The sequence below is a fragment of the Heterodontus francisci genome, chromosome 18 (genome assembly GCF_036365525.1).
Source record: "Heterodontus francisci isolate sHetFra1 chromosome 18, sHetFra1.hap1, whole genome shotgun sequence".
NCBI lineage: Eukaryota > Metazoa > Chordata > Chondrichthyes > Heterodontiformes > Heterodontidae > Heterodontus > Heterodontus francisci.
The window spans coordinates 40,250,928-40,323,016 of record NC_090388.1 but is presented as its reverse complement, the minus strand read 5'-3'; the positions used below and the strand labels follow the sequence as shown (position 1 = coordinate 40,323,016).

At 42.4% G+C, this 72,089-nt stretch overlaps 1 protein-coding gene across 1 annotated transcript; it reads left to right on the top strand.

The window, feature by feature from the left end:
• The first annotated feature begins 26,672 nt into the window (after nucleotides 1-26,672).
• ifrd1 (interferon-related developmental regulator 1) lies at nucleotides 26,673-71,180 on the top strand. Its single transcript, XM_068050578.1, has 12 exons — nucleotides 26,673-26,944; nucleotides 44,305-44,409; nucleotides 47,511-47,595; nucleotides 48,518-48,642; nucleotides 49,801-49,958; nucleotides 50,040-50,090; nucleotides 50,184-50,362; nucleotides 53,797-53,905; nucleotides 58,777-58,911; nucleotides 62,847-62,975; nucleotides 70,121-70,216; nucleotides 70,514-71,180. Exons 1-12 carry the CDS (start codon nucleotides 26,902-26,904, stop codon nucleotides 70,601-70,603), a joined length of 1,305 nt encoding a protein of 434 aa, XP_067906679.1. The 5' UTR covers nucleotides 26,673-26,901; the 3' UTR covers nucleotides 70,604-71,180.
• The last annotated feature ends 909 nt before the right edge of the window (nucleotides 71,181-72,089 follow it).

Sequence of the window (72,089 nt, the reverse complement as noted above, 5' to 3'; positions counted from 1 at the left end):
TATATTGCCCTCCGATATCCAAATCCCTTGTTGCTAGTCTGTTAATATGTCAGCATGGTAAAGTGCAATTACATTGAACTCTCAGGTGGTGTCATAATGTATTAATAAATCCTCAGTTTTGTGTCACAACTTCCTAATATTCTCTCTCTCAGGATTTCACTGAAGCTGATTTAGGGACTGGCACAGACTGAATTTAATGAGGAGACATGAAGCAGTGCAACCCAAACTGTTGCCAGGAACAAGCTACAAATAAGTGTTAAAATATTTTTTTAATACAGTAATTAAAGAGGAATTAAGGATTCTTTTTAATTTTGCTATTGCAAACATGTTTATTTGTCAAAGAAATTTTCATCGCTATTAATACAACATTTAGCAACATTTTAAAATAAATGTAAGGTTATTAGAGTTATTTACACTTTCTCATCACTTTCCATGCACCTTGAGTTTGATCAATTGCACCGCAGTTTGAGCATACTGTACTTTACAATCTTTAATATCATGAAAATATGCACAGCACCTAATAAGTAAGCCATGTTGAATAAAATTGGACTACAGGCTCCTTGAAGGCAAGTAACTTTACGTTGCAGCAGTCTGACTTTAACTGCACCAGCAGACATTATCTAATTGCTGTCCCCATATGCAAAACAAGTGCTCACTAAAAGGTTAATCTTTTGAGATGTGAAAGTACTACTAGCAGTTGATGTGAATAGCATAGATGCATTTAAGGAGAAGCTAGATAAACCCATGAGGGAAAAATGGATTGAAGGATATACAGATAGGGTTAGATCAGGGTTATTCAACATGGCCCATGGGCCAGGATCCAGCCCCCACAAAGGTTTCCTTCTGGCCCACGGATATAAACTGTATCCAGCTGTTCCTCCTCCTCAGCAGGGGTCTGTGATTGGTAACTTCACAGATGCAAAATTTACCATTAGCTTTTTAAAGCTTCCAGACTGGCTTTTTTTAAAAATCGCAAGTCAGTTTCACAGCTGACAGATGCTGGAGCAAGAACCGCAGTTTCTGAACTTCAGACAGATTTGGGGTTTTTGGCAGGTTCTGACTTTTTTTAAATTCCCGCCGGAAAACCCCAAATCTGTCTGAAGTTCAGAAACCACTGTTCACGCTCAAGCACCTGTCAGCTGTGAAACTGACTTATGATTTTTTTTAAAAACTGACCAACCCACAAAGCCGCTCTGCTGAGCGTTCCTGCTCTCTGCAACTGTTAGAGAGAGAGAGAGAGAGAGAGACAGCGAGAGAGAGAGGGAGGGGCAGAGAGAGACGGGATAGATAGAGGGAGGTCACAGCGCGAGAACAAGACAGAGAAGGGGGAACAACACAGGGGGTCACAGAAAGGAGGGAACATAGAGAGGGGGATGCAGGGAGAGAGAGAAACAGAGAGAGAGAGGGTAGAGTGATCAAGATCACTCCTGACAAATGGACATCTTTCTGGAATACTCCTCATCACTACAAGTGTGTGGGCAAACATAGACTACTTCTGCAAGCAGAAAAATACCAAGTATCTCACTAAGTTAGTCTGATTAGTAAGTTTGCGGATGACACAAAGGTTGGTGGAGTTGCGGATAGTGATGAGGATTGTCAGAGGATACAGCAGGATATAGATCGGTTGGAGACTTGGGTGGAGAAATGGCAGATGGAATTTAATCCGGACAAATGTGAGGTTATGCATTTTGGAAGATCTAATACAGGTGGGAAGTATACAGTAAATCGCAGAACCCTTAGGAGTATTGACAGGCAGAGAGCTCTGGGTGTACAGGTCCACAGGTCACTGAAAGTGGCAACACAGGTGGATAAGGTAGCCAAGAAAGCATACGGCTTGCTTGCCTTCATCGGTCGGGGCATAGAGTATAAAAATTAGCAAGTCATGCTGCAGCTGTACAGAACCTTAGTTAGGCCACACTTAGAATGTTGCGTGCAATTCTGGTCACCACACTACCAGAAGGACGTGGAGGCTTTGGAGAGGGTACAGAAGAGGTTTACCAGGATGTTGCCTGGTCTGGAGGGCATTAGCTATGAGGAGAGGTTGGATAAACTCAAATTGTTTTCACCGGAACGATGGAGGTGGAGGGGCGACATGATAGAGGTTTACAAAGTTATGAGTGGCATGGACAGAGTGGATAGTCAGAAGCTTTTTCCCAGGGTGGAAGAGTCAGTCACTAGGGGACATAGGTTTAAGGTGCGAGAGGCAAAGTTTAGAGGGGATGTGCGAGGCAAGTTGTTTACACAGAGGGTGGTGAGTGCCTGGAACTTGCTGCCGGGGGAGGTGGTGGAAGCAGGTACGATAGCGACATTTGAGAGGCATCTTGACAAATACATGAATAGGATGGGAATAGAGGGATATGGTCCCCGGAAGTGCAGAAGGTTTTAGTTTAGACAGGCATCAAGATCGGTGCAGGCTTGGAGAGCCAAATGGCCTGTTCCTATGCTGTACTGTTCTTTGTTCTTTGTTCCAAATCATAGTGATCATTGTGACCAACATAGTGACGAGAAAGTATGTCAATAAATTAATCTTCTCACTTCAAGCTTCTTCACAAAATGCACATTTGTTGTTGTTTTGATTAATAGTAATATACATTTTTAATGCCTTTATCTTTCTGAAATTGTGTCACCAGCCCCCCCCCCCCCCCCCCCCGATGTAAGACAAAAAATATAATGTGGCCCCCAATGCGAAAAAGTTGGACAACCCTGGGTTAGATGAAAGGGGGTGGGGGGGCGGTAGGAAGAGGTTCGTGTCGAGCATAAACATCAGCATGGACCTGCTTGGGCCAAATGTCCTGTATCTGTTCTGTAGATTCTGTGTAAATTTTTCATTTTACTTACATTTAAAGATGTCTCTGCGGTGCTGTGAACATCTTGGTACAATCGCTCGATTTCTTCTTGCTCCTCATCATTTTCCACATTGTAGTGCCCTTCACTTCCTTTGGGGCTGCGCTTATCTTCAGTGAGCTGCTCATGGGTTTGCATCCTCTTGCTTATGTCAGTGCTAGTACTGTTACTCACTGCTATCGTTTCACTGTGCCGATTCTCACTGGAGCAGTATGGTGACGCCAAGTTAATCTCAATAGTGACAAGCGTATCCTGTGGCTTACTAACCTGAGCTTTTGTTGCTCCACTCCCCATGATCATTCACTTTTCAAATAGAGTTTTAGTTTCCATAAATGTAGTCTACTTGGGCAATGTTTTAGCCACTCTGCAAAAGATATGGATAAAAAATCATTTACAATTTCATTTAACGAAATTTCGGAAAACACGGCCCTTATACTAACTAAAGATCGTTTCACTTTTGAAAACATACAACTTTTCTGACATAACCCTGGAAAACAATCCAAAAGATATTTCCATATTGCTCTAACAGAGCGTCGACACAGACGAGACCGGCCGAATAGCCTCCTTCTGTATTGTAACCATTCTATGATTCTGTATGCGTATTCTCCAAAAAGTACAACTTCATGATAGCATTATCTGGTATTATTTATCCAAACTCATTGATTGAAGGATTAATTTCTATGACTAGTGAGGGATACTTTCCTTGGAGCACAAGTATTGTGCCTTAAATGAGATTCATACACTTGCCTAAATATCTAACCATTATGGATATATTAGTTTCCAAACGTTTTGTTATTCAAATTCTGTACCTGCCTAGGAATTTTATTTCATGCTTACCCTCTTTATCATTTTAACAATTTGAAATTCCCTGAAATAGCTTCAAAAATCCTTACCCATTACCCGTTTATTTTCGAGTACCCATACTGATATTTGCAAAGTGTAAATCATACAGATCAACGTTTACAATGTGAGAAATGTAATTTCAATTGCAAATATAACGCTGTGTGGCTTCAGGTGTATACTTCTCTGTCATTGAGATTTAATTAGTTTAAAGTTGATCAGCTTGGACCTGTTATTTATACATATATATATTACGAAATGTGATTCATCACTTTGCAAACGCCTAAAATAAACCCAAATACTAAAATCCACGACACTCAACGCCCCCAAATTGACAGTAGGTAAAATAAAGTGCTTTTGAACCACATTACTCAAACTTCTGATTGTGTAATTCTATTTCCCTTATTAGAATATAACCTCACCTTTCCAGAACGTTCTGTTTCGGAGTTTGCTCGGAGATTTCATGTAAAAATGTCTTACGTTTCTTTTCCGTTGGCCATCTATCACTCTGTGCTAGACTGGCAAAATCACACAGAACAGGATTTTTACAGCATGTATTGTTCAGAGAGACATTGACGTGGTTTATTTTGCTTGCCGATTGTTTTTCACAGTTCTTAGTCTGTCATTCGAGTCGCTCTGAACAGGCTCCAGAAGCTGGCCGAGCGCGTCTACCCTGAGGCACAGTGTGGCTTTCGTGCAGAGAGATCAACCATTGACATGCTGTTCTCCCTTCGTCAGATACAGGAGAAATGCCGTGAACAACAGATGCCCCTCTACATTGCTTTCATTGATCTCACCAAAGCCTTTGACCTCGTCAGCAGACGTGGTCTCTTCAGACTACTAGAAAAGATCGGATGTCCACCAAAGCTACTAAGTATCATCACCTCATTCCATGACAATATGAAAGGCACAATTCAACATGGTGGCTCCTCATCAGAGCCCTTTCCTATCCTGAGTGGTGTGAAACAGGGCTGTGTTCTCGCACCCACACTTTTTGGGATTTTCTTCTCCCTGCTGCTTTCACATGCGTTCAAATCCTCTGAAGAAGGAATTTTCCTCCACACAAGATCAGGGGGCAGGTTGTTCAACCTTGCCCGTCTAAGAGCGAAGTCCAAAGTACGGAAAGTCCTCATCAGAGAACTCCTCTTTGCTGACGATGCTGCTTTAACATCTCACACTGAAGAGTGCCTGCAGAGTCTCATCGACAGGTTTGCGGCTGCCTGCAATGAATTTGGCCTAACCATCAGCCTCAAGAAAACGAACATCATTGGGCAGGACGTCAGAAATGCTCCATCCATCAATATTGGCGACCACGCTCTGGAAGTGGTTCAAGAGTTCACCTACCTAGGCTCAACTATCACCAGTAACCTGTCTCTAGATGCAGAAATCAACAAGCGCATGGGTAAGGCTTCCACTGCTATGTCCAGACTGGCCAAGAGAGTGTGGGAAAATGGCGCACTGACACGGAACACAAAAGTCCGAGCGTATCAGGCCTGTGTGCTCAGTACCTTGCTCTATGGCAGCGAGGCCTGGACAACGTATGCCAGCCAAGAGCGACGTCTCAATTCATTCCATCTTCGCTGCCTTCGGAGAATACTTGGCATCAGGTAGCAGGACTATATCTCCAACACAGAAGTCCTTGAAGCGGCCAACACCCCCAGCTTATACACACTACTGAGTCAGCGGCGCTTGAGATGGCTTGGCCATGTGAGCCGCATGGAAGATGGCAGGATCCCCAAAGACACATTGTACAGCGAGCTCGCCACTGGTATCAGACCCACCGGCCGTCCATATCTCCGCTATAAAGACGTCTGCAAACGCGACATGAAATCGTGTGACATTGATCACAAGTCGTGGGAGTCAGTTGCCAGCATTCGCCAGAGCAGGCGGGCAGCCATAAAGACAGGGCTAAATTGTGGCGAGTCGAAGAGACTTAGTAGTTGGCAGGAAAAAAGACAGAGGCGCAAGGGGAGAGCCAACTGTGCAACAGCCCCGACAAACAAATTTCTCTGCAGCACCTGTGGAAGAGCCTGTCACTCCAGAATTGGCCTTTATAGCCACTCCAGGCGCTGCTTCACAAACCACTGACCACCTCCAGGCGCGTATCCATTGTCTCTCGAGATAAGGAGGCCCAAAAGAAAGAAAAAAAAAAGTCTGTCATTCTGAGCGTTGGGATTGGAGATGTCGGCTGCCTTGGTGCTTGGGGTAAAGGAGCTCTACTGAGACACGGAAAGAGCAAGACTGGGCCAAGGAGGCCGTGCGAACACAGAGCAAACTGGCAACAGGAGAGCAGTCAGTGAGCTACACAATACAACAAACAGCCAGCTCCGATACAGGGATGGAAGGACAATGTAGAACAAAAATGCCAGTATACAATAAACAGTCATTGCTGGGATACATGAAATAACAATTGACAGCAAACGGGTAAACTGCCAGTAAGAATACAGCCTTGTGTGAGCAGTTAAGGTTGTGAATCAATGCAAAAAGTGAAGCGAGAAACACATGACCTGATTCGTAACTCCATTTCTCTCACCACAAATACTGCCAGAGCTGCTGAGTCCAGCATTTTCTCTTTTTAATTCACCCCTACTCTTTGCCTCCTATCTCTTTGCCAATTTCATACCAATTACACTAAGGAAATGGAGGCTGACAAAATATCAGTAGAAGCAGAGAGAGTAGAGGCAATGGATAGGATAAAAACTGAGAGAGGGAGATACAAAAAAGGCTGGCTATGCTTAGGGTAGATAAGTCACGGATGGCTTGCATCCCAGGTTGCTAAAGAAAGTGGGGATGGAGATAGTGGAAGGGCTTGCCATAATCTTCCAATCTTCCCCTGATATGGGGGAGGTGCCAGAGGATTGGAAAGTGGCAAATGTGACACCCTTATTCAAGAAAGGGTGTAAGGACAGTCTGAGCAACTACAGGCCTATTAGTTTAACATCAATGGTGGACAAGGTTTTAGAAACAATAATCAGAGAAAATATCAACGGTCGCTTAAAGAGGTTTGAGTTAATTAAGGAGAGCCAGCATGGATTTGTAAAAGGCAGATCATGCTTGACAAATCTAATTGAATGTTTTGATGAAGTAACAGAGAAGGTTGATGAAGGGAATGCAGTGAATGTTGTTTATATGGATTTTAAGAAAGCATTTGATAGGGTACCACATAAAGGACTGGTTAACAAAATTGAGGCTCATGGAATAGGAAGGTCAGTGACCAATTGAATAAAAAATTGGCTTAAGAACAGAAAACAGCAAGTTGTAGTAAATGGTTGTTTTTCAGACTGGAGGATGGTAGACACTGGTGTTCTCCAAGGGTCTGTGCTGGGACCGCTGCTTTTTTTGCTGTATATAAATAACTTGGATCTTGGAATAAAGAGTAGAATCTCAAAATTTTCTGATGACACCAAGCTTGGAGGTACGGCAAACAGTGAGGATGATATGTACCGCCCTCAACAGGACACAGATAGGCGAGCGGAATGGGAAGAAAGGTGGCAAATGGAATTTAATACTGACAAGTGTGAGGTGATGCATTTTGACAGAAGGAATAGGGACAGGCAATATATATTTAACGGCACAGTTCTAAAGAGTGTACAGGAACAGAGGGACCTGGGGCGTATGGGCATCAATCTTTGAAGGTGGCACAACATATTGAAAGAGTGGTTAGTAAAGCATATGGGATATTGGGCTTCCTAAATAAAAGCATTGAGTGCAAAAGCAGGGAAGTTATGCTGAACCTTTATAAAGCTCTGGTTAGGCCCCAACTGGAGTATTGCATCCAGTTCTGGTCACAACACTTTAGGAAGGATGTGAGGGTCCTTGAGATGCAGAAAGGATTTACCAGAATGGTTCCAGGGATGGAGAATTTTAGTTTGCTAGGTTAGGTTGGAAAAGCTGTGTTTGTTCTCCTGAGAACAAAGGAGATTGAGAAGATATTTGATAGAACTGTATAAGATTATAATAGGCTTCAATAAGTTAGACAAGGAAAAACTGTTCCCATTACCAAATGGTACAAGGACTAGCAAACACAGATTGAAAGTTTTGGGCAAAAGATTTGGGGGAATATGAGGGAGCACTATTTTACGCAGAGGGTTCTAATGATCTGGAACCCGTTGCCCACAAGGGCGGTGGGAGTGGAGACGATCAATGACTTCGAGGAAGTTGGATGGCCACCTGAGAGAAACGGGCTTGCAAGGCCACAGGGATCGAGCCAGGGAGTGGGACTGACTGCATAGCTCCGTGGAGAGCCGACGTGGACTTGATGGGCCGAATAGCCTCCTTCTGTGCTGTAAATGACTCTAGGGCTCTTTATGACTCTATACCCAAGTTACCACCATCGCTTTAATACCATGTGTTTCTATTTTCTGACTAAATCTGTTATGCAGTACCTTATCAAATGCTTTTTGAAAATCACGATATACAGCAATTACTGCTCTACCTTCATTAAACCTTTCTGTTATTGCATAAAAGAATTCAGTAAGGTTAGTCAGACACAATTTGTCTTTAACAAATTTGTACACTGACTATTCCTTGACAATGGTCTCTAGCAGTTTTTCCATCACTGAAATTGGACTGATTAGCATATGGTTATCAGGTATATCCCTCTCCCCTTTTTTGAACAGGGGTCTGTAACATTTGCAACCCTTTAGACTTCTGGCACTACTCTCGTATCTAAGGAGAAAATTGTGGTCAGAGCTTCTACAATCTTCACCCTAGTTTCCCTCAGCAACCTAGGATGCATCCCATCTGGATTGGATGGCTTATTAACTTTGAGTGATACCAAACTATTTAGTACCTCCTTCCTATCTATTTTAATCCTATCCAATAGCTCTACTCACCTCCTCCTCTACTGAAACATTAACATCACCCTCTTCAGTGTCAGCCCTGGTTCAGTTGGTAGCACTCTTGCCTCTAAGTCAGAAGTTTCCAGGTTTAAGGCCCAATCCAGGACTTGAGCACAAAAATCTAGGCTGTCACCTTAGTGCAATAGTGAGGGAGTGATGCACTGCTGGAGGTTCTGTCTTTTGGATGAGATGGTAAACCGAGGCCTGTCTGCCCTCTCAAGTGGACGTAAAAGATCCCATGACACAACTTTAAAGAATAGCAGGGGAATTATCCCTGGTGTGCTGGCCCTCACCAATATCACAGGAACAGATTATCTGGTTGTTATCACATTGCTGTTTGTGGGAGCTTGCTGTGTGCAAATTGGCTGCCATATTTCCTACATTACAATAGTGACTATAACACTTGAAAAGTACTTCATTAGCTGTAAAGTAGTTTGAGTCATCAGGTGGTTGTAATGCAAGTCTTTATTTTTCTTTTGTGAAGACAGAGGCAAAGTACTCATTAAGTATCTCATTCATGCCCTCTCCATCTGCAAGAAGATTTATGTTTTTTGTTCCTAATCTGTTCCACCATTCCTTTAACTATCCTTTTACTTTTTATATATTGATAAAAGATTTTTAGGTTACCTTTTATTTTACCTGCAAATTGTTTCTCATGCTCTCTCTTTACCCTTCTTATCTCCTTTTCTTAATTTCTCCCTGCAGTCTCTGTATACTGCCTGATTTTCTACTGTATTCTGTACCTGTCATTTGGCATAAACCTTTTTCTGTTTTATTTTAACCTCTATTTCCTGCATCATCAAGGGCACTGTAGCTTTTGTCCTAATGGGAATATGCTTGTTTTGTTCCCAATGCATCACAACCTTGAAGGCCTGCCATTTGCTCATTTAGAGTTTTCCTGGCCAATCTTTGTTTCCAGTCTACCTGTGGTAAATCCCTTTTCAAATCACTGAAATTGTCTGTTTTCCATTTGGGTATTTTCACTGTTGATTTTCCTTTGTCCCTTTCTATAATTGCTTTAAACCTAATTATATTATGATCACTATTACCCAGATGTTCTCCCATTGAAACATGCAACTTGCCCCACTTTATTCTCCAGAACTAGATAGACCACTGCTCATTCCTTGTTGGGCTAGATAGATTGTTCAATAGAATCTTGATTGACAAGGGAGTCAAAGGTTATAGCAGGTAGACAGGAAAGTAGAGTTGAGGCCACAATCAGATCATCCATGATCTTATCCAATGGCGGAGCAGACTCGAGGGGACAAATGGCCTACCCTGCTCTAATTTGTATGTTCCTACTTATGTAGAAACATACTGATTAAGGAAGTTCTTCTGTACACATTTTAAGAATTCTCTACCCTCATTGCCCCTTTACTCTGTTTTTCCTAAGGCTAATTGAAGTCCCCCTACTATTACTGCTCTTTTTTTGCACTGCTCAGAAATCTGCCTCTAGATTTACTCCTCTATGTCCTTGTCACTATTTGAAGTTGTATAGTAAACGTATGTCAGCCAAGAACGACGTCTCAATTCATTCCATCTTCGCTGCCTCCAGAGAATACTTGGCATCAGCTGGCAGGACCGTATCTCCAACACAGAAGTCCTCGAGGCGGCCAACATCCCCAGCTTATACACACTACTGAGTCAGCGGCGCTTGAGATGGTTTGGCCATGTGAGCCGCATGGAAGATGGCAGGATCCCCAAAGACACATTGTACAGCGAGCTCGCCACTGGTATCAAACCCATCGGCCCTCCATGTCTCCGCTTTAAAGACGTCTGCAAACGCGACATGAAATCCTGTGACATTGATCACAAGTCGTGGGAGTCAGTTGCCAGCGTTCGCCAGAGCTGGCGGACAGCCATAAAGGCGGGGCTAAAGTGTGGCGAGTCGAAGAGACTTAGCAGTTGGCAGGAAAAAAGACAGAGGCGCAAGGGAAGAGCCAACTGTGTAACAGCCCCGACAATCAAATTTTTCTGCAGCCCCTGCGGAAGAGCCTGTCACTCTAGAATTGGCCTTTATAGCCACTCCAGGCGCTGCTCCACACACCACTGACCTCCTCCAGGCGCTTACCCATTGTCTCTCGAGATAAGGAGGCCAAAGAAGAAGATAGTAAACATCCAGCAATATAACAGCTCCTTTTCTGTTCCTTAATGCTAATCAAATAGATTCAGTCTTTGAACCCATTAATATAGCATCTCTCTGTAGAATAGTAGCATTATCCTTGATCAATACAGCCACCACCCTCCTGCCCTTTTTCTTTTCCATTCCCTGCTGAATACATTGCACGCAGGAATGTTTGGTTCCCATTCCTGCCCATGTTTAACACAGGTCCCCATTTTAGCCATTATATCATAATGCCACGAGACAACATGCGCCTGTAACTCGTCAACTTGTTTTTAACACTCCTCCCATGCATTCTAACACCATGCTAGTTGGCTTTGCTTTATTCCTCCATCTAATTACTGCTCTTTTTAGACTATTGACTGTTCTGTTGCTGTTTGTCCCTCCTAGTTTTTTTATGTACTTGGTCTCTCCTCTGTGTTGCTATATCCTGGTAGCCCAGCCCTCACCAAATTAATTTAAACCCTCCCTCACAGCAACAGTTACCATCCCATGAGGATATTGGTCCCAGCCCTGCTCATGTGCAACTTGTCCTGCTTGTGCAGGTCCCTCTTGCCCCAGAACTGGTCCCAATCAATGTTCCCTTTGAAATTTTAATTGTTGTGCACAGTCCCTTCTTTTTTTCAGTGTGGGGCCCCTTTAAATTTTTTTGTGCGACCATTCACATGCATCATTTATCACAAAACAAGGCCTGTGCGGTACCTTACAGGCTGCTGCGTGGCTGCACACATGCACAGCTTAGCAGGAACAATGATCCCAGTGCTCCAGGAATCTGAAGCCCCTCGTCCTGCACCACTTCTCCAGCCACGTGTTCACCTGCACTGTCTACCTGTTTCTGTACTTACTATTCTGGAGATTATCAGTTAACTGAAGATTGGGAGCATCGAGAGGCTGCTTGGCAGGGACAGGAAGATGCAGACCAACAATAAGATTTTCTTCTGGTCACCACAGGGATATTGGTGACACTGACAGTGATTGATTGGGCCACAGTGTTAGAAGACTATCAAGGCATTGAGATGTATCAGTGAGGGGAGCAGAACAATGAGGTGGACAGGTGGACCATTGAAATGGGGAGTCGCGTTGGCAGGCAAATGACTAAACCAGCGGCAGGCAGAATTGCTCAGCAGCTAAGGGTGGCCATTTAACGCTAGAAGAATGAAGCACAGCAGCAGCGGCAACACTGCCACTAAACTGAAGAGGCTGGCAGAGCAGCCTCAGGAATAGAACTCACATGGAAAAATAGGAGTTGGGGGAACATGAAAACACACGAAAACACCTTGGGTTCTGATGATTACTAGTCATATAACATTAGTTGGGATATGTTATTGTTATGACCAGGGGAGAAAGGTTTCAAGGGGTCCCTCAGCCTTCACCTGGTCTTACCGTAACAGGGTTTAATTTTAAACACACCATGTTTTTAGTTCCCCCTTGGTGAATCCTTGTTCACTGCTTTCCAATTATAAGGTAAAGAAACCAGCACAAACAGGTTTTCTTAGGTTTTAAAAAAAAGTTGAAATTTCTTGAACTTAAACTTAAACTCTAATTCGGTTAACATCTATGGATATACAAGGCACCCATGCTAGCATACATACGCGATACACACATGCAAATAGAGACAGAAAAGTGCAGAAGAAAAATAAAGTGGAAAAGTTTGAGGCAATATCTGAAGAGTTTATGTTACGGTTCTTTGAGATCACTGTAGAGTCCTTGATTGTAGGTAGATATTGCTTTTTGTTGGGGCCCAGTATTCTTCTTAAACCTTGTTCACTGTAGGAGACTTTTCTTTCTTGGGATTCATGTGTCTTCAGTGGATTCAGAGGTTTGTGAGAAAGAGATGGGAACAGGCAGACAGGAGAGATCTTATCAGTCCAGGAGCATTCAGACTTTCTGCCCAAACTGTTTGTACAAATTCAAAAAACTCAAGTTGCCCAGCAGGTTAGTCATGTGACTAGCTGGTTTGACCATGTCCGTTGCTGTATTCAGCCATCTTAGCAGTCATCCTGTAATGTGAGAACCCCCACCTTCAAAGTCTGGTGATCAAAAGTCTATTGTGGGTTGAATGTCAGGGAATGGCTGCTTTGTCCTTCCAAACACTGTCTCTGAATATGCAAATATCTTTTCCAGCCACGGCTGATCTGTTTAACAAGTCTTCTTCACTCCAGCAAATTAAAGTTCAGGACAAAATTAGTGTGCCTCATTCTTGGCAGGTGGGGACCTAGTATGACATTTTGCTTACAGCACCACCTACAGTTGCAATAACATTGGAATAATCTCGCCAAATTTAATCCATAATAAATATGGCCATAGCACAGCTAAGTGTAATGTTAACTATAATTAATTCAATGTCAGCCTGGTCGTAAAAAATGTGAAGAAATGTGCTGGCTCCTGGGTGGTCAGCTCCCTAAGGGAGCTCCATACTGTGGGCCCTTCGCCATTTGCTGCCATATCCTGTTCACCCCCCATATCCCTTCCAGTGTTTAAATTCACCTGGCTCTAATAGTGGAGCCCCAACTGGAGTTAACTTCTCATTTATACCGCCTCTGCCCAACCCTGACCACGTCTGCTCTTTATTTGTGAGCAGTGGATATTTTCTCAAATTTGGCTTCCAAATTCCTGGAATTCTCTTGACATCAAGACTACACTTGACGCTTCTGCATTGACAGGGCTACAGCTTAAGACTCAACAACTGTGACTCTGATCTGCTGAAATAAAAAACAAAAAGTGCTTGGAGTACTCAACAGGTCTGGCAGCATCTAGAGAGAGGAACAGAGTTAACGCTTCAGGTCGATGACCATTCAGAGACAAACAGAAATCTCATTGGAGAGAAGAGCAGAAAATTGAAATAATAAATATTGAAGTAACTTTGATCAATTTATAGCCCTTCCCCCACCATTGCTGTTAACTGCTGAGCCTGTCGCCCGGCCTACTGCTTGTTTTCAGTTCCAGCTACAGTCTGGTTTCTGACCAGAGTTTCCCTCTTCTGGGTTGAAGTACATTTTGCTGCTGCTTCTGGATCTTATATGACCTCCAACTTCACTATAATCTTCCTGCCTCTCAGCTCCTAGATATTCATTCACACAGAAATACCTCCATCAGTGCAGCCTCAGATACTCTATCTTTCAAATCGCTTTTGGACTTCACTCACCTGTCACACCTGTCTCTGAACTTGAAGGACAGTTCTTCAATGCCCCATGCCCACTCTACCCCACCAACGTCAACTTTATCACACCATGGGACCTCTGACTTTAACTCTGGATTCCCTGCTATTGTCTCCTCTCTCTCTCTCTCCTGTTTATATACATATTCTAATAATTGCTGTGTAACCAGGCCTAAAACTTGAATTTTTTGTGTGTCTATTTGCATTCACATTTTGGCTGCCACTCCTGATCTGAGCCCATCACTTCTATTTCCACTTTTTCTTTCCAGCCTATTTTACTTCTTTTCCCTTTACCACTCTTAGATCCTTCTCCCTGTCACCATGCCTTCTTTGATTTCTCCCCTCTTGGGTACTCTACCCTACCAAATCCCTTCCCCAATCTGATAGCACATGTCAATATTTCTACTCTCCTGCTGCCGTCCCAGGCTTGACTCCTTTTTAGATAAGCAGCGAAATGTACTACAGCTTCCTCATGTCTCTCTTGGCATCCTCCGAAAGGCTCCTCGAGGTACTCATTTCTGCCTCCTTACAAATAGCAACATCAACTGCCTCACCCTACTCTCTTGCCAACCTTCCCATTCAGCATACCCACTGGGGGCTAATCTTGCCAATCTCGCTACCTGTCCAACTCATTCCCCCCCCCCACCCCCCCCCCCCCCCCCCACTATCCACCGCCCCCCCCACCTTCAGTGCTGACTCTGTAGACTTTGCCAGTGACTCATCATCTCTCTCCACATTTCCCTCCAGAATGTACTTTCACTTGTGAACAAGGGCCTTGCCATTCATGAGAAACCTGGCTGAGAGATCATGCCACATTCCCCCTAAATGAAGCCTCCCTGCCGGACTGTTCGCAATGTTGGTGACATTCTTGATGCTGAGTTGAGCTTCCGACCATACATCTAGACCATTGCTAAGACTGCCTACTTCCACTTCCATAACATTGCCCGACTTTGCCCTTGCCTCAGCTCATCTGCTGCTGAAATCCTCGTCCATGCTAGATCTAGACTTGACTCTTCCAACAGACTCCTGTTGGCCTCCCACATTCTACCCTCCATAAACTTGAGGTCATTCAAAACTAGGTGGGAATGTAAGCTGTTAGAATGACATAAAGAGGCTGCAAAGAGATATAGACAGGTTTGTGAGTGGGAAACAAGGTGGCAGATGGAGTACAATGTGGGAAAGTGTGAGGTTATTCAGTTTGGTAGTAAGAATCAAAAAGCAGATTATTTTTTAAAAGGCATGAGACTTCTCAATGTTGAAGTTCAGAGGGACTTAGGTGTACTCGTACAATGAACACAGAAGGTTACCATGCAGGTACCGCAAGCAATACGGAAGGCAAATGGCATGTTGGCCTTTATTGTAAGGGGATTGGTGTACAAGAATAAAGAAGTCTTTACCTCAGAGGGCTGTGGAAGTTCAGTCATTGAGTATGTTTAAAGCAGAGATTGACAGATTTCTAAATATAAATGACATAAGGGGATATGAGGATACTGTGGGAAAAAGACATTGAAGTGGATGATCATCCATGATCATATTGAATGGCGGGGCAGGCTCAATGGGCTGAATGGCCTACTCCTATTCCTATGTTCCTAATTCTTGCTGCAAATGTGTGGGACTTTGGTGAGACAACACCTGGAGTACTGTGCACAGTTTTGGTCTCCATATCTAAGGAAGGATATCCTTGCCTTGGAGCCGGTACAGCGAAGGCTCACTAGATTTGTTCCTGGAATGAGAGGCTGAGTAAATTGGCCTATACTCTCTGGAACTTAGATGAATGAGCATGATCTCATTGAAATATACAAGTTTCTGAAGGGACTTGACAGGGTAGACACTGAAAAGTTGTTTCCCCTGGATGGGGAATCTAGAACATGGAGATACATCTCAGGATAAGAGGCCAATCATTTAGGACTGAGATGAGGAGAAATTTCTTCACTCAAAGAGTTAGGAATCTTTGGAATTCTCTACCCCAGAGTGTTGTGGATGCTCCATCATTGAGTATATCCAAGGCTGAGATAGACAGATTTTTGGTCTCGCAGGGAATCAAGGGATATGGGGACTGGGCAGGAAAGTGGAGTTGAGGCAGAAGATCAGCCATGATTGCAAAGAATGGCGGAGCAGGCTCGAAGGGTCAAATGGTTTACTCCTGTTCCTTTTTTTATGTTCTAATGTTCTTAACTCTGCCACCTGTGTCCTCACTCACACCAAGCCCCATTGCCCCCATGCTCTCTGACCTAACTGACTCCCAGTTAAGCAACAACTTTAAAATTCTCCTCCTTGTTTTCAAATCCCTCCATGGCCTTGCCCTTCTCTATTTCTGTAATCTGCTCCAGCCCTACAACGCTCTGAGATTTCTGTGCTCTTCCAATTCTGGTCGCTTGAGCACCCCAATTTTACTTGCTCAATCATTGTTTTTTTTCCCAAAAATATACTTTATTCATAAAAATCTGGAAAAAAAAATTACAAAACAGTTCAAAATAGTGCCAAGTTGACATTCCAGAAAGTGTAAAAGAAATTAGTTTTCTTCAATACAGAACGTGAGTTGCCTCACAATTCTTTCCATTCCATTTTACATGCAATGTACATTTGCATTACACAGCAAAACCATATTTTGGTGCATACAGCCCGAGGGTTTTTACACGGGTTCCAGCCGCTCGGTTCACTATGGCGGGAGGACCTTACACAGTGGCCTTTCCTTATTAAGCCTTTGCGGCGGCTGCTCCAAGCTTTAGTGCGTCCCTCGGCACATAGCCTTGGACCTTGGAAAGTGCAAGTCTGCACTCAGTCGTGGACAACTCTTTGCGCTGGAAGACCAGCAAGCTTTGGGCAGACCAAAGAGCACCTTTCATCGAGTTGATGGTCCTCCAACAGCAGTTGATGTTTATCTCGGTGTGCGTCCCTGGGAACAGCCCGTAGAGCACAGACTCCTGTGTTACAGAGCTGCTTGGGATGAACCTCGACAAAAACCACTGCATCTCTTTCCACACCTGCTTTGCAAAAGCACATTCCAGAAGGAGGTGGGCAACTGTCTCTTCCCCACCACAGCTACCTCGAGGGCAGCGTGAGGAAAGGGTGAGATTCCGAGCTTGCAGGAAGGATCTGACGGGTAAGGCCCTTCTCACCACCAGCCAAGCTACATCTTGGTGCTTGTTTAGTTTTTTAGTTTAGAGATACAGCACTGAAACAGGCCCTTCGGCCCACCGAGTCTGTGCCGACCATCAACTACCCATTTATACTAATCCTACACTAATTCCATATTACTACCACATCCCCACCTGTCCCTATATTTCCCTACCACCTACCTATACTAGGGGCAATTGCTAATGGCCAATTTACCTATCAACCTGCAAGTCTTTAGCATGTGGGAGGAAACCCACGCAGACACAGGGAGAACTTGCAAACTCCACACAGGCAGTACCCAGAATTGAACCCGGGTCGCTGGAGCTGTGAGGCTGCGGTGCTAACCACTGCGCCACTGTGCCGCCCATTTGAAAGTTCTGCTGATGAGGCATTCTGCCAAATGACTTTGGCAGTCTGCTTGGGGAATCATCCAACAGGATCCACCATCTCCTTTTCCCGTAGGGCCTTGCGGACATTCCGTGCAGACCACTGCCTGATGGATTGATAGTCTAAGGTGTTCTCCTGCACAAACTTTTCCACGAAGGATAGGTGGTACAGCACGGTCCACTGAATGGAGCGTTCCGCGGCAATGTGGCCAGACCCATCCTTCACAACACCGGGGACAGATGGCACCTCAGCACGTAGTGACACTTTGTGTTTGCATACAGTGGTTCTACGCACAGCTTGAGCAGAACACAAATGTGGCCATCAGGATGAGGGCGACGTTGGCTACGTATCTTCCCCCTTTATCCATTGTTTGAACATCATGTCCCTCCAGACAGGGTCCATTTTGGATCTCCAGATAATGCGGAAAATGCCTCGGGTGACTGCCACAGTGCAGGAGTGGGGTATGGGCCAGACCTGCGCCACATACAGCAACAACGTGAGCGCCTCATACTTGATGACCAGGTTCTTACCCGCAATGGAGAGAGAACGCTGCTTCCATATGTTCAGTTTATGGTGTACCATGGCTACTCGCTCCTTCCAGGTTTTGGCACACGCCCCGGCCCTTCCGAGCCATATCCCCAGCACCTTCAGGTAGTTTGACCTGACGGTGAAGGGGACAAAGGATCGGTTAGCCCAGCTCCCAAAGAACATGTCCTCATTCATTGTTTTTTTTCCCAAAAATATACTTTATTCATAAAAATTTGTAAAAAAATACATTACAAAACAGTGCAAAACAGCAACAAGTTGACATTCCAAAAAGTGCAAAGGAAATCAATTTTCTTCAATACAGGAATGAGATGCCTCACAACCCTTCCATTCCATTTTATATGCCATGTACATTTTACAGCAAACTGATATTTGGGTGTATACAGCCCAAGGGGTTTCCCATGAGTCCAGCCCCTCAGTTCACTCTGGCGGGAGGACCTTACACAGCGGTCTTTCCCCATTCAGCCTTTGCAGCGGCTGCCCCAAGCTTTAGTGCGTCCCTCAGCACGTAGTCCTGGACCTTAGAATGTGCCAGTCTGCAACACTTGGTCGTGGACAGCTCTTTGCACTGGAAGACCAGCAAATTTCGGGCAGACCAAAGTGCGTCTTTCACCGAATTGATGGTCCTCCAGCAGCAGTTGCTGTCTATCTTGATGTACATCCCTGGGAACAGCCCATGGAGCACAGACTCCTGTGTTACAGAGCTGCTTGGGATGAACCTCGACAAAAACCACTGCATCTCTTTCCGCACCTGCTTTGCAAAGGCACATTCCAGAAGAAGGTGGGCAACAGTCTCTTCCCCACCACAGCCACCTCGAGGGCAGCGTGCGGTGGGTGTGAGACTAAAGGCCTGCTCTGGTCTGCAAATGAGTCCCGACCCGAGCCCGACAGAACCCCATCTGACCCCGAGCCCGACCCGGCCCGAGTCCTTCCATTTTTTTCTCATGCACGACCTGACCCGACCATCAGTTAACCTACCTTCCATTTTTCACTTTGTTCCTTACCTGCACTAGCTTAAAATAACAGTAGCAAAACCACCTTTAAAATCCAAAAAGTAAATTAGCATTAAAGTCACTAACCTGAGGTGGTGATCGAGCATGTCCGATCCGGCCCGACCCAACCCGAGCCCAAATGCCGGACCCAAATGTGCGACCCGACCTGACCCTAACCCGACACATGTTGTCGGGTCCCGTTGGGTAGCAGGCCTTTAGGTAAGACTTCAGGCATGCAGAAAGGATCTGACAGGGAGGGCCCTTCTCACCACCAGCCAAGCTACGTCTGGTGCTTGTTTGAAAGTTTTGGTGATGAGGCATTTTGCCAAATGACTTTGGCATCTGCTCGGGGAAGCATCCAACAGGATCCACCGTTTCCTTATCCCGTAGGCCCTTGAGGACATTCCGTGCAGACCACTGCCTGATGGATTGGTGGGAAAAGGTGTTTTCTGCGCAAATGTTTCCATGAAGGATAGGTGGTACGGCATGGTCCAACTGGATGGAGCGTTCTGCGGCAATGTGACCAAGCCCATCCTTCGCAATACCGGGGACATATAGAACCTCAGCACGTAGTGACACTGTTTGCGTACTGGGGTTCTACGCTTGATGCAACCACGCACGAAGGTGATCATCAGGTTGAGGGTGACGTTGGGTACGTTTTTTCTGTCCTTATGCAGAGATTTGAACATCGTGTTCCTCCGGAACTGGTCCATTTTGCATCTCCAGATAAAGCGGAAAATGTCTCGGGTGACTGCCACGGCGCAGGAGTGGGGCATGAGCCAGACCTGCGCCACATACAGCAACAACGTGAGCGCCTCGCACCTGATGACCAGGTTCTTACCCACAATGGAGAGAGAACGCTGCTGCCACATGCTCAGTTTATGATGTAATCTGTCTACTTGCTCCTTCCAGGTTTTGGCACACGCCCCTGCCTTTCCGAACCATATCCCCAGCACCTTCAGGTAGTCTGACCTGATGGTGAAGGGGACAAAGGACTGGTCGGCCCAGTTCCCAAAGAACATGGCCTCGCTCTAGCCGTGGTTAACTTTGGCTCCCGAGGCCAGTTCGAATTGGTCGCAGATGCTCATCAGTCTGCGAATTGACAGCGGATCCGAGCAGAAGACGGTGACATCGTCCATGTATGGGAAGGCTTTGACCTGAGTGCCTCCGCTGCCTGGGATTGTCACCCCTCTTATGTCCGCATCCTTCCTAATGGACTCCGCAAAAGGTTCGATACAGCAAACAGACAAGACAGGGGAGAGAGGACAGTCTTGTCTGACTCCAGATTTGATCGGGAAACTTTCTGATTCCCACCCATTGATTGAGACTGCGCTACTGATGTTTGTGTAGAGCAGTTTGATCCAATTGCGGATTCCCTCCCCAAACCCCATTTTGGAGAGCATGTCCATCATGTATGTGTGCGATAACCTGTCAAAAGCCTTCTCCTGATCCAAGCTGATGAGGCAGTTGTCCACCCTCCTGTCCCGTACATAGACGATCGTATCCCTAAGTAGTGCGAGACTATCAGAGATCTTCCGGCCAGGTACAGTATCGGACTGGTCGGGGTGAATCACCAACTTCAGAGCAGACTTGACCTGACTGGCGATGACTTTGGACAGAATCTTGTAGTCAACATTAAGCAGTGAGATAGGCCGTCAATTTCTGATTTCCTCCCTTTCTCCCTTCCGCTTGTAGATGAGGGCGATGATGCCTATCCTCATGGATTCTGACATGCTACTGGACAGAAGCGTACTCTCGTACACTTCCAGCAGGGCTGGGCTGATCCAGTCCCACAGAGCCGAATTCAACAAAACGAGTAAGCGGTTGCTTCCGGGAGTTTTACTCGTCTCAAAGGACCTGATGACATTTGTCAGCTCATCCAGAGTTAGCGGTTTGTCCAGTCTCTCCTGCATGCTGTCATCTAAGACCTCCGTGATAGATGGCAGGAAGGACTGGGAGGCTCTGCTGTCCGTGGGCTTCACATCGTACAGTCCAGCATAAAAAAATTTGCTGATCCTTAGTATGTCGGACTGCAAAGATGTTACCGAGCCATCCTCTTCCTTTAGGCTGCTGATCACAGAGCTCTTTCTGTGTATCTTTTGGAAGAAGAAACGCGAGCACATCTCATCCTGCTAAACAAAGCAGACTCTGGACCAGAGGATGATCTTGGAGGCCTCTGTGACAAAGAGCGAGGCCTGCTGGCTCTTCACCGCTTGGAGATCCTCCTTGGCCTCGACCCTCATCGACTGTAGCCGGAGCAGATTTTGCATTCTTTTCTGGAGTAGGGACATTTCCCTCTGTCTCTCTCTCACCCTCTGAACACCTTTGGAGATAAAGAACCTCTTGATGTTCTCATTGACCGCTTCCCACCAGTAACTGGAGACTCAAAGAGGGATTTCACGGTTCTCCCACCTTTGTAATCCCTTTTGAGTTTCTCAACATTCTCTGGGGTTAGCTGTGTAGCATTGAGCTTCCATGTCCCCCTGTCAACCCGCTGGTCGTCCTGTAAGTGACAGTTGGCCAGTAAGAGGCAATGGTCAGAGAAGAACACAGGCATGACGGCGGTGGATCTGACCGTGACAGCACGGGACACAAACAGGAAGTCAATCCTGGAACGGGCAGACCTGTCCGATCTTGACCAGGTGTATCTACCCTGCACTCCATCAGCAGGTTTGCTGAAGATGTCGTGCAGCTTGGCATCTTTTACTGTTTCCATTAGGAATCTGGACATAGCATCCAGTTTGCTGTCGTTACCACCAGATCGTCCAGCTGCATCAATGATGCAAGTCACTGCCTAGAATGACCAGCCTGGACATCGCCAGCAGCAGTGGGCGCTCGCTGCATTGAATCAGGGCGTACACGTTAATCAACCGGAGTAGAGCATTGTTGTACATTACATCTGCTGTGAGGAGACGACTGCCCACCACCTCCTTAACTTCAGAGATGATAAAGTTGCCTCCCTGCAGCAGAATACCCAGGCCGGAGGAACAGGAATCATTTCCCCCGACCAGATTGATGGCCCGTGGAACCACCATTGCGACCATTGCCTGTAGGTGCTGAGGTGCGGAATTTCACACTCCTGCAGAAACAGCAGGTCAGCTTTGACCTTGACGAGGTAGTCCTAGGTCGAAACACATCGCGTAGTGGATTTAATGCTACGCACATTAATCGAAGCAATCTTTATACCCATTTTAAAGTTGGGTGTTGCTTCCCACACCAGGAGTCCTTGCTAGTCCCAGTCCTTGGGTATGTTCCTGCATAACCATAGTGTACATACTTTTAGCTACAAGCCCTTATGCTGTGGAATTTCCTCCCTAAATCTTGTTGCCTATCTTCCTTCCCTTCCTCCATTAAGATGTTCCTTAAAACCTACCTCTTTGATCAAGCTCTGCCCTAATATCTTCTCAGGTGTCTCAGTGTCAAATTTTGTTTTAAAATGCTCCTGTAAAGCCCCTTGGGATATTTTACTACGTTAGAAGTGCCATATAAATACAAGTTGTTGTTGTTGTTGAAACTTGTCGTCTTAAAAATATTTAACCTTGCCAAACCCTTCAGTATTATCAGGCTGTTATTCAAGTGGGTTCCAGCACAGTAACTGAAGAGTGATTGAAAGCTGGCTACCAAACAGAGAGTACGTTGCATACTCTGGTCAAATTGTTCGCTGCCCTCTAACTTAAATTTCCATGAAGATTACAATTGGATTTGAAATACCATGAGAGATCAACTAATATATATAAAAATATGAAAAAGTTAATATGTAAAAATATATAAAGGGGACAGTCAAAAACTGAACAAATTCTTAAGCTAACATAACGGAGGAAAACAAGATGGTGGCTGAATTGGGAGAAAGAGTTCAGAAATTTGATCGTGTAAGTCATCTAGTGGCTCGAGCCTAAAATCATGACAAGACAAAGTTGGCGTAGAAAAATTGAAAGGGAAATGTGGACAAAGGAATTTACAATTGTAAAATTTGACAGATTTGTGCAAAGAATGGGAAAGCGGTGGTACAGCATACTTAAGATTTTTAATTTATCAATATAGATGCATTACTTTAATGCTTTTCTCTATTTACACTTGTATCATTATGAACAAATTTATGCCAAATTTTGTTACAATAGGATTTCTACCTGGTGATTTGGTCATTATATTCTGTAATATATCATCCAGAGTGTTGCTAGAGGTAACTATGGAGATAGTGGATGCATTGGTGATCATCTTCCAAAATTCTATAGATTCTGGAGTGGTTCCTGCAGATTGGAAGGTCGCAAATGTCACCCCACTATTTAAGAAGGGAGGGAGAGAGAAAACAGGGAACTACAGACCTGCTAGCCTTACATCAGTGGTAGGGAAAATGCTAGAATCTATTCTAAAGGATATGATAAATGGACACTTGGATAATAATGATCTGATTTGGCATAGTCAACATGGATTTATGAATGGGAAATCATGTTAAACAATCCTGTTGGGAGTTTTTTGAGGATGTTATCAATAGAATTGATAAAGGGGAGTCGGTGGACGTAGTATTCTTGGATTTTCAGAAGGCTTTTGATGAAGTCCCCCACAGATGTTTGGTTAGCAAAATTAAAGCACATAGGATAGGAGGTAATATACTGGCATGGATTAAGGTTTGGTTAACAGGCAGAAAACAGTCAGTAGGAATAAACAGGTCATTCTTGCGTTGTCAGGCTGTGACTAGTCGGGTACCGCAAGGATCAGTACTTGGGCTCCAGCTGCTCAAATTATATATCAATGATTTGGATGTGGGAACCAAATGTAATATTTCCAAGTTTGTGGATGACACAAAACTAGGTGGAAATGTGTGTTGTGAGGAAGATGCAAAGAAGCTTCAAGGAGATTTGGACAGACTTAGTGAGTGGGCAAGAACATGGCAGATGGAATATAATGCGGAAAAATGTGAGGTTATCTACTTTGGCAGGAGGAATAGATGTACAGAGTATTTCTTAAATGGTAAGAGATTAGAAAGTGTAGATGTACAAAGGGACCTGAGTATCCTGGTCAATAAGTCACTGAAATGCAACAAGGTGGATACAAAATTGGCTCAGTGGCGGGAAACAAAGAGTAATTGTTGACAGGTGTTTTTGCGGCTGGAGGGCTGTTTCCCGTGGCATTCTGCAGGGCTCAGTCCTGGGTCCCGTGCTTTTTGTGGTATATATTAACGATTTGGATGTAAATGGGGGGTGGGGGGGGGGGGGAGCGGTATGATCAAGAAGTTTGCAGATGACACAAAGATTGGCCATGTGGTAGATAGCGAGGATAGCTGTAGGCTGCAGGAAGATATTGATGGTCTGGCAGAAAAGTGGCAAATGGAATTCAACCTAGAGAAATGTGAGATGATGCATTTGGGGAGATCAAACAAGGCAAAGGAATACACTATTAATGGGAAAATACTGAGAGGTGTAGAGGAAGTGAGGGACCTTGGAGTAAATGTCCACTGATCCCTGAAGGTAGCAGGACAGGTCGATAAAGTGGTTAAGATGGCATATGGAATCCTTTCCTTTATTATCCAAGGTATAGAATATAAGAGCAGGGAGGTTATGCTGAAACTGTATAAATCATTGGTTAGGCCACAACTTGAGTACTGCATACAGTTCTGGTCATCTCATAACAGAAAGGATGTGATTGCACGAGAGAAGGTACAAAGGAGATTTATGAGGATGTTGCCAGGACTGGAAAAATGCAGCTATGAGGAAAGATTGGATAAGCTGGGGTTGTTCTCCTTGGAACAGAGAAGGCTGGGTGGAGATCTGATTGAAATATCCAAAATTTGAGGGGCCTGGATAGAGTGGAAGTGAAGGGTCTATTTACCTTAGCAGAGAGGTCAGTGACTTGGGGACATAGATTTAAAGTGATTAGTAGAAAGATTAGAGGAGGGGAGATGAGGAAAAGTTTTTTCACCCAGAGGGTGGTGGGGGTGTCTGAAAGGGTAGTTGAAGCAGAAACCCTCATCTCATTCAAAAGAAGTTGGATATGTACCTCAAGTGCCGTAATCTGCAGGGCTATGGACCAAATGCTGGAAGGTGGGATTAGAATGGGTGGAATGTTTTTCGGCTTGCACAGATACGATGGGCCAAGTGGCCTCTTTCTGTGCCTTAAACTTTCTATGATTCTATGATTCTTTGAAAATACTTAAAGGGATAGACAAGGTAGATGCAGGTAAGATGTTTCTCCTGGTTGTGGAGTCTAGAACCATGGGGACACAATTACAAAATAAGCGGGAATCCACTCAGGACCGAGATGAGGAGAAATTTCTTTACTCAGAGGGTTTTGGAATCTTTGGAATTCTTTACCCCAGAGGGCTGTAGAAGCTCAGTCATTGAGTATGTTTAAAGCAGAGATTGACAGGTTTCGAAATACCAGTGACATAAAGGGATATGGGGAGAGTGTGGGAGAAAGGCATTGAAGTGGATGATCAGCCATGATTGTATTGCATGGTGGAGCAGGCTCGATGGGCTGAATGGCCTACTCCTGCTCCTATGATCCTATGTTCCTAATTCTTCCATTTTTTCACGAGAACTAAAAATCATTAATCTTTACACTAATGTTGGACGAACAGATAGGTTATTAGCCTATTTGAAGACCCAAACTCATACTGCTCCAATTGCTGTTTGCTACTGAGTGCTAAGGAGTTTTGAGCAATGAGCCTTCCTCCACTTTTTCCTTCTGTGATGAAAAGCTTCGCTTCTGACGGGAACCTTCCAGTCATGATGGAGGTAAGTCACAGGGAAAAACACCCATGAAATCAATTCATACATCAAACCACAGTACAAATAGAATAAGTGTCTGCCGTTAATTTTTATTCTTTATGTTTTTAGCAAAATGCAAACACTGCAATCTATTTCCATTGTTATATACAAAGGCAGCACAAGGTAATTGTGTTTTCCTCCAATAATTACGAATGAATCTTGGCTTAAACTACTTGCTGCACATGTCATAGGCTACAATCAGGGTCATTCTTGAATTGCCAGCTTTTAGAGATCTGTTTGCTTTTTGGGGGTTAGCTTCTGCCAAGTGCATGTATGTCAATCAAAGATTGGAACTTTCCTTTTAACTAATCTTGACACATGCATTTGGAAAGATTTTCCCCCAAGTTCCTGGCACCACATGAGTAAAATTCCTGTTAATCAACATGACAATCCAGCACAAAAACAATAGTACCATCATATTAAGATGGCTAAAATTTATTACAACATTTCTAAACAATTGTGTTAAGATATTTTACATGGCATTTAAAAATCATATTGAATTGTGATTCATCATTTACTTAGTGACTTTTGATTTATGCTACTGATCACGCACTTAGGTGAGTTGCAGATCTCTTCAATCATAAGTGAACGTCATGTGAAACGTGCTGATATATGATTGTCTTTTTCGTGGACATGTGCCAGGTTATTAACAGTAACAACCTTTGCGGAGTCATTTTATGGTGTCATCAAGCTTTAGAGAATCCTGGGGCGTTAATGTCACTGTAAACTGACAATTAAAGATGCCCAAAGACAAAAGACAGGGTTTTAATTGAATATATTTATTACAACAAAGTCAGCGAGAGATTTTCTCTCTTTTTGTAAAATTACTGATTCCTAGAATCTGGAGAGGTGAATACAATGACACATATCTCCCAACCAGTTTGCTCCACGAACCTCACTCAGGTTGGTTGGTTCCTTTTCGCCAGCGTGTCTCCGCCAGCTGGTTTGCAATGACTCACGGCTCTCCGCTGATTGGCTGAGCGTGGTCGCCACCCCTCGCACTCTATTTTACGTACCGCCTTTACGTCGCCGTGCGTCACCGCGGTGATATAAAGGGCGGCGTGAGCAGACTGACGCTGACTCTGGTTAATGCAGAGGTAAAATGAGTCGTTTTGGTTCGTCGCCATTTACCGGGATTATTTATTACTTTTTATTGCCGTTTGGTGATTTACATCTGGTTCCTGAAAGACGCTACAGTAAAAAGTGTTCTTCAATCGGTTGATCGGTGATAATAATAACGTGATATTAATAATCTGCGGCGTGTCAATCCCGGAGAGTGGGAGACTGGAAAATGCCGAAATCCAAGAAGCGGAACAACAAGGGAGGCGGCGGAGGTAAGGAGACTGGGGGGGGGGGAGTACAGAGCATGCGCGGCGCCGCACTGGTTTCTGGTAGTTGTAGTTTGCTATTTGAACGTTGTGGTGGCGACGGTTGGGAGGGAGAATCCGATGGGACTACATTTCCCAGCACATAGTGTGGGCGCAAAATACAGCCCAGCCTGTTCAGTGGCCGGCTGCAGCCAGGCTGCGGCCAATCGAGCGGCCGTCCTTCATTCATTACATGAAAGGCCACGTGTGGCTGGTCCCGGCGGTCACCATATGTTCATTGTTGGGACCGGCCAGTGATCTGAACTTGGCTTAGTTGGGAATGGAAATGGTCGGGCTGAACTACATCGCCCAGCTGGCGTTGTAGAGAGACAATCCAGCCGATTAGGCGGGGTAGACATTTCCAGAAACTTGGACGCTGACTGCTCTTCCTCGCAACGCTTCGGGTTTCCCCCGGCACACCGGCCCCAGCCGTCTTGTACTCACTACTATTTTGCAACAGGTGGCTTAAAACGCAGATCGCTGTCATTTGTGACGAGTTCTGCACCATGGGAATGCCACAAATCTGGCTGAAATCCACCCCATCCACCCACAGTGCAGAAGATCAGATTAAAAGATTTAAAACGTGTCTTTGGCTGGGTGGTGGCACATTTGCATCTGAGTCAGAAGATTCTGGGTTCAAGGGCCATTTCACACCTCTTTTGGATGAAAATGTTAAACTTCAGATGGATGTGAAAAAACTTTCGTTTATATAGCGCCGTTCCCGACCACATCTCAAAGCGCTTTACAGCCTATTAGGTACTTTTCAAAATGTAGACGCTGTTGTAAGGCAGTTAACGTGCCAGTCAATTTGTGCACAGCAAGGGTGCAACTGAGATAATAAGTGGTGTTGGAAGTATCAATATTGACCAGGAGACAGAGGGCACTTCTCTGCTCTTCAAAGTAGTGCTGTAAGCTTCTCTTACAATCATTGAAGAGGGAAAATTTTGGTTTGACATCTCATAGTGCAGCACTGTCCTGGAATATTGCCTAGATTTTGTGCAGAAAATGCACAACTTGATCCCTTAACTTTTTTGACTTGGGTGAAGGCCCTCTCTCTGAGGCATAGCTAACAACTGGGATGTGGAAGATCCCATAACAATAAGGGAGTTTTACTGGTGTTCTTAACTAGCACCATGTAAATGCAGGAAGCTGAAGAATGGATGATCTGTGATATCTAAATGAGTATCAACATAAAAGCAAGAAATGCTGGAAATAGCAGGTCAGGCAGCATCTGTGGAGAGAAGCAGAGTTGACCTTTCAGGTCAGGGACCCTCAGTGTTCTGAAGAAGGGTCCCTGATTTGAAATGTTAACTCTGCTTCTCTCCATAGATGCTGCCAGACCTGCTGAGTATTTCCAGCATTTCTTGTTTTTATTTCAGATTTCCAGCATCTGCAGTATTTGCTTTTATACCAACATAAAAGCACTTGTGCTGCAACATCAATATGGGTAAGCAATCAGCAAACCAAATCAAATGCTGAATTATAAAGCCAACACATCAGAATGCAGGTCAAGAGAGTCAGGCTTAAACTTGTTCAAGCTATACCAGTTGTAGAATAGTGTCCAGTTACAAGTGGCAGTATGCCCAGGGAGACATTTAAGACTAAGTTGGTGCAGAGAAGAGCCAGAAGATGGGTTGCTGATGTCTGAGGATTGAATTATGAGGAAGTAACAATGGAACCTGCATTTTTAACTTTGACAGGAAATAACATTGTAGCTTTGTGTAGGAGAAATAAGTTTAGTACAGTACTTTCATCTAAACTATGACAGTAGAATCAGGGATCAAGGGTTCAAATTGGCTAAAGAAAAACTGTTCCCATTAGGTGATGGTACAAGGACTAGGGGACAGAGATTTAAGGTTTTGGGCAAGGGATGTAGAGGGAATGTGAGGAAGACTTTTTTTTTTACAGTGGTAATGACCTTGAACTCACTGTCTACAAGGGTTGTGGAAGCAGAAACAGTCAATGATTTGAAAAGGAAATTGGATGGGCACTTGAGGGAAATAAATTTACAGGGCTACGAGAATAGAGCTGGGCAATGGGACTGATTGGATTGCTCTACAGAGCCAGCATAGACTTGATGGGCTGAAAATCCTCCGTCTGTGCCATTATGCCTTTGATGTTGGCAAGTTATTCAGTGATCAAAGTGTAGGTAAGATTTCTAGGTAAGGAGGCAATAACCCTGGAATCACTTGAGGGGAAAAAATGTGTTTTTCTTCTGTGGTTGGCAGTGGGAGAAGGAGAAATGTAGGTCCTTTCTAGGTGAATGATCTAAAATGAGATGACTGGCATTCCTAGTCCATATCTACCATGGTATTGTGTGATGGGATATTTGAATAATGTTCAACAAAATTACTGTTTTAAGAAGTTAAAGTAAACTGTTAATTTACTCCATTCATTGCAGTTCAAGATTTTATTTTTTGACATCTTTTATCACCTTGCTTTACCTTTGATGACTCTTCTGATTCCTTACTGGGGTTTCACTGAATTGTTCTGTATCTTGCCCAAATGGTTATTGTGAGGCTCAAACATGAATGTTGTCACATTAGTGCAGCTGATTCTAATCTAATCTGATGTCTACACATGTCTAATTCAGAATAGGAAGAAAACAAGGTGACATATAGACACTCAACGGTATTGAACTAACTAAGGATGATGCCAAAAGATACATTTGTTTTAGTTCACTCAATGGACTTATTGAGTAGCAGCTAGCAAAGCCAATACTGTTGAATTACACAGCCAAAATATAATGCAAGTCAGGAAATTCTGACCAAAACTCTGTAATGCTATGGTCAGACTGCAACTTTTATAGTGAAGTTCTAGCTCTCCAGTCATGAGAGCTGTTCAAGCTCTGTAGACAGTACTGAGAAGAGCAATGAGGCTGATCACTACTGTCAAAAGTTTGAGTTATGAGGAAAGACAAGAGGAACATGGGTTTTTGGTCTCGAAAGGAGGCACCTGATCGATCTATGCAAGGTAGCTGAGGGAATAGAAAAAGCTAACTCTGAATTTTACTTTAAACTGAGTATTGAGATTAGTACAAGGTGACCATAGATTCACACTAGTGTAAGGTAAGTTCAGGGCTATGTCAACAAGCTTTTTAGTGATCAATCAGCAGTAGAATAAATTTTGATTACTGGAAGTGAAAAACCTGGAAAGTTTGAAACCATTGAATGTTGAAATGGGAGTTCAAGATTTTACTGGGTGGATGAAAGACTGAGCCAAGTTGCCTTCCTTCCTTGTACTTGGTTTTTTTTCTCTCTTGCACACTTGATATGTAATGAAGGACTTTTAAAAACATGGTGTAATTTTCAACTTGCCAGCCTAAAACTGGCAGTGATTTGGGTTGTTTCTATAATGGATGCCTGACTGGCAATGCCAGTTTTGCACTCTGACAGCAAGTTGAAAATTACCCCCATGATGAAATAAGACTTGTCTTTCATTCTGTTACCTTACCTTGCTCAGTAGCTCACTGTCTTGGCCAGTTTAACGTGCATGCTTGTTCTGGTAAATGCAAAATGTTGGCTTTCTTCTCAGTTGTACTAATATCCAGGATCTTCTGTTCTATATATCTCCGCCACACAGGGCAATGCCTTTAGTCATTCAGCCACCATGGGAAATGCTAAATTCACTGTTGGATACTGTGCTTCTGAATTGCCAATTTCTTTCATTGGAGATAATTTGTAAATTCATCCTTTTTTGGGGCGGGGTGTGGTGTGAACTGGTGAAGCTCCAATTTTTTTCCTGCATTTACCTCAAACCATTCCCACTTAAAATCGGGTCCAGCAATGCCAAATTGTTTTGTTGTTAGGGTATTCAAACATGATGTTTGTTTAACTTGAGACTACAAGCAGATGGAAGGAGTCTTTAATCAATGCGTCACCAAAGCTTCTGCATATGAGATGCCTCCCATGACTGTTGGGCACTACTGGACACTGTCAATTTATTGTAATGAAAACCATAATCTGATGCAATTTTAGTTTGGCCAATACATTAGGTTATATTTTGTCCTTGAAGAATAATTGTGGTATTTTTGTCCAGGTGGTGTTGGACTAAGTTTGCTGCCATTCAGTCGGCCCAGGTCCAAATAGTCCGAACTATTTGGAATCCAGTTCTGTTCTTGGTTCTAGGATGCTTAAAAATAGATGAAAAATGCTGGAGTGGGGAGGGGGTGGTGTTGAATGGACAGATAAATGAGATCATGGCTGATCTGTATCCTAACTCTCACTGCCACCTGCTATAATTCCATATCCCTTAATAGCCTTGGCTACCAAAAATCTGATCTGAGATTTAAATTTATTAATTGAGCTAGAAACTACTGCTTAGCCTAGACTGCCCTATCAGTGGGAAAAGTCTCTTGTGTGTTGTCGTGCTCTTTCTTTCACCCCTTTCTCCACCCCCCCCCCCCCCCCCCCCCCCAAATCAATTCCTTTCAAAATCCTATAAACTCTCTGGTAACATTCTGGTGAATCTGTGCTGCACCCACTTCCAAAATCTATATATCCTTTCTAAGGTGCATTGCCAGGAACTGTACACACTTTTCTCAGGAGATGGTCTAACCAGGACTGTGTATAGCTCCAGTGAAACCTCCTTCTATTTTGTACTCTAGTGCTCTAGATATAAAGGCTCGCAGTCCATTAGCCTTTATTTTTTTTTTGTACCTGAATGCTACATTTTAGTGATCTGTGTACATGGATCCCTAAATCTTATTGGACCTCCGCTGCTTTTGGTTTTTCACCATTTGAAAAAATACTCTGATGTATCATTTTTTTGGTCCAAAATGGATGACTGCATACTTGCCTGCATTGATCTCCATCTGCCACAATTTTGCCCACTAACTTAATTTATCAATGTTGCTTTGTAATTTTGTACTCTTGTCTAAACTATTTACTGTGCCTTCAATCAATGTCAATGACAAACTTCTATATATGGCAATAAGTTGTGTTATCTAAGTCATTAACAAATCTAGTGAATAGTTGAGGCCCCAACACAGACCCTTGTGGGACACCTAGTTCAATTTAGATAAATACCTATTATCCCTACTGTCTTCTACCAGGTCAATAATTTGTCTTCCATTCCATTTAGCTTTAATTCCAGCTAACAATTCCTTGTGTGGAAACCTTATCAGACACTTTCTGGAAATCCATATAAACTACATCCATAGACTTGCCCTGTCTATTGCTTCCTCAAAAAAATCATTTAGGTTTGGTAGCTATGCCCTGCCCTTTAGAGAGACAGCCATCATGGATCGGTAATCAGTTCAGTTTTTGTAAGTGCTCAGTCATGCTGTCCTTGATTTATAGATTCCAGTAACTTTGTCACAACATGTGACAGCAGGTCTATTACTATCTGCATTTCTCTTTCCTTTCTTATATAATGGAGTTTGCAATTTCCTCACATCCTTTAAAATGCTGGGGTGGAAACAGTCAGGTTCTGGGAATTTCAGTCTTTAGTACAGTTATTTTCTAATTTTTTTTGCGTGTTAATTTTGCCGAGTTCCAGTCCTTGATTCATTATTAGTTTCTCTGAAGGGTCGGATTTATTATTTTCTTCCTTTACTGTGAAGACTGACGCAAAGTAATTCCACAAGCTTGCCACTTTTTGTTTACAATATTACATGGATCTGTTATTGAAGGGCCCCTCATTGACCCTTGACTACACTTTATTATTCTAATGTAATTGTATAAACGTTTTGTTAATCTTGATATCCCTTATAAGTTTCTTTTTGTGTTTCCTTTTTGCAGCTCTTACTGTTTTTTGTCTTTTCTTTATATCTAGCCCAGTGCCCTGGATTTTACACTATTTTCATTTTTACATGCTCTTCCCTTTAGTTTTGTTATCGCTTGTCTCTTTTCAGCCATAGCTGTTTTATTTAAGTGGAGCTCTTGTCCTTTCAGGGTATATAGTGGTTCTGTATTAAGCTAAATTCTTTTGAGCACCTTTGTTCACTTGTAGTTTTACCTGTTCAGATTTGACCAGTTTTATTGTCATCAGGCCCTGTCTCATCCTGTTAGTTAACCTTACAAAACCATGTTAGGCTTGAACAGGAGAAACTTAACATTGAATTTGGTCATTTGATCATTAATTAATCTTGAGTCTGGAAGTCCATGCCCACATCCTGCAGTATGTGGGAAGTCATGGATGCACCACATGTCCTAGCCAAACACATCTGCAGGAAGTGTCACCGGCTGCAGAAGCTTGAGCTCCAGGTTTTGGAACTTGAGTGGCGGCTAAAGTCACTCGTGCATCCGCAAGGCGGAAGACTATGTGCACGTTTAGGGAAGTGGTCACACTGCAGGTTAGGAGCATGCAGGCAGAGAGGGAATGGGTGACTGCCAGACAGTCTAAGAGAACCAGGCAGGCAGTGCAGGTGTCCCCTAAGTCTATCTTGCTGGCTAATTTGTTTTCCATTTTGGATACTGGTGAGAGCAATGATTTCTCCAGGCAGTGCAGCCAGAGCAAAGTCTGTGGCAGCACTGGAGGCTCAGCTGCACAGGAAGGGAGGAAGGAGAGTGGAAGAGCAATAGTGAAAGGGGATTTGATAGTTAGGGGATCAGACAGGTGTTTGTGGCAGTAAACGTGAATCCAGGATGGTGTGTTGCCCCCTTGGTGCCAGGGTGAAGGATGTCAAGGAGCGGCTGCAGTACATCCTTCTGGGGGAGGGTGAACAGCCAGAGGTTGTGGTCCACATTGGCCCCAATGACATAGGTAGGAAGAGGGATGAGGTCGTGAAAGCAAATTTTGGGGAGTTGGGAAGGAAATTAAAAAACAAGACCTCCAAAGCAGTAATCTCAGGATTATTGAGTGGCATGTGCTAGTGAGCATAGGAATAGGAGGATCAATCTATTTGAACACGTGGCTGGAGGAGGGAGGGCATCAGATTTCTGAGGCATTGGGATTGGTTCTGAGCAGATGGGACCTGTACAAGATGGATGGGCTGCACCTTAACAGGACCAGAACTAATATCATCACACGGAGTTTTGCTAGTGCTGTTGGAGAGGGGATGGGAGTATGAGGGGTAGCTCAAGTTGGAAGGAAGTAAAGCTGGTAGAAAAGTAGCAAGTGACATTAGAAGGCAGGCAAAAGAAAGGCAAGCATCGGCTAGGCTTAGAATGCAGAATAATGCCAGGAAGACAAGGTTAAGGGCACTCTACCTCAATGCATGTAGCATTCGCAGCAAGGTAGATGATTTAAAGGCCCAAACAGAGGTAAATGGGTATGATCTAATTGCCACAACAAATGTGGCTACAGGGTGACAGACTGGGAACTGAATAGTCAAGGATATTTGCCATTTAGGAAGGACAGGCAAAAAAGAAAAGGAGGTGGTGTTGTGCTGATAAGGGATGGGATCAGTACGTTCGTAAGAGAGGATCTCCAATCGGAAGAACAAAATGTGGAATCTGTTTGGGTGGAGCTAAGAAACAGCAAGGGGCAGCAAACATTGGTAGGAGTTGTTTGTAGGCCACCAAACAGCAGTGGTAGTGTGGGGCATAGTATTAATCAGGAGATTAGAGAAGGATGTAGCTTGGGTAATACAGTAATCATGGGTGACTTCAATCTGCAAAAAGACTGGGTAAACCTAATGAGTACTAATGCTGTGGAGGATGTGTTTCTGGAGTGTTAGGGATGGTTTTATTTTTTATTTTGTTTTATTTAGAGATACAGCACTGAAACAGGCCCTTCGGCCCACCGAGTCTGTGCTGACCATCAACCACCCATTTATACTAATCCTACACTAATTCCATATTCCTACCACATCCCCACCTGTCCCTATATTTCCCTACCACCTACCTATACTAGGGGCAATTTATAATGGCCAATTTACCTATCAACCTGCAAGTCTTTGGCATGTGGGAGGAAACCCACGCTGACGCAGTATGTTGAGGAACTGACCAGAGAACAGGCTATTTTAGATCCAGTTTTATGTAATGTGAAAGGGATAATTAATCTTGTTGTAAAACCTTTAGGGATGAGTGACCATTAATATGATAATATAAAATTCTATGTTTGAAAGTGAGGTAGTTCAATCTGAAGCCAAGGTGTTAAATTTCAACGAAGGAAATGATGAAGGTATGAGGGGCAAATTGGCTGAGGTGGATTAGGAAAATACATTAAAAGGTATGACCGGTGATAGTCTTTAAAGAAATATTACATAGTTTACAGCAACTTATATAGTCTTTCAAGGCTAAACCCCCCCCCCCCCCCCCCCCCCCCCCCCACTGAAGTAAAGGCAGTCAATCGTGGATAACAAAGAAAGTTAAGGATTGTATAAGATTAAAAGAAAAGGCCTATAAAGTTGTCAGAAATAGTAGTAAACCTGAGGAATTGGAGGATTTTACAATACAGCAGAGGACAAAGAAAGGGAGAATAGAATATGAATGTAAACTAGCAAAAAATATAAAAACGGACTGTAATAGCTTCTTCAGCTATGTAAAAAGGAAACATTTGGTTAAGTCAAATGTGGGTCCATAACATGCAGAGTCAGGAGAATTTATAATGGGGAATAGAGAAATGGCAGAGAAGCTAACTGATTACTTTGTCTCTGTCTTCACTGAGGAAGATGCAAGAAATCTCCCAGAATTAGTGATCCAAGGGATTAGGGGGAATGAGGAATTGAAGGAAATTAGTATTGGTAAGAAGGTTGTATTGGAGAAATTGGGGCTGAAGGTTTAGAAGTCCCCGGGACCTGATATTCTGCAAAATGCTATAGATTCTGGAGCAGTTCCAGCAGATTGGAAGGTTGCAAATGTTGCCCCACTTTTTAAGAAGGGAGGGAGAGAGAAAACTGGGAATTGCAGACCTTTTAGCCTTACATCAGTCATTGGAAAAATGCTAGAATCTATTCGAAAGGATGTGATACATGGACACTTGGATAATATAGTTGGGCATAGTCAACATGGATTTATGAATGGGAAATCATGTTTGACTAACCTGTTGGAGTTTTTTGAGGATGTTACTAACAGAATTGATAAAGGGGAGTCAGTGAACATGGTTACTTAGATTTTCAGAAGGCTTTTGATAAAGTCCCCCACAGAAGGTTGGTTAGCAAAATTAAAGCACATCGGATAGGAGGTAATTCACAGACATGGATTAAGGATTGGTTAACAGGCAGAAGGCAGAGTAGGAATGAACAGGTCATTCTTGTGTTGTCAGGCTGTGACTAGTTGGGTACTGCAAGGATCAGTGCTTGGGCTCCAGCTGTTCGCAATATATATCAATGACTTGGATGTGGGGACCAAATGTAGTATTTCCAAATTCAGGGATGACACAATTAGGTGGGAATGTGTGTTGAGGGAGATGCAAAGTGACTTCATGGGGATTTGGACAGACTTTGTGAGTGGGCAAGAATGTGGCACATGGAATATAATGTGGGAAAAATGTGAGGTTATCCACTTTGGTAGGAGGAGCCAATGTGCAGAGTATTTCTTGAATGGTAAGAGATTAGAAAGTGGACATGTACGAAGGGAGCTGGGTGTTGTTGTCAATAAATTGCTGAAACCTAACATGGAGGTACAGCAAGCAATTAGGAAGACTAATGATATGCTAGCCTTTACCACAAGAGGATTTGAGTACAGGAGTAGTGAAGTCTTGCTTCAATTGTATAGAACCTTGGTTAGATTCCACTTGGAGTACTGTTTGCAGTTTTGGTCCCTTTACCTTAGGAAGGATATTATTGCCATAGAGAGAGTGCAACAAGGGTTCACCAGACTTGTTTCTGGGATGTCAGGACTGTCCTATGAAGAGATTGGTGAAACTGGGCCTGTATTTCTAGAGTTTTGAAGAATGAGAGGTGATCTGATTGAAACCTACAAAATACTAAAAAGGATAGACATTGTGGATGCAGCTGAGATGTTTCTCTGGTTCGGGAATCTAGAACCAGGGGACACAATTTCAAAATATGGGGGAAGGCAATTAGGACAGATGAGAAGTTTCTTTACTCAGAGGGTTGTGAATCTTTGGAATTCTCTACCCCAGGGGGCTTTGGAAGCTCAGTCATTGAGTATGCTTAAAGCAGAGATTGACAGATCTCTAAATACAAATGACATAAGGGGATATGAGGATTCTGTGGGGGGGGGGGGGGGGGAAAGGCATTGAATTGGATGATCAGCCATGATATTGAATGGCAGGGCAGGCTCGATGGGCTGAATGGCCTACTCCTCCTATGTTCCTATTAACAGTAAGGGAACATTTATCCAAGCCTGGCTTATTAAACTATCTTGAATACACTCAAGCAATTCGCTATCTTCTTGACTTGAGCTATTGTGTTCTGGTACAGCTAATGTCACACTTATATTTTGCCCCCCTCTATGGCATATTTGTGTGTGGGAGGACTTGTATCTTGACATGTCATTTTAATAGTGATATTTCTCAGTTTGACTTTGTGGATTATATGTAGTTGGGCTAAATTAGATGAGGAGAAATCTCAAGTTATAATATAGTATGTGGTGAGCATTTGAACAGAATTTTTCCTCTTGACAAGGTTGCCATAAAAGAAATAAGGTATACAAGGTGTAGAACTTCCTGATCAGCTGTAGTTTTTTTGATGTGTTAATGTAAGCTTAGGAACGTTTTGCCCATAAAGGGGAGAGATTGCAGTAACAACTTGCATTTGTCCTGAGAACTAATGGCACAAAGCATCTCAAATAATGGCCAGGATTTTGCGGGGGTGGGATGCAGTGTTGATTACAAACTCAGTGTCATTGCCCCTCTGAAACTGACTGCAGCTTCAGGATGTCAGGCTTGTGCAGATTAGTGTGGAAATCCTGAAGCAATCTGCCACTCAGTGCTCCATCACAGGCAGTACTATGCTCCCATGCCCTCTCACCCTGAGCCTGCAATCACTGAATTCAGTGAGAACAACTTTCCCACTCCCACTTGGCTGTTAGAAACTCCAGAAAAAAGCTGAACTTTGTTCACTCAGAAGCATGTGTAGTCCTTCCTTGTGTGGGTTTGTGTCTGTTATAAATGCTCAGATTCTGGAGTTAAAACATTTGCTGCTAACATTTTGTGCTCGCCCCTTTGGCGAATGGGTGTCTAATAGTTTAAGCTTAGAAGTTTGCCATTAATAGTTCCTTTATTTTCTGTTCAGGGATGGGCAGTAAATGCTGGCATTGCCAGAGACATCCTCATCCCATGAACAAACAAATAAATAAAACTAATCACCAGTTGGCAAATTGGGCTGTAATGGTTTATCAGCTCCTGCAGGTTATGCAGGAAAATGTGAGGGTGTGATAGTGTTAATCACCCTCATTTAATGCCTTGCCTCCAAACACGGGTTACAGAAAGCACTTGGTGTACTAAAGTAAATTACTTTGGCAAGGATTGGTAGCTTAATTTTCTGCTTTAGTGGTAAGGGAATAGAATTATATAATATTTTTCAGGAACCTCTTTGCCTTGATACAAACACCAACCTGATCCTGAAAAATGTGTTTGTTTTGAAATGTAAATAAATACCTGTTAATTGATTTAAACTGTTTAACTTGCATTAATTGTGAACTGAACATATTGTACAGTAATGCATGCCGGCACTGCATATCTTGTGTGCAGCTAGCTTTATTAAACTTGTAACTACAAAGTAATTATGCTGGACTTTTTTCTGTAATGTTGGTTCTCCACTTGACCTCGAAAGGTGATGTAAGTACTTTTTCTACTTTCTTGGATTACATTTTACAGGATTTGGCCTCTTTTTTTAATAATATGTATTGAAGAACATAATGGTCAGCATTTTGCAGTAAAGGCAGATTGTGCAGTCTGTTGGAACATGTGCAAGATGACATTGAGGAAACGAATAGTTGCTTTCCACTAAGTTCTGGATCTTGATGCTATGATTAGCAGTAATCACTTAGCTACAGGGTCTGAGGTATAAAGACAAATTCTTGATCTCCCAGGGTTGCTGTTGTGTACTATCATGTTCCAGGATGGCATTCTCTGAAATATGGGACTCCTCTCAGCCAGTGCTGGCTTGTAATTGGAAAGGTCCAAGTAAGGTCACTGCCAACAAAAATAATGGATTCAGTAAACTTAAAATTTGGGCATAGATGTTGTGCTGTCTGTTTAGAATTGTGACTCCCTTCTGGCTTATTGGTGCCCAATTTGTATGGCTTCTTTTACTTTTTGAGCAGTTAAAGGTTACCCCACACAGGATCATTTCTGTACTTATTTGGTCATCAGTATTGGCACACCGCATTGAACTAAAAGTGGCTGTTTTATTTTTTTGGAGCAACAGCAATTCAGCTGCATAAAGTCGTCCATCAGCTGTTAGGCTACTAGTTGTACCCCTGATAAGGAAATCTCTCATTCCTATTGCAGTAAGCTGCTGCTTGATTTTTCACTAATAAGAATCAGTCACATTTATGTAATGTGGAGTACAAGGGACTGTGGCAACAGGGATATCAAGTTGACTGAGTGCCAAACATAGTGGTGAGAATTGTTTGTTTTTCAGACTACAGCAAGTGATACAGTGGGACTCCTGGGGGTTGGTGTTAGGACTATCTTTTCTTGATCTGTATTAATGACCTAGACTTGGGTGTACAGGGCACAATTTCAAAATTACAGATGAGACAAAACTTGGAAGTGTCGTGAACTGCGAGGAGGATAGTGATAGACTTCAAGAGGACATGGACAGGCTGGTGGAATGGGTGGATATGTGGCCTCCTTCTGTGCTGTAACATTCCATGATTTATTATCTAAATTTGCCAAATTCGAAACTTGGGTGAAGGGCAAAAACCCAATGTTTGAGACACCAAGGTTGAAGGGAAGGAAATATGGAGAGTGTGCTGGGTGGGAAATAGTGCTTGTGACCGGAAGATTTGGGTTTTAAAACCTGTAGATTCTAAGATGAAGGAGATATCAAATTTGAAGGCTAATTGAAATCTTAATGGTTTATAATATCTTAATATTTAATTGTATGTTGAATTCATGTATATTTTAGCATATGGAATGATGCCTTTTGAAGATGAACTTTTCTTTCTTTAATCATGGCATTGCCAGCTTTTAAAGAAATAAATTTGCAAAGCACCTAAATGACTTTCAGATCCCCTCAATCTGAGAAACAAAATGCAGTACTGCTTTATCTTAAGTGGAGAAATAACTTGCATTTGTATAGCCCTGTTCAAGTCCTAAGGACTTCAGTGAATTAATTACTTCCATGTTTAGTCACTGTAGGTAAATGCAGCATCCAATTCATGCGCAGCAAACCAGTTAAGTCATCAGTTAATATCTTGGGAGAAAGACATATGTTGGACAGCACCTGAAGAGAACTCCCATGCTCTGAGTATAGCCAGAAGAACATTTGTGTTCATTTGACTACTGAGATGTGGGCCTCAGTTAAATAAAACAGCTTTTCCAACAATGCAGCACTTTCTCAGTATCCGTGACATACTAGCTTAGATTCTGAATTGAGGCTTGAATTCTGCATTCTAATCAAGGCAGGAGTTCTGTCTGCGTTCATGTGCTAATTTCATTGAGTTCAGTTTTCGATATAGGAATTTCCCAACCTTCTGATGAGAGCAACTTTGAGGGAATCCTTCAGAGGAGAGATTTTTTTCCATCAGTTTATCTAGCTAATCAAGATTTGTTTAATGATCTTAAAGCTACATTAAAAAAGCTGGCTCAAATGAACGAGTGGCTGGCTGTCTTCAAGCAGTTCTGCTACTGGTGACCTCCAGGCTGGTCATTCTAGGGGTGACTTCAACTGCATCATCAATGCAGCTGGATAGTCTGGCAGGGCCAGTGGCAAACTGGTTGCTACATCCAGACTCCTGATGGAAGCAGTAAAAGCCACCAAGCTGCACAATGTCTTCAGCCTCCCTGTGGATGGAGCACCGCATAGATGCATCTGGTCAATGCCAGACGGGTCCATCAGTTCCCGAAGAGACTTCCTGTTTGTGTCCCGAGTAGTCTGTCAGATCCACTGATGTCAAGCCAGTGTTCTTATCTGGCTACTGACTTCTACTGGCTGACTGTCACTTGCAGGAAGACCAGAAGTTGGCAGGAGGACATGGAAGCTGAAGGTGAAACTGTTAACACCAAAAAAATATTGAGGAATTCAAAGGGATTACAAAGGTTGGAGAACCATGAAGCTCTTCTGAGTCTCTGACACACTGGTGGGAAGTGATCAAGGTAAACATTAAGAGGTTCTTCGTCCTCACAGTTGTTCAGAACATGAGTGAGACACATGGACATGTCCTGACTTCAGAAAAGCATGCAGAATCTGCTGCTTCAGTTGATGGGGATGATGTTGAGGAGCTAACAGGCCTTGCTCTTTACCTCAGAGGCCTCCAAGATCATCATCTGGTCCAGAGTCTGCTCTCTGGAGCAGAATGAGATGTGCTTGTTTTTTTTTCCAAAAGGTACACAGCTCTGATCAACAGCCTGAAGGAAGAAGATGGCTCAATAACATCATCGCAACCTCAGGATCAGCAAATCCTTTTTATTCCAGGCTGGAAGACATGAAACTCACAGCCAGCAAGGCCTTCCTGTCCTAATGGTCAGTGGGAGAGTCTGGACAAACTGCTAACTCTGGACGAGCTGACAAAAGCAGTCAGGTCCTTCGAGACGAGTAAAACTCCCAGAAGCAACTGTTTACCAGACAAGTTGTATTTGACTCTGGGTCTGGATTGGCTCGGACCTTCTGGATGCGTACTAGAATATGTTTCTGGACGGCAGCATGTTAGAATCCATGAGGAAATGTATCATCCTCATCTACAAATAATAGGGGAGAGAGGGAGGAAATCAGAAATTGGTAGCCCATTTTACTGCTTAATGTGGACTACAAAATTCTGTCTATGGTCATTGTCAATCAGGTCAAGTCTGTTCTGGAGTTGCTGATCCACCCTGATCAAAACTGTGCTGTACCTGGCAGGAAGATCTGTGATAGCCTCGTGCTACTCAAGGATACAATAGTCTAAATGCTGGACAGGAGGGTGGATACCTGCCTCATCAGCTAGGACCAGCAGGCCTTTGACATTCTCTGTCACCTACATGATGAATGTGCTTTCCAAAGTGGCGTTTGGTGAGGGAATCCACAATTGGATTCAACTGCTCTACAAACATCAGTAGTGCAGTTTCCATCGGGTGGGAATTGAAGAGTTTTCCAGTCGAGTATGGGGAGATAAAGCTGCCGTCTCTTCTGACATGTTCATGTACTGTATCGGACCTTTTTGAGTCCATCAGGAAGAATGCAAGCAACAGAGCACTCTGGTCAAAGCCTCTGTGTACGTGGCTGACATCATTGTCTTCTGCTTGGAGTTGCTGTCTGTTTGCAGACTGACCATCTACAACCAGTTTGAACTGTCCTTGGAACCCAAAGTAAATTGTGGCAAGAGTGAGGCCATGTTCTTTGGGAACTGGGCCAAACTATTCTTTATCCTCCATCAGGCCAAACTACCTGACGATGGTGGGGATATGGTTCAGAGGGGCTGGGATGTGTGCCAAAAGCTGGGAGGAGTGTATAGCCAAGGTCAAATAGGAACTGGGCATGTAGCAACGATGCTGCCTCTCCATTGTGGGTAAGAACCTGGTCATTGGGTGCGAGGTGCACTCCATGTTGCTGTAGATGACACAGGTCTGTTCCATACCCCACTTCTGCATGTGGTGGTTGCCCGAGCTGCCTTCCACTTTATCTGGAAATCAAAGATGGACCATGTCCACAGGGACACAATGTTCAAACGTCTAAATAAAGCCTGTTGGGGGAGACTGCTGGTGAAAATGTACCCTGCTCCTCCCTCATTCTGATGGCCACCTTTTGTGCGTGGCAGTAACAAGCTGTGTGTAGACCCTTGGTATGCAAACACCAAGTGTCACTACATATTGAGGTGTTGCAAAAGATGGGCCTGGCCACATTGCTGCAGAATACTCCATTCCATTCAGTTGGACTGTGACATACCACCTGCTCCCCATGGGAAACTTTTTGGAATGAAACACCTTTTGACCACAAGCCCATCAGGGGTGGCGTCTTCAAGGCCCTGCAGCAAAAGGAGATGGTGCATCCTGTCGGATGGTTCCCTGAGCAGACTGTCAGTCATTTGGCAGAATGCCTCATCACCAGAACTTCCAAATGAGCACCAAGACGTAGCTTGGCTGGTGAGAAGGGTCTTTCCCATAAGATCTTTCATGCACAGAGTTTTGGCACCACTGCATGCTGTCCTGAAGGCAGCTGTGGTGGGGGAAAGAGTGGCCCGCTTCCTCCTGGCATATGCCTTTGCAAAGGACATCTATAAAGAGATGCAGTGGTTTCTGTCCAAGCTCATCCTGAATAGCTCTAACGCTGGACTCCGTGGGCTCCTGGGAACAGCCCATAGGACAAAGACTAACATCAGCTGTCGCTGGAGGGCCAACGACCCGGGTTCGGTTCTAGGTACTGCCTGTGCGGAGTTTGCAAGTTCTCCCTGTAACCGCATGGGTTTTTGCCAGGTCTCTGGTTTCCTCCCACAGTCAAAGACTTGCAGGTTGATGGGGCAATTTACAATGACCAATTTACCTTAGTGTGGGGATGTGGTAGGGAATATGGGATTAATGTAGTATTGGGCCAAAGGGCCTGTTTCAGTGCTGTATTTCTGACTCTGGCCATTATCCATGGTCCAGGACGACCTGCTGAGACGCTCTAATGCTTTGGCAGCTGCACGAAGGCTCTATGGGGAAAGGCCACAGTCTAAGGCCCTCCCACCATTGTTTCCAGCCCCTTGGTATACTATGTAAAACCCTTGGGCTGTATGCACAAGAGAATGTTTCGTTGACATGAAATGTATATTGTTAATATACCCAGCAATTGTATGTGTGGTGATGCACCTCAGAGTGCCACGTACTGTTTTGAAAGAAATTGCACTGTATAGCACTTTGTGTAATTCATATTGTACATTACATAATGTACATTTTACAAATTTTATGGATAAAATATATTTTTTGCAAAAAGCCTGGGTGGCCAGGTACTAATGAAACTGGACAGAATGTTTTCATGTTTGGTCAGGAAATGCTATTTTCAAAAATTGTTTCATAATTACATGTGGTCTGTTGCTACAAAACTGTATATAATTGATTGACTTGGGTGATGGGTGGGTGACAGACTGACAAATGTGTGTAACCATGGAAAATGCTAACACTCGTAACCTAAATACACATACACTGTTGAATTTCCTTTTAATCAACACTTGTGGTGAATTATGAAGTTTGCTGTTCAGTCAATTAAACCAAATTGACTGAAGTTCTTTAAGTGATTTCCTTTTATAACTATACATAAATGCGGATGTGCTTTTCATTCTGTAGTACCTGTTGAAGTGGATTACCAATCTTTGGGCACCAGCCAAGTAATGTTCTTTTCTTCCCCCTATCAGGTAGACAGCACCGAGCAGTGCAGCCTTTCAGTGATGAGGATGTGTCCATTGAAACAATGAGCCACTGCAGCAGTTTTAGTGATTCAACCAGCTTGGCTGATGAAGGTATAGTAATTGATCAAAGAAAGGTACCATTGAATTCTCTAAGCCCTTCTGCGCTAATAACTTCCTTCCTTCTGTAAAGATCCAGTACCCATCATAACAATGAGATGTAGCAAGAACTACTGGATTCAGTGCACAATTCTTTCACCTTCTCCAGAAAGGGGATATGGCCTGTGCTTGAAGCGGATTAAATTCTGAACTAATGTATGGAAACAGTATTTATTGAGCAAGTGATAAATCTATGAAACAAGCTGCATAGGGAGACTGTGGAAGCAGTTAGTGTTGATTTATTCAAATGCAAAATAGATGTTTTTTTTTTCAGAAAATAACATTGTTGGGAATACAGGTATGAATAATTTAAGGCTCAACACCTGGGAGGCAGAGCATGCTTGTGAGGAGCATGTGACTTTGGATCCATGGTTTGCAAAGCTCTCCACTAAAGTTTCTCGCATCGTGTCTGGGCCTGTTGTGGACTAATTGATTTTCTGTAATTAGCAACTCCATTATCTTCGTATCATGCGACTAAAAGACAAACTAGATGGGCCTTGTTTGTTTAACGATTCCTGTGCTCTATATGATAGTGGTTGGTATGGTAATTCAATCTTGAATAAACTTAACTGCAGTAGAGGTACAATATTTTTGATGTAGCTCAATGCCAGTACATGTGAAGATGAGAATTATTTTCTTTTGGTAGCATTAGGGGGAGTTTTAGTACACTCACAGGTGGATTGGGTTGGAGTCAAATGTTTTTGAAGAAGAAAAATTTTTAAAATCTGAACCATGACTACAGCCTGCCCACTTCCAGGTGAAATGGAGGCACTAGAAGGGGCAGGCAGCCAACTCATTCCTAGGAGGCAGATTGGCAGCCTAATTATTTTAAGAGGCTGGCAGCCTCTGATTTAACTTGCTTTTGCAGGTTTTAAAGTGGATGGCTGGGTTTTCAAGGCCTCAAGGAATCTGACAGCTGAGGTGAGGCAAGGACAGCTTTGGGGAGAAGGCATGTGCCTTCACAGTACTACCCCTGGACTAGGAAGGCAGATCAAACCTCTGGTCTTGTGGCCTGGTCTGGAATGCTTCCTGTCTGACTGGAAGCCAAGCCAAGGGAACCTGTTGGTTACAAAATGTCACATGCTTTGGAGAAACTGTCGGTAACTATGTAAACAGTGCCTGTTGATATCCAGGCCATTGTTTTAAGAAGAAATTGGAGATCTTATCAAGGTTGTTCAAAGTTTTCAACTTGATTACCTATAGAGCTAAGTTTTATGATAATCATACAAGTGCAGTTGAAATCCTTCTGAGCATTTTAAATCTGAGCAACTTAAACTCCAAACATAGGTTCCACATCAAAATATTACCATTGATTTCCACTCTGGTTCCTGTGTCTTTATTCCCCATCCAGTTTTATGTATAAATTGAATGGCTGCGACATCCCATTTTAACATGAAGTTGAACCACAATCCTGGAATGAGAAAGCCTGCACTAATTTTTGCATCTCAAGATTCCAGTCAGCAATAACTTTTGGATTTGGGATTCCTAGTGGAGCATATGTTTAAAAATTTGACTACTATTTTCTAACTGTTTAATTGAAAGTGAACTCTGACAATTAATCCCTTTTCAGATTTTACTCATTGAGAACCAGGTGGAGCAGGTCACAGATCATCTTGACTATAACTTCTCGACCGTGAGATTGAGGGAGACATCAATGCTAAAAGAGCATTCTAGCCCATGCCTTTTACACACATTCAACCAGCAGCATCAACATATTTGCTTTTAAATTCATTCATCGCATGTAGGCATCGCTGGCTAGGCTAGCATTTATTGCCCTTGAGAAGATAGTGGTGAACTACCTTCTTAAACTGCTGCAGTCCATGTGGGGTAGGTACACCCACAGTGCTGTTAAGAAGGGATTTCCAGGATTTTGACCCCGCAAGAGTGAAGGAATGGTGATTTAGTTCCAAGGCAGGATGGTGTATGCCTTGGGGAGCTTGCAGGTGGTGGTGTTCCCATGCACCTGCTGCCCTTGTCCCTCTAGGTGGTAGAGGTTGTGGGTTTGGAAGGTGCTGTCTCAAGAGCCTTGGTGTGTTGCTGCAGTGCATCTTGTAGATGGTACACACTGCTGCCACTGTCTGGTGGTGGAGGGAGTGAATGGTACCCCAACCACAATCAAGTGGGCTGGTTTGTCCTGCATGGTATCGAGCTTCTTGAGTGTTATTGGAACTGCACCTATCAGGCAAATGGAGAGTATTCCAACACACTTTTGACTTGTGCCTTGTAGATGGTGGACAGGCTTTGGGGAGTTGGGAGGTGAGTTACTTGCCACATGATTCCAAACCTCTGATCTGCTCTTGTAGCCATGGTATTTATATGACTACTCCAGTTCAGTTTCTGGTCAATGGTAGCCCCTAGGATGTTGATAGTGGGGGATTCAGTGATCATAATGCCATTGAATGTCAAGAGGAGATGGTTAGATTTTTCTCTTGTTGGAGATGGTCATTGCCCGGCACTTGTGTGGCGCGAATGTTACTTGCCACTTATCAGCCCAAGCCTGGATATTGTCCAGGTCTTGCTGCATTTCTCGACGGGACTGTTTCAGTATCTGAGGAGTCGCAAAAGGTGCTGAACATTGTGCAAACATCCCCACTTATGATTGAAGGAAGGTCATTGATGAATGAGCTGAACATGGTTGGACCTAGGACACCACCCTGAGGAATTCCTGCAGTGATGTCCTGGAGCTGCGATGATTGACCTCCAACAACTACACCATCTTCCTTTTTGCGCTCGGTATGACTCCAATCAGTGGAGAATTTTCCCCCTGATTCCCATTGACTCCAGTTTTGTTAAGGCTCCTTGATGCCATACTCTCTCAAATGCTGCCTTTGATGTTGAGAGCAGTCACTCTCGCCTCCCCTCTGGAGTTCAGCTCTTTTTTTCTTTTTTCCCCCCATGTTTGAACCAAGGCTGAAATGAGGTTAGGAGCAGAGAGGCCCTGGTGGAACCCAAACTGTGCAACACTGAGCAGGTTATTACAAACTGCACATGCATACATTATTTTAATAATGATAATGACTCCTTACTCTCTAACAGAAAATCAATCTGTCTTCTAGCAATTGAAGATGCTGACGAAGAAGCAAACCAAGAGGATTATGAATATAAACTGAGAGGATTTATTGATGGCACCCTTGATAAAAGGTGAACTCAAATCCTTGTATCACTGGGAACTAAGTCTCCTGCTTTAGAAATGATTGCCATGGGTAGAAGCTAAGATAATTGTTTCATAACCAATAATTGGTTTGATAAATTTTGAAATGCATTATTGATGTCAGTAGTTTAACCCATGTAAACACTCTGTGGTAGGACTCGTACTCAAGCCTCACATTCTTTATAGTGAATTAAATACCTATTGGAACTGTCTGGGGAGAATCTTGAGAAATGAGCTACTGTGCCGCCGCCTTTCTTCCCTGCAAACTTTCCCCCCCACCCCCCACCAAAAAGGTAAATTGGTGAGCATTCTATTAATCATGCTTTGACCAGTTATTACAGTGGTACTGATTAATGCTGCGACTCAGAATTTATGGCAAAAGATTAAAAAGGACAGAATTTGTGAAGTGTCCTAGTTCTCTAATTTCAATATTAAATTATTTCTTATGAAAAATGCAAATTTCTGGATATTGATTTCTATATCTGCATCAAACAAGTTTTTATTAATGCCAGGTGTACCCAAAGGGGTCTATGAAGACATTTGCTAGGCAGTACAGTATTCAAATCTAGTTGAGTTACTGCAATAGCTTGCGTTTTGGATTCTTGAAGGTTTGTGCCAGCTGGTAACACACATGTTGAGTATGACACTTTTTTTTTCTCCCAGGGTCAGACAGGTCACCTCATGCCTCTGTCTCCTTCACTGAATTGGCCACCAAAAATTGTGACTGTCAAGTTGACTTCCTTTTTTTTTTATTGTGGGGGAAGTACATCACTTCTGCTTCGTACAGTTGAGCTTAATGCAAGGACTGCACCCATCAGTATGGTGTATTAGTGCTGCAACAGGCATTGCTACTCATAAGGATCTTGTAGAACCCAAACATGTTTTTCCCTAATCTACATATTACTTCCACAGTGCAAAAATCAGATTGTCTGCGCTAGAGGGACTAAAGTCTGCCTTCTCTTCCAAAATCCTTTATGACTTTATCCTGGAAAGGAGGGTGACCTTAACAGACAGTATTGAACGTTGTCTGAAAAAAGGTAATTGCAGATATTCCTAATTTTTCTTTTTCCTCTAAAATAAAGCAAGGTAGTTTAAGAAATTAAAGTTGTTTGTCGTCTCTTGATGATATGGTTAAGAGAGGAGGGGTTGATGGGCTTCCTCCTTTTCCTTCCTTGTTTGACCACAACCGGTTTAAATCTTTCAGTGGATGTACTGGCCAATTCAGTAGATGTTTGGTTCTTATCATAAGAACCAAGCCGACAGGCTTTCTTGAAGTTAACTTTTTATTGTACATAAACAGAACTAATGGAAAATAATAAACATCATGCCAACACACAAGAAAGCGAGAGTGTTTTATTTATTTAGAGATACAGCACTGAAACGGGCCCTTCGGCCCACCGAGTCTGTGCCGACTATCAACCACCCATTTATGCTAATCCTACTCTAATTCCATATTCCTATCACATCCCCACCTGTCCCTATATTTCCCTACCACCTACCTATACTAGAGGCAATTTATAATGGCCAATTTACCTATCACCCTGCAAGTCTTTGGCATGTGGGAGGAAACCGGAGCACCCGGAGGAAACTCACGCAGGGAGAACTGTGTCTGCGTGGGTTTCCTCCGGGTGCTCTGGTTTCCTCCCACATGCCAAAGACTTGCAGGTTGATAGGTAAATTGGCCATTATAAATTGCCTCTAGTATAGGTAGGTGGTAGGGAAATATAGGGACAGATGGGGATGTGATAGGAATATGGAATTAGAGTAGGATTAGCATAAATGGGTGGTTGATGGTCAGCACAGACTCGGTGGGCCGAAGGGCCTGTTTCAGTGCTGTATCTCTAAATAAATAAAACACACTCGTTTTCTTGCTCCCCTTCTCTTGCTCCCCCTCATATTGAAGATCGTTGATGAATTTGACACTATGATCAAAACATTGCACCAGTTGTTCCTACGTAAATGTTGTCCATTGAGTTCTCCAGTTTAGAACGTGACATAAAACCTCAAGATCCTTTTTTAGTTATTGATTATTACATAATTTTTTGCTTTTATATCCATTGAGGTAGTGGCATTTCTTGGTGTAATTAATAAAATCATGCCTAAACTACAAGTTAACTTGATAAACTGGACACAGAGCTGCTTGTACTACTGAGCAGGTGTGAAACAATAACTGTCTTTTTTTTTAACATGTAAAGGGAAAAGTGAAGAACAATGTGTTGCTGCCCAAGTTGCTTCTCTTCTTTGCATTCAGCTGGGATCTAGCATTGAAAGTGAAGAGGTCTTCAAAAGTTTGAGGCCCATTTTCAAGACCATCCTTACTGATGAATCAGTTAGTGTACAGACAAGGAGAGCTGTGAGTAGACTTTGTTCTTAAATGTATGTTGAAGTACTTGCTTTTTTGTTACTAACATGTACTTTTTTGCTTTCCTTCAAGTCTGCTACCAGTTTGGCTGTTTGCTGCTATGTTGCAGCTGATGATATCGAGGTGAGCATAAACCTATTTCACTAGATGGATGCAAAGTAGATCCTTTGGAACAATGAGGCCAGAGACTAACAGTTGCAAATTGATTGTCAACAGGATCTGCATTTAACAATGACCTACCTTGAGAGTGTCTTCACAGCATCCTATCAGAAAGGGGATCAGACAGACTGTTTTCACAATGCCCAAACTACAGCTCTGGGCATCAGCACTTTGGTAGCATGGACGTTGCTGCTAACCATTTGTCCACCCTCATTAATGAAGAAAATATTTGAAACGTATGTTTGTTCAAATGTGATAATTCTGTGATTTATTACCTAGATAAGTAAACAAAATGCTTTCTTTTGGTTGTGTCCTAGTTGACTGATGCTGTGTATTGGGAATCTTGCCTTCCAGTTGACTATTTAGAATCAGCCAGCTAAGAATATCAATTCTTACTTTGTTTCTATAATTATTTTGAGTGCTGTTAATAAAGCCAAGAATATTAGTTTTTGTTTCTATACTTCAATTGGATACTGAGAATTTTTAGAACTAAAAACTGACCTGTCCCTAGGTCCTGATCGGCTTCATCCTAGGGTCTTAAAAGAAGTGGCTGCTGAGATAGTGGATGCATTGGCTTTATTTTTCCAATATTCCCTAGATTCTGGAAAGGCCCCATCAGATTGGAAAACTGCAAGTATCAAGAAAGGAGGGAGAGAAAAGCAAGAAACTACAGGCCAGTTGGCTTAACATCTGTCAGAGAAAATGCAGGAACCTATTAAGGAGGTCATTTAGAAAATCTCGATGCAATCAGGCAGCATCAACATGGTTTTGTGAAAGGGAAATAGTGTTTGACAAATTTTAGAGCTCTTTGAGGAAGTAGAAAGCAACGTGGATAAAGGGAAACCTGTGGATGTGGTGTATTTGGATTTCCAGAAGCCATTTGACAAGGTGTCACATCATGGGTTACTGAACAAAATAAGAGCCCATGGTATAGGGGGTAAATTATCATGAATGGAGGATTGGTTAGCTAGGAGGAAACGGGCATAAATGGATCGTTTTCAGGTTGGCAAGCTGTAACTAATGGAGTGCTACAGGATCAGTGCTGGGGTGTCAACTATTTACAATCTATCCATAACTTGGATGAAGTGACAGAATGTATGATTGACTCAAAGCTAGGTAGGAGAGTAAGTTGTGAAGAGGACATGAGTCTGCAAAGGGATATAGATAAGTTAAGTGAGTGAGCAAAGATTTGGCAGATGGAGTATAAAGTGGGAAAGAGTGAACTTGTCCACTTTGGCTAGAAAAGTAGAAAAGCAACATTAGTTAAATGGAGAGCAAATCACAGAATTGCAGCACAGAAGGAGGCTATTCAGCCCATTGTGCCTGCAACAGCACTCCTAATGACATTTCACCTAGTGCCACTCCCCTGCCTTCTCTCTGTAACCCTGTGCATTCTTATCATACAAGTGTCTAATTCTGTTTTGAATGCCTGAACTGAACTGCCTCCACCACACTCAGGCGGTGCCTTCCAGACCTTAACCGTGTTATATAAAACATTTTTTCCTTGCGTCGCTTTTGTTTCTTTTACCGAATACTTTAAATCTGTGCCCTCATGTTTTCAATTCTTTCACAAGTGGGAACAGTTTGTCCCTATCTATTCTGTCCAGACCCCTCATGATTTTGAATACCTTTATCAAATCTCCTCTCAGCCTTCTCCAAGGAAAGCAGTCCCAACTTCTCCAATCTATCATCAGAACTGAAGTTCCTCATCCCTGGAATCACTCTCTTGAATCTTTTCTGCACCCTCTCTAACACCTCCTTCACATCCTTCCTAAAGCGCAATGCCCAGAACTAAACGCAGTACTCCAGCTGAGGCCAAACTAGTGTCTTGTACAAGTTCAACATGACTTTCTTGCTCTTTTACTCTATGCCCCTATTAATGAAGCCCAGGATACTGTGTGCTTTTTTTCATCACTCTCTCAATCTGTTGTGCCACCTTCAGTGACTTGTGCATGTATACCCCCAGGTTGCTATGTTCCTGAACCCCCTTTAGAATTGTACACTACTTTTATTGTCTTCTCCATGTTCTTCCTACCAAAATGAATCACCTTCACATTTCTCCACAATAAACTTCATCTGCCACCTGTCTGCCCATTCCAACAACTTTTTTTTTTTGAATTTCTACACAATCCTCCCCACAGTTCACAATGATTCCATTTTTTGTGTCTTCTGCAATCTTTAAAATTGTTCCCTGTACACCAAGGTCTGTCAATATATCAGGAAAAGCAAGGGTCCCAACACTGACCCTTGGGGAACTGCATTACAAACCCTCCTCCGGCCTGAAAAAGATCCATTAATCACTTCTTTGTTTCCTGTCACTCAGCCAATTTCGTATCAGTGTTGCTACCGTCCCATTTATTCCATGATAACTTTGTTCACAAGTCTGTTGTGCAGCACTGTATCAAATGCCTTTTGGAAGTCCATGTACACCGCATCAACTGCATTGCCCTCATCAACCCTCTGTTACCTCTTGCAGGAAAAAAACTCCCAAGTTAGTTGAACATGATTTTTCCCTTAAGAAATCCATGCTGGCTTTCTTTAACCTGCATTTGTCCATGTGACTAATAATTTTGTCCCAAATTATTCTTTCTAGAGATTGCAGAACCTTCTGATGCAGAGGGATCAGGGTGTCCTAGCACACGAAAAACAAAAAAGTTAGTATGCAGGTACAGCAAGTGATTAAGACAACAAATGCAATGTTGTCGTTTTAATGCAAGGGGAATGGAATACAAGATGTTTTGCTACAGTTGTACAGGGTAACATCTAGAGTATTGTGTACAGTTTTGGTCACAAGAAAGGATATAATTGCATTGGAAGCAGCTCAGAAGGTTCACTCAGCTGATTCCTGGGACGAGAGGGTTATCTTGTGTAGAAAGGTTGGATAGCTTGGGTATCTGTTCATTGGAGTTTAAAAGGATGCAAGGTGATCTTGTAATAAGATCCTGAGGGCACTTGACAGGATAGATGTTGAAAGGATGTTTCCCCTTGTGGGAGGGACTCTAACTAGGGGGCCCAGTTTAAAAATAAGGGGTCTCCCATTTAAGACAGATGAGGAGAAATTTTTTTGAGGGTCATGAGTTTGTGGAACTCTCCTCCCCTGAGAGTGGTGGAGGCAGGGTCATTGAGTTGTTTTATGGCAGAGGTAGACAGATTCTTGATAAAACAAGGGAGTCAAAGGGTATTGGAGGTAGGCAGGAAAATGGAGCTGAGTCCACAAACCAAGCAGCCATGATCTTATAGAATGGCAGAGCAGGCTCGAGGGGCCGAATAGTTCAGATGTTCATATGTATATTCGTACTTCGAAATATCTCTCTCAAAATTACTCATTCCTGACGTGACAATCATTGTACAGTTAACATTATTATTGATCATGTTTATTCTTAGTTGATGTTGGTTTAGTAAATCTTGCAACCTGATCAGAATTTTCTTTTTCTATTTTGAATAGCAATTGTAATATAATTCAATCTCCTGATGGCAAAGCTGCCTCTGACCTCTTTAGTAGATTTTCAGGATAAATGTAAAATTTAGCTTAAAATCTAAATGTTTTGTAAATATTAATTACTGAAGATATTGTAAGTAGACTAATTAAGTAGATACGTATGGCTTGCTATAAGAGACCAAATTAATTTTTGCACCGGTAGTAATGCCTCCCAACTGAATTGCATTTCAGCCATTTGACCAAACTTCCCAGTCTTCTTTCTTGTGGTGATGTGAACATGAGAATTGCTGCTGGAGAGACAATGGCTCTTCTATTTGAGTTGGCCAGGGATATCTGTGATGTAAGTATTTTTTGAAGTTTTTTGCCTTGCATTAATTACTACCATCAGATCTATATAGTATTCAGTTTAAGAGGAGAATGGTGAGATAATTATAATTGAGAATATTGTATTTCACTGAAGGAGAACCCTAAGTGATCATTATTTTTTGTAGCCATATTGACCAACACATTTGGTATAGTCAGGATAATAAAAAGTAATTTTAAGTCTGAATATTGGACTAAAAGCAATTTTACCAGTTCCTGAATAACCAGCATTTATGCAACAATTTATAATCTAATTATGATGCTCTTCACTTAACCAGGTTGCCATCAGCATTCTGATGACCTTTTTGACTATGGCTTAAGTGAACAGACACAAAGTATTAGATAACCTGTGAAGCAAAATCGTGACTCTCGCTTGCTGCCTTTAGTGCAATAGGCTTCAAATGTTTCCTTGTGAGGAGTCACTGAAAACATTAATTCTACCTGAGCAGCTCCACTCATGCACAAACATGTTATATTTAAAATAAACCTTCACTTCTTCACTTCACTTCACAACTTAAAATTGCATAGAATTTACAGCACAGAAATTGGCCATCCCAGTCAAATGGTCTTTGCCAGTGTTTATGTACCACACATACCTCCTCCCATCCTACTTCATCTAACCTTTATCAGCATATTTTTCAATTCCTTTCTCCTTTTGTGTTTATCTAGTTTTCCCCTTAAATACATCTATGCCAGTTGCTTCAGCTACTCCATGGTGCAGCAAGTTCCCCATTCTAATCCTTCTAGTTAAAAGAAATTTCTCCTGGATTCATTAGTGACCATCTTCTATTTTATAACCCCTAGTTTTGGACTTCCCAACAAGTAGAAACATTTTATACATCTATCTTATCCAACCCTTCATAATGTTAAAAGACCTTTGTTTGGATACCCCTTGGCAGTCTTTTTTATTGAGGAAAGAGCCCCAACACTGTTCTCTTTCTTGATGGTTATAACCCCTTAGTTTTGGTATCCACTTCATAAATCTTATCTGCACCTTCTTTTGGAGAATTTATATATTTCTTTTATCCCAAAGCAATATGTGTTGGGTCTCATTGATAAGAGAAAATTGGTCCTTGCTTCAAGTATGCTTCACATGCTAGTGAGTGCAGAGTTGGGAGGATAGTGCAGCTGAATGTGTGGCTGGAGAGATGGTGCAGGATGGAGGGCTTTAGATTCCTGGGGCATTGGGGTCAGCATAAGGGGAAGTGGGATCTGTACAAAGTGGATGGGTTTCAGCTCAACAAGCCAGGTCCAATGTCTTGGGCAGGGATATTTGCTAGTGCTATTGGGGAGTGCTTAACCTGCTTCACAGGGGGATGGAAAACTAAACATAGATTCAGAAAGAAAAGAAGCAGAGCTGGGTATAGAAGGCAGTAAATTAGTAAGCAAGTATGGAGGGTCAAGGAAACAAAGTCTAGAAAATAGACGACAAATTAGTTATTCAGTGATTAGTGGTGTATATACGTCAATGCAAGGAGTTTCATAAGGCAGATGAGCGGTAGGTACTTGGAAGTGTGATATCACAGCTGTTACTGAAATGTGGCTTAAAGAAGGGCAGGGATGGCGAAACATTTCTGGCTGCAGGGTTTACAGACAGGGTAAAGAGGGAGATTTTGTTTCAAAAAAGGAGGGGGTTGTAACATTGGTTAAAGAAACAATCTGTTATGAGATGATATGCTGGAAGGAGCCTCAAATGAGGCCTTGGGGTTGAACTGAGGAATTAAAAACAAAAGGTATTCACTCTGCTGGGAGTACACAATATACCACCCCCCCCCCCACCCCAAACAGTTCTGTGTAAAAGGTACAGACTTCTTAATGCATTCAGGAGAACATTTTTTGCCAGTATGTAGCAAGCCCAATAAGAGAAGGGGCAGTTCTGCATTTAGTTTTAGGGAATGAATCTGGGCTGGTGGAAGGAGTGTCTGGGCGAGAGCATTTTAGTGGTAGTGATTTGTAATTCTGTTAGATTTATAGTAGTTATGGATGAAGGATAAAGCTAGACCAAGAGAAAGGTTTTAAATTGGGGAAAGGTGAATATTGCTGAGCTGTAATTTGGCAAAAGTGGACTGGGAACAGCTACTTGAAAATAAATCTGTCGGGGCACTGGGTGACATTTTCAAGGGGGAACTAAAGTGTTCAGAACAAATGTTCCAACAAATAAAAAAGGTGCAATTCCCAAATATAACCACCCCCCACCACCATCACAGAATGTCAAAGAGCATACATAAAGTTTGAGGTTAAAAAAACCTTGATACTGAGGGTTCAATGCTACAGGAGAATAGAATATTAGGGTGAAATTAAAAAGGAAACGAGGATAACAAAACTAGGGCATGAAAAAGAATTAACAAGCAAGATCAAGAAAAACCTAAAGTGCTTTATAAATACATTTTAAAAAAAAAGTAAGAGACATCTGAAACAGTAGGGCCTATTAGCGACCAAAAAGGTGACTTGCATTTGGAGGCAGAACACGTGGACGTGGTTCTTAATGAACGCTTTGTATCTGGTTTTGCAAAAGATAGGTACGAAGCAAATATTGTAGTTAAGTAGGAGTGAAATATTGCATGGGATAAAAATAGTGAGGTGTTCATCCTTGAAAGTGGATAAATCCCAGGCTTCTAAGGGAAGAAATAGTAGAAGCTCTGCATTTTCCAATCCTCTCTGGCTATAGGCATGGTGTCTGAGGATTGCAAACATTGTATCATTGTTGAATGGGTGGGGGGGTGGGGGGAAGGATAGCCCCAGTAATTACAGGCCAGTTAGTCTAACCTTTGGTGTGTGGGAAAATTATTTGAAAAAATTGGCAGTATAAATTGTCATTTATAAAGGCAAGGATTAATCCAGAACAGTTGGCATAGATTTGTTAAAGGAAGATCATGTCTGACTAAATTTGATTTGAATTTTTGAGTAACAAGAAGGTTGATGAAAGTAGTGCATTTGATTTGGTACAGCTCAGTGGCAGGAAGCGAAGAGTTATAGTCGAGTGTTTTTGTGACTGGAAGGCTCCGTACTGGGGCCCTTGCTGTTTGTAGTTGTATATCAATGATTTAGGCTTGAATGCAGGGGGGCCATGATTAAGAAGTTTGCAGATGATATGAAAATTGGCTGTGGTAATGAGGAAAAAAAGCTGTCGACTGCAGGATGGACCAGTCAGATGGGCAGAAAAATGGCAAATGAAATTCAATCCAGAGAAATGAGGTAATGCATTTGGGAAGGACAAGTGAGGCAAAGGAATACATAATAAATGGCAGAATTCTGATGTGTGGAGAAACATTGGAGTGTATGTCCATAGATCCCTGAAGGTAGCTGGGCAGGTAAATAAAGTAGTCAAAAAGGCATATGGGATGCTTTCCTCGATTGATCAAGACTTGGAATATAAGACCAGGGAGGCTATACTCAAACTGTACAAATCACAAGTTTGATCGTAGCTAGAGTACAGTGTACATTTTGTGGTCACTGCATTACAGGAAGCATGTGATCATAAATCTCTAGTACGAAGACATCAGGAATGGAGAGTTTCGGCTATGAGGAAAGATTGGATAGGCTGGGTTTGTTTTCTTTGGAATAGAGCAGGCTGAGGGGATTCTTAATTGAGGTATGTAAATTAAAGGGCCTGGATAGAGTGGCTAGGAAGAATCTTTCTGTGAGCAGAGGTCAATAACTCTGTTACAATTTAAAGTAATTGGTAGAAGGATTAGAAGGGAATTGAGTGTTTTTCACCAAGGGTGGTGGGGGTCTGGAACTAAGTTCCTGCGAGGGTGGTAAAGGCATAAACACTCATTGCATTTTTAAAAAAAAAACACTTGGATAGGCACTTGAAGTGCATTAACCTACAGGGTTACAGACTGGGATGGTGGAATTAGGCTGGATAGCTCTTTTTGAGCTGTCATGGACACAAATGGCCTCCTGTGCCGTAAGTCTTACTATGTTTCTATGACAGTACTGCAAAACTTGGATGAGTGTGGCCAGGTTTGCATTTACTGGAATATTTTGACCAAAAACCATTAATAGCAGTAAAATTTTGGGTTTATTAATTGAATAGCTGAGGCTTACTGAGTTAGGAGACTGCTGGTTTGACTCCTGGTCCCTGGTCTATCCTGGGTTAGCTGATCTTGACTGCCAACATTCCAGTTGGCTTCAGTACTCTAGATTAGTGAGGGGGGAAAGTGTCCACCAGTGATCTTGTTTTGCTACTGTTATACATGTGTATGCAATGGGAAGGGACCTGATTTGTTCTTGGTTGTGATAGCCATACCATCAAATTACATGCTGCCATTCAGTCAAAGTTCGCAAAGCAGCAATGGCAACTTGGGCAAAGTGCCAAAAGATAAGCTGCACTGTGCAGCTGTATACCAGTAAGGAGCCCATGCCAGAGGGAGGAAGAAAATTTGAGGGGTTTGAGCATTTCCAACTGAATTGCAACTGATCTCCTGAACTATATTGGAAAGCTTAAATTGCATAATTTGTGCAAGCTGCATATTTAGTGTATGTATATCAAAAGAAATTAACAATTTTGCCCACTTCTAGCAGAAACTTGCAAGATTGAAGCATTCTATACTCGTGATGAACTGGCTCCCTCATCTGTACTGATCTTTGTTGCATTAAAGAACTTTATCACAATGAACTTTATTAGAGATGGAATGCAAAGCTGTTCATGGGCCTCAAAATAACATGCTGTATGCAAGCTTTCCTCATTCAATGTAGGAATACTGACTAAAGGAACTAATTCATTACATGAGTCTTAACTGAAGTACATATATATTTTCACTTGAATTTCATATACAATTTCAACTTTTCAAATTGCTAGACATTGTAGGACACCCTATGTAATGGTTATATATCTTTCAACAGGATTTTGAATATGAAGATATGGAACTTCTGTGTGGAAAGCTGAAGGGTCTGGCTACAGATGGTAACAAATATCGAGCCAAAACAGACCGGAAGAAACAGCGCTCTGTATTTAGAGAAGTCTTGAAGACTGTAGAGGTATATTTCTACTTAAATAATTTGGTGTCTTCATTGAACTTCAGATGTTAGTGAGTACTTTCTAATGTTTGTTTAATTTTGCCACTTGGCTAGAAACCGCAGCTCTGCCTTGGGTCCATTAGATTTTATTTGGGCTGAATTTTCTGGTCTTGTAGCCACAGTTTGGTCTTCAGTTGACTTACTGTTTTGTAACACATTAAACAAGAAACTGAAGAAGGAACCCAGAAATGGTTTTAGCAACTTCTGAAATAAAAGTCATAATCCATTGGTGGTGGAGGCTTCCAGGAGACTTGGAGGAAATTCCATTTTTATTACTTGTGACTCAAGATTTTCATTGGTGTTTTTGTGAATGAATTCCATAATCCTAAACATTGCAAAGCAGCCTCAGATGTTGTCCATCTGTTTTAAATGAGGCATTTCTTTTTGTTCAGTGTGAACAAAATTTCTTTCAAATCTGGTTTATGGTGCAGTGAGCTATGCTAGCGGCAAGACTTTGTATTCTCTAAGTGTTCAGCTTGAATACTGTCTCTAGACTTGGTAAGCTTTTCTGCAAATATTTAAGTAGTGCATAGCATCAGGAAGCTAATGTTGCTGAACAGCCAAATTGTAGTTCATTTTGACATTCTGAATTTTCAAATGAGCTTTCCTGCTAATTTTTGGAGTTCTACCTAGATATCAGATGCCTTGGTTTGTACTGAGTGCTTAACAGTCTGTAAAATTACATCAGTTTGTCTGCTTTCTTTCCCAGAGAAACGAGTTTAAACAATTTGATCCTTTGATAATCTACTATGGCTACAGTCTTTATTGATTTCTAATGAAATTAGAAATTGTATAGTCTTATCTTTTATGTGGAAAACGTAGATGGCAAAAGCAGAATAGAAGAAACACTACTGAGATTAATCCTTGATGGCCCATTCCAACTATACACCATCTGCAAGGATTCCTGTACTTAACAGGACAAATACTTGGGTAGAAAGAAGGAAAATGCTTAAAGCAGTTAGGTTTTGGCTCTTATTTTGGGATTGTGTAGAAAAATGGTTGCATCATGACTGTCAAAAGCTGGAATATTGGTTGGATATATTGGACCCGAATTTGCTGTCAATAAGAGGCTAATTGCACTCACACTTAATTCTGCGTGAGGGGCAGATGCATGTTTAAACGCAGATATCCAAAAGTTGTTCAAGTTGTGCTCCTCTGCCATTAGCTTTGTAAAAACGGCATCTTAACGTTTGCCTCACCATTTGAAATGCATTGAACAGTGTCAGTTTCTGTATTTGTGCAGTAGATAGAAATTAAACTCCCCACAGAAAGTTGTGTATTCTCCATTTCCGTCTAAGTACCCTTTTGATGACCAGTCTTAATTACTGCCAGTCAACCTCTCTGGCACTGAAAATAAACTATTAGAAGTGTGCAGTCTCACTTCTTCAAGTTTAAATGTTCGCAAATTCTTTTGTTTTCTGTTACTGATTTGACATTGAACTCCCCCACTCTAATTTATGCTTCCTTCTTGGTCCTTGTGCTGTTAATCAGCTGTAAAAATTCTGATGCTGGTTAAAGAAATACTCAGTTGTTTGCCCTGTTCACTTGGGGCCTGATGCCATTTCCCTTGCTGTAACATTATCAGCTTGCACTTTCAGCAACTTGCCACATTGAATTAAGACCTAAATGTGCAAGAGCATGTCTGTCTAATGGGAGATTCTGTTATATGGCCTGCTACAGCAAATTTATGCCCTAATACTACTTGGTAATGTATCAGCAACATTTTTTGACTATTAGCTTCTGAATGCATACAGGAAAATGAGGGTTCCAGGAGGTCTCTTATGATGGTCTATTTTGCATAAGTGCCTGATTTATTTGACAATTTGACAAAACCAAGCAAATATATCAAAGAACTGTGCTGTAAAATACTGTAATATGCTTGTAAGTTAGTAACACCAACTTTGAGTTACATCCGATTCCAATTTTTGTCTATGATCAAAGTCTATTTGGCTGTCCAAATATTAAGGGCAATGCATTTTGTGAGGCAAACCCCCCCCCCCCCCCCCCCCCACCTGCCAAGACTGAGGCACATGATTTTGATCCATTAACATTAAAACTTAAAATTGCAAGCCCCTGGCTGGAAGGACATTTGCATAGTACCAGACTGTATTGAAACAAAGCAACCAGTCCCTGCCCCAATACATTGAAGAGACCTGGTCAACCAAGTTAGTCACGTGATCACGTGCTGGCCAACTAGGAGTTTTAAACTGGAAAAACAGAATTTGAACTCAGAACGCCGTGTGTTCCTGGAACTGAAGCAAGAATTACCTCTTCTGTCTGCCTGCTCATCTCTCAGGGAACTGAATCTTGTGAAGACATGTGAACCTCACAGAAGTTTCCTACGTGAACAAGGTTTAAGCAGAATACTGGGCCCCAACAAAATGCAAAATTACCTACAAAAGGACTATACCGTGAGCGAAGCACAGTAACAAGATATTGCCTCAAACTGTTCCACTTTACCTTCTCTTTTCTGTCCCTATCTGCATGTGTATATCACATGTGCATTCTAGCGTGGACGTGTCACATAACCAAAGGCATGAACCGTATTAGTTTTACTAAGTTTAATAAATTTCATTTTTCTTTAAACCAAAGAAAGCCTGTTTGTGCTCATTTCTTTGCCTTATAATTGGAAAGCTGTGAAGAATAATTCACAAAGGGGGAGCTCAAAACAGTGTTTAAAATTAAACCCTGTTACAATAATACCAGGTGAAGATAGTAACAGACCCTGAGACACATTGCTCACCTGGTTGTAACAATTTTTTGAAATGTTTGAAGGATTAGTGGTTGTTCATTGTTTTTATAGTTTTAATTGCATGATCTTCCTAGGAAGAATTGTGGTTGGAGGAAGTTTTACTTTTTACTTAGATACAAACATCCCTTGAAGATTGATTTTGTGCAAATGAAATGTTTAGATTTTCTGGATGCATATGTTTTTTTTGTATTTGATCTGTACTTGAGTGAATTAAGACATGTGTAATGATTGCTTCAAATTCCATGCTGACTTTCTTTGGTTACTTCACACAACATTGCATTTACTACTTTTTTTTAAAGCAATATTGGTTCAGTAAACTGAAGCTTGTTTTTACTGATGCTCCTAATATAGCAAATCTTAGATCATAAATGTATGAGTACATACTGGCAAGCTGTTGCTTAGTTTGCTAAATGGTGGAAAAGGTCACACTGAAAATCATATTGCTGGTGGAGGAAAAAATTCAAGTAATTAAGTTGCAGTTCTTGGAGTTGTGGCGCAGTGGTTAGCACCGCAGCCTCAGCTCCAGCGACCCGGGTTCAGTTCTGGGTACTGCCTGTGTGGAGTTTGCAAGTTCTCCCTGTGACCGCGTGGGTTTCCGCCGGGTGCTCCAGCTTCCTCCCACAGCCAAAGACTTGCAGGTTGATAGGTAAATTGGCCATGGTAAATTGCCCCTAGTGTAGGTAGGTGGTAGGAGAAAGGTGTGGATGTGGTAGGGAATATGGGGTTAATGTAGGATTAGTACAAATGGGTGGTTGTTGGTTGGTTGGCACAGACTTGGTGGGCCAAAAAAGGGCCTGTTTCAGTGCTGTATCTCTAAATAAATAAACACTACCTGACTTTGTTCTAACGTATTCAAATTTCATTGAGCTGTCCTGAGGAAAGCAGTGAATGTTTAGTTAAGAAACTTCCCACCCCCACCCCGACAGGTAATAAAAAAGCAAATGTAGGAAAGAATGTTCCAATCTAACAAAGTCAAAGGCATTGGCTACTTAAACAAGTTGGCATGTTCTAAATTGCTGGAGCACTTAATTTTTTGGAGGATCTGGGAATCTGTGCCCTGTAAACCTGAACTGCAGCACAGAAGGATGCAAAATACTGTAAATGGTTGTAATTTCCTGAATAAGTTTATTTTTTCTTTCCACAGGAGGGAGACTTTGACCCAGAAACCATTACATTTGGTCCTGAATGCATGTACATTGATAGCTGGGTTAAAAAACGCACCTATGAAACCTTCAAGGAATTGCTTGCATCTGGTATAAGATTCCATCTACAGGTTTGTAGATCTCTTTTCAAGTTTTAAGTAATAACCTAACTTGCCTTTACATAGCTTACAGGCCCTCTGGGTGTTTCAAAGCAATTCCCAGTGAATGAATTGCTTTTGAAGTGTAGTCACTATGTAGGCAAAGCCAGCAGCCAATTTGTATACAGCATGGTGCCACAAACACCAATAAGATCATTTTTACTGTTTTGGTAGTGTAGGTAGGATGAAGGATAAATGTTGGTCAAGTCACCAGAAGAATAGTGCCCACAGATCTTCTACCTCCACCTGAATAGGGAGAGGGCCTTGATTTAACATTTCATCTGCAAGTGTCACTGACAATGCTGCACGTCATCAACAATTTATATTGTGCCATTAATGTAATAAAACCTCCCAAGGCACTTCACAGGAGCATTATAAAGTAAAATATGACACTGAGCTGCATAATGTGATATTAGGCCAGATGGCCAAAAGTTTGGTTAGAGAGAGGTTTTAAGACGTGTCTTAAAGGAAGAAAGAAGTATAAGAGAGTTCCAAAGCTTAGGGCCTAGGCAGTTGAAGGCACATCCACTAATGGTGAAGCAATTAAACTCTAGTATGTTCAGTGGGTGCAGATATCTTGGAGTGCTGTGGGGCTGGAGGAGGTAGGGGGGGGTGAGACTTTGGAAAGATTTGAATAGAAGGATGGGAATTTTAAAATGGGAATTGCTTGACTGCCTTAGGTTAGTGAGCACAGGGATGATGGGTGAACAGAACTTGGTGCAAGTGCAGACATGGGCAGCAACGTTTTCCTCAATACTACACTGAAATGTCAGCCTAGATTACATCCGCAAGTCATAGAATGGGGCTTGAATCCACGATGTGTGAATTTCAGCTGGATAAAGCACCATTGACTTTACAAATTTTTTTTGTCTACCTTTAATGTGACTTAAATTATATGGACATTTATATAGCCATTCAGCCCATCAAATCCAGGCCAGCTCGCCATGGGGCAATCCAGTCAGTCCCACTCCCCCATTTGATTCATGAAGCCCTGCATGTTTCCTTCAAGTGCCCATCCAATTTCCTTTTGAAATCATTGATTTTTGTCTCTGCTTCCACCACCCCTTGTGGGCAGTCAATTCCAGGTCATTACCACGCACTTTTTATTTAAAAAAAAAAATAAATACATTTTTCCTTGCATTCCCCCTCCATCTCTTGCCCAAAACTTTCCATCTGTGTCCCCTAGACCTTGTACCATCAGTTGATGGGAACAATTTTTCCTTGTCTAACTTGCCTAAGCCTGGGAGAACAACCCCAGCTTTCCCAACCTAACCTTGTAACTGAGATGCCCCGTCCCTGGAACCATTCTGATAAATCTCTTCACCCTCAAGGACCCTCACATCCTCCATTGAAATGTGGTGACCAGAACTGGACTCAGTACTCTAGTTGGGGCCGAACCAGAGCTTTATAAACGTTCAGCACAACTCCTCTGCTTTTGTGCTCAATACCTCTTTATGAAGCCCAAGATCCCCATATGCTTTGGTAACCATACACTCCATATGTTGTGCCACCTTTTAAAGATCGATGCACATGCACTCCCAGGTCCTCTTTTTTTGTTTCTACACACTCTCTTTTTAGAACTGTGCCATTAAGTCTATATTGCCCCACCCTATCCCTTCTGCCAAAATGCATCACTTCACACTTGCCCATTCTGCTAGCCTATATGTCCTGTTGCAGACTGTTCGTATCATCCTCACTGTTTGCCACTCTAAGTTTATAATCAGCAAATTTTGAAATCCGTATTCCAAGATCCAAGTTGTGTGTGTGTGTGTGTCAGTAAATTGTTCTTCAATAAACCTTAGTTTGTGACCAAGGTAGATTTCCATAAGAACTGAGCCTAGCCTACATAACCTATGTTATTAATGGGCTCAGTATTTGCTGTCATTACTCCATTGGAACTGAGTTACTTAAGGAGTCTGCACATCTGCAAACTAATGCAGAAATCCTGAAGTTGTTGGCGAATCTGTGCTCCTCCAGAGGGTGCAAAGTTTATCGGGTAGGTGGAAATGTGGAGCAGTCAGTTCAGCCATGAATCTATTGAATGGCCGAGCAGACTCAAAGGGCTGAGTGGCCTACTCTTCCTAGTTCGTATGTATGTGTACTGTTGAGGAGCTGCAGAATTTAAGCAATCAGTGAATTGACAAAAGCTTTCACTTTTATGCCGTTCTCTGTAAAAACGCTTGAAAAAGTTGTACTTTGTTGAATGAGGTGTAACTGGGTTTTTAAACTATGTACTAACTTTTAATAATTACTGCTAATCACCTTTACTGGCCCTGAAAAAACTAATTTTATATTTGTGAAATGTCAAATTTATCCATTATGATTTCTACATTTTTAAAATCTTTAAGTTTGATATTTTTGCATCTATCCTAATCCAAACAATCATTTATTTTGCTATCTGAACTTTTTAAATAAAAGTGAAAGATTGTCAGTGCTTTTAACTTCCTGGTTTGCTGTCTGAGAATATTTCTGTGATGGGCTGCTTACCCTGCTGGCTGACATCACTCATGCTAGATGCCTGCAGATCCCTGTGACCTGGTGCCTGATTTTAAACTGCTGTCAGGAGTGGAGAAATTCATGCCACAGAGATTGCTAGATCTTTCTTCAGATTGGAGAAAGCACTGCTGCGTCATTGCTGACTGCAAAATTTGGCCCATTATTTCCTATTTTTAAATATAGTGAAGCAAATATATTGGAAGAGTGCTTTATTAAATAACCTAAGATGGGATAAATTGGGGAATGGAGAAAATCCAAATCCACCATCCTAAAAGAGTTACAAGACAGCTTCCCAACTTGTGTAATTCAGTCAAAGGCACAAAATTAATCTGCTACCTGCAGAAGATAACAATGGACACTTTTGTAGGTTAGGTGTGTTAGCTGCTTTGCTCACTTACTGGGATCACTTAGAGCATTGGTTTTTAGTACTCATTGGGTATCCTGAACATTCCTTACCAAAACCAAAGTTTGACGAAATACAACTGATTACAGCAATTCTGAGCTGTCCACTTAGCCCCTTTTTCCTCATACCCTTTTTTCAAATTTTATTTTGTAAATATTTACCGAATTCTGTCTTTAAAATCTGTCATGCACTCTGCTACCACTTGTTTGTTTTTCTAAATTAATTCTCCAAACCTAAATTGGTTTGATCCTAAATTCAGGGGCAGGAATGGATGTTGGATGTTCCGGGGTTTAGATGTTTCAAAAGGATTAGGGAGGGAGGTAAAAGAGGTGGGGGAGTGGCATTGCTAATCAGGGATAGTATCACAGCTGCAGAAAGGGAGGTCGTCGAGGAGGGTTTGTCTACTGAGTCATTATGGGTGGAAGTCAGAAACAGGAAAGGAGCAGTCACTTTGGGAGTTTTCTATAGACCCCCCAATAGCAACAGAGACATGGAGGAACAGATTGGGAGGCAGATTTTTGAAAGATGCAGAAGTAACAGGGTTGTTGTCATGGGTGACTTCAACTTCCCTAATATTGATTGGAACCTCCTTAGTGCAAATAGTTTGGATGGAGCAGTTTTTGTCAGGTGTGTCCAGGAAGGTTTCCTGACTCAATATGTAGATGGCCTCCCCTCTAGTCGGCCTATGTTGGATTTGGTGCTTGGCAATGAACCAGGCCAGGTGGCAGATCTCTCGGTGGGAGAGAATTTCAGTGATGGTGATCACAACTCCCTGACTTTTACTAGTCATGGAGAGGGATAGGAGCAGACGGGATGGGAAAATATTTAATTGGGGGAGGAGGAATTACAATGCTATTAGGCGGGAACTTAAATTGGGAACAGATGTTCTCCGGGAAATGCACGACAGAAATGTGGAGGTTGTTTAGGGAGCACTTGCTGCGACTGCTGGATAGGTTTGTCCCGATGAGGCAAGGAAGGGATGGTAGGGTGAAGGAACCTTGGATGACGAGAGGTGGAACAGCTAGTCAAGAGGAAGAAGGAAGCTTACTTAAGGTTGAGGAAGCAAGGATCAGACAGGGCTCGAGAGGGTTACAAGGTAGCCAGGAAGGAACTGAAGAATGGACTTAGAGCGAGAAGGGGACATGAAAAAGTCTTGGCGGGTAGGATTAAGGAAAATCCCAAGGCGTTCTACACTTATGTGAGGAACAAGAGGATGGCCAGAGTGAGGGTAGGGCCGATCAGGGATAGTGGAGGGAACTTGTGCCTGGAGTCAGAGGAGGTAGGGGAGGTCCTTAATGAATACTTAGTTTCAGTATTCACTAGTGAGAGGGACCTGGACATTTGTGAGGACAGCGTGGAACAGGCTGATATGCTCGAACAGGTTGATGTGAAGGCGGATGTGCTGGAAATTTTGAAAGACATGAGGATAGATAAGGCCCCAGGGCCAGATGGGATATACCCAAGGTTATTACGGGAAGTGAGGGAAGAGATTGCCGCGCCTTTGGTGATTATCTTTGCGTCCTCACTGTCCACTGGAGTAGTACCAGATGATTGGAGGGTGGCAAATGTTATTCCCTTGTTCAAGAAAGGGAATAGGGATAACCCTGGGAATTACAGACCAGTCAGTCTTACGTCGGTGGGCAAATTATTGGAGAGGATTCTGAGACAGGATTTATGATTATTTGGAAAAGCATAGTTTGATTAGAGATAGCATGGCTTTGTGAGGGGCAGGTCCTGTTTCACAAGCCTTATTGAATTCTTTGAAGATGTGACAAAACACGTTGATGAAGGAAGAGCAGTGGATGTGGTGTATATGGATTTTAGCAAGGCGTTTGATAAGGTTCCCCATGGTAGGCTCATTCAGAAAGTAAGGAGGCATGGGATACAGGGAAATTTGGCTGTCTGGATACAGAATTGGCTGGCCCATAGAAGACAGAGTGGTAGTAGATGGAAAGTATTCAGCCTGGAGCTCGGTGACCAGTGGTGTTCCGCAGGGATCTGTTCTGGAACCTCTGCTCTTTGTGATTTTTATAAATGACTTGGATGAGGAAGTGGAAGGCTGGGTTAGTAAGTTTGCCGATGACACGAAGGTTGCTGGAGTTGTGGATAGTGTGGAGGGATGTTGTAGGTTGCAACGGGACATTGACAGGATGCAGAGCTGGGCTGAGAAGTGGCAGATGGAGTTCAACCTGGAAAAGTGTGAAGTAATTCATTTTGGAAGGTCGAATTTGAATGCAGAATACAGGCTTAAAGACAGGATTCTTGGCAGTGTGGAGGAACAGAGGGATCTTGGGGTCCACGTTCATAGATCCCTCAAAATTGCCACCCAAGTTGATAGGGTTGTTAAGAAGGCGTATGGGGTGTTGGCTTTCATAAGAGGGGTTGAGTTTAAGAGCCGCAAGGTTATGCTGCAGCTCTATAAAGCCCTGGTTAGACCACACATAATATTGTGTTCAGTTCTGGTCGCCTCATTATAGGAAGGATGTGGAAGCTTTAGAGAGGGTGCAGAGGAGATTTACCAGGATGCTGCCTGGACTGGAGGGCATGTCTTATGAAGAAAGGTTGAGGGAGCTAGGGCTTTTCTCATTGGAGCGAAGAAGGATGAGAGGTGACTTGATCGAGGGGTACAAGATGATGAGAGGCATAGATAGAGTGGATAGTCAGACTTTTTCCCAGGGTGGACAGGGCTATCACCAGGGGGCATAATTTTAAGGTGATTGGAGGAAGGTTTAGGGGAGATGTCAGAGGTAGGTTCTTTACACAGAGTGGTGGGTGTGTGGAATGCACTGCCAGCGGTGGTAGTAGAAGCAGATACATTAGGGACATTTAAGCGACTCTTGGATAGGTACATGGATGATAGTAGAATGAAGGGTATGTAGGTAGCTTGATCTTTGAGTAGGTTAAAGGGTCGGCACAACATCGTGGGCCGAAGGGCCTGTACTGTTCTATGTTCTAAATTCATGCTGTCTACTTACTGACCCGATGGGAACATGACTGTTTATAGCCTTGTCAAGAAAACAACTCTACTACTTGCTCTCCTGTAACCAACTTGCCATCTATGCTTTCTCACTCCCACTAATAACATGTACTTTCATTTTACAAACTGACCTTTTTATGACCCCTTGAAAGTATAAATTACTTCAATAGTAGAGCACAGAAATGAAATGCTATTCAGCCCAACTGATCCATGTCTGTTTATGCTCCACATAAGTTTCCTCCCACTGCTCTTCATCTAACCTTCTGTTCCTTTCTTCCTCCATGGTTTTTGTAGATTCCCCTTTAAATGCATAAAGTGACAAGTTTCACTTTTTTACTCATCCTCAGCTTTGTATTGCGAAGCTTCTACAATTTTCGATCTGCTGACCCCTCAAAGGTGCTAATTCACGCAGAATATAATTTTGTAGGTGCCAGCTGCTCTTTGTACCTAACCTAAGTAGTATTGGTGTGATCCCCTAGGAATTGACCACCTGTGTATTTGAACATGGAAGACATTGAAGTAGAGCTTAATTATGGCGATGCAGACTTTCCAGTAGGAATCTGGGCTAACAATCAGAAGCTAAGGAAGGGAAGATGAAATTAATTGAAGTAGCTATGCTTTTGAGCCATTGGAAGGAAAACAATTGTCACCAGGGTGGACTTCATAATTGAATGCAAGAAGCTAGGTTTGTGTGTGTACTGCCCCTCTTGATCCTAATCCCCTAATACTGTAAATGGCTCCAAGTGGTGGTATGGCATTCTACAGAGCATTGTGACTCAACTGCTCCTTGCAGCTGCTTTTAATGTATAATTGACAGGCTTCAGAGTAGGTTGCCTAGTTACACTCTCAGCCAGTGATGGTGTAAAGAGATCCAAGAAAACAAACTGTTTTTGAAAATGTATTTTGTTCTGTAAAATACCCCAGAATGTTGCCTTTTGTGAGTACCTAATTTTCTCTTTTCTATGATCGATGAACATGAAATGTGAAGTTGCATTTGAAAATTTTACGGATGTTGAGTTAACTTTTTCTTGCATAAGTTTTTTTTTCCTCTTTTTGACGTGCTATTTTCATTAAGCATTTAAAGGACATTCCAAAGCTGCTTCTGAGGGAATGAGGTGATTGTAAATTTCCTTAAGAATCTCATTAGTCCAGATGGTTGCCCAGTGACTTGTTTGTTCAACATGGCCAAACCATTTTTTCCAGTAGCTAAAAGCTTTTGATGAATATGCCTTTTTGTTACAGGCTAATGAATTTGTGCGCAGTGTCTTTGAGCTCGGACCACCACTGTTGCTTGACGCTGCTACTCTTAAAGCAACCAAAACATCTCGTGTTGAACGGGTAAGGCACACTAGAAAATAGACCATAAACATTCCTGTGTTCAGAATGTGATTGGAAAAAAGAGGAAATGTAGCGAGAGTCACCATTTAAAGGAGGAGTTGATTAAGTGGAAATGAAATGTTGAGATTATTTTCTGATCAGATGATTACCAGCATGTGTATCTGCAACTTTTCTGTCTGAGTAAGAAACGTAATGCTATTTGGTATACATAAAGTGATAGACTTTTTAAAGTAAATTTTTAATGTAGGTTTTAATGAAAAACATTCTTATCCTTAATTTTTCTTTGCTATTTTTCAGCACTTTTACAACGCTGCTGTTTGCAAAGCTAGAACAAAGGCCAGGAATAAATTCCGTGACAAGAGAGCAGACATTGGAGAATACATTTAAATTTTTGCCAGATTTCAGTGGGAGGTTTCCTCTGGACTATGTAGCTATTATACTTGATTTTTTGTTAGACATAGCAAATGGAGGCCGCCTCTCCCCCTCTGCCTCTCCCCCTCTGCCTCTCCCCCTCTGCCTCTCCCCCTCTGCCTCTCCCCCTCTGCCTCTCCCCCTCTGCCTCTCCCCCTCTGCCTCTCCCCCTCTGCCTCTCCCCCTCTGCCTCTCCCCCTCTGCCTCTCCCCCTCTGCCTCTCCCCCTCTCCCGTGCTCTTCATAAAAGTGTTTACCTGGTCATACTTAACTCTCCAATCATTTCTAAATATCAGCTAACCACCTGAACCTAGGTATAATGGATTCCTCTATTTATTTTGTAGCTGAATTTTGCACAGATGAGAATAATGCTATAATTTGTACATGACTTTAATTGGTGTATGTAAACTTTTGTAACTGTAGCTTGATTTACAGTTGGTACTATATAATACTTTAATGAAGAGTTCATGTTTAATGTGATCAGTTTTTTTTAAATTTGTAAAGTAAACTTTGTGTTCACTTCATACTGACCTTGTAATGTTTATTTGACCAATAAATGCATTCAAAAAAAACTAATGGCAAAATGTCTATACTGATCAAATTTCTAAAGTTTTTTTTCATGGAAGTAAACTGAAAGAGCAACTGCAGAAAACAACCCATTAAATGCAGCACTAGATACAATGAAATCAAAGCATTGTAAAGACTCAGCAGGTCTGGCAGCACTTGTAGAGAGAGAAATGGAATTAATGTTGTAGGTTAATGATCCATTTGTTTTCTGTGAAAGGTCATTGACCTGAAAGGGTAACTGTTTCTGTCTCCACAGATGCTGCCAGGCCTGCTGAGTATTTACAATGTTTTCGGTTTGAATTTCAGATTTCCAGCATCCACAGTACAGTGCTCTTGTACTAGAGATACAATTGTTTGCACTATTCTTATTGGAAGGTAAATGTATGTTATAAATTTAAAAAAAAAAAAAATCCATCCCCTAATTCTCTGACCATCTAACGAATATCTGTTTTGTAGTAGACAGGATGTATATCTTTAACTAAGCTCTAAGATCCCAGACATAATATTCCACACAATACTTTTATTTTACTTCTACTTCCTTAAATGTTTCCCCCACTCTGTCTGCACCCAAGGTGTACAAAAATAGAGCAACTCCATTATGTCCTTCTGCTCTTTACTGGAAAACAAGTTGGTACCTTTTATAAAAGTAAGTAGCATGAAGTCCAGCTCAACGGAGTACTACTGCAACACAATATGTAACTTGGGGAATTTGGTCTGAGGGAATTTTGAGGTTTGACCTCTTTCTAAAATCTAGAAGATTTGCATTTAGCATTTAACTTAACTTTAACCTCAACTTGTAGTACATTTCAGTCTTAACCAGTTGTAAACAAGCTGCCTGCTAGTAACAGCTGCACAGTTAATTAGCTGACTAGTTATAGAACTGGTTACTTGGTCAG

Bases quoted from the DNA above. Each gene is read 5' to 3' on its own strand.
- ifrd1 (XM_068050578.1), top strand. From the start codon at position 26,902: ATGCCGAAATCCAAGAAGCGGAACAACAAGGGAGGCGGCGGAG. The intron at 53,906-58,776 runs GTAAGTATTTTT...ATCTTTCAACAG, and splicing joins TGGCCAGGGATATCTGTGAT to GATTTTGAATATGAAGATAT. The intron at 70,217-70,513 runs GTAAGGCACACT...GCTATTTTTCAG, and splicing joins AAACATCTCGTGTTGAACGG to CACTTTTACAACGCTGCTGT.